Source organism: Lissotriton vulgaris, chromosome 1_1 (genome assembly GCF_964263255.1).
Source record: "Lissotriton vulgaris chromosome 1_1, aLisVul1.2, whole genome shotgun sequence".
Classification (NCBI taxonomy): Eukaryota; Metazoa; Chordata; class Amphibia; order Caudata; family Salamandridae; genus Lissotriton; species Lissotriton vulgaris.
The window spans coordinates 620,494,085-620,566,173 of NC_141685.1; the positions used below are offsets into that span (position 1 = coordinate 620,494,085).

General features: G+C 42.2%; 1 pseudogene; it reads left to right on the forward strand.

Moving 5' to 3' along the window:
- Window positions 1–25,694: 25,694 nt before the first annotated feature.
- Window positions 25,695–26,656, forward strand: LOC147747574 (calcium/calmodulin-dependent protein kinase type II delta chain pseudogene; annotated as a pseudogene).
- Window positions 26,657–72,089: the final 45,433 nt, after the last annotated feature.

The window sequence follows — 72,089 nt, forward strand, 5'->3', positions numbered from 1 at the left end:
GAACGAGCGCGCCCCAGCTACGCCGCTTCGGGCATACCAGCTGAGGCGCGCCTCCCGCCCAAAAATGGCTTCCCGGGGGGAACGAGGCACTCGGCCATACGTTCGGGGGGACCGAGTTGGTCGCCCCTTTCCATGTGCTATGTATTAAACACCCACAACTACTGAATTTAGCAGGACTTGAAGACATCTTATACAAACCATGAGGCCAAATGGCTCTATTTGAACACATAAGGGGTCAACACGAAGAACAACAGACCACCCCAATATTTTCCTGGCTATAGCCCCCCATCACACCACAAGAGCCACTTTTTTGTGGCTACAGTGTAATCTGGGCCTTTATGTTAAACCACCCTTCAGTTAGACATACATTCCCCCCCCTGCATGCCCCATTGTAGAAGTTGGCTGTTTATCCTTTGCCAGGACAATTATATTCGTATTTCATGTCTCCTCCGCTGCACATCCCCTTAATGCCCTCTTCTGTATAGGCTAACACCCCATCTCACTATTTCACTATATATTTCAACACTATTCATTATTAGAGGCTGCACCTCTCTACCCTCCTATCACAAGAAGTTAAAAACTTAAATTTGTAGGTCACATTCCTAGGCTGCTGATACCTGTCCTCCAGCGCCTGGAAATCCTATGCGCTAAATAAGAATTCAATAATAATAATCATTCAGTACTCCTTGCAATCCCTAAGGCATTGTCCAAACCATTGCATACTATGATATCTATGAATGCCGCACTCCCTGACCCTCCATTCCCTTTGAGTAAACAGAAGCTCTACGACCCTTTACAGTGTTTCTATAGCTGTGTTACAGTGGCGTAGCTAGCGATGGGGTGAGGTAGGCCCCGGGCTGCACAAACTTTGGGGGCGGCAGCCCTCTCTTACCTAGGGCTGTTGGAAGGTATCGCCAGTGCCTGCTCTTACCTGCGGCCGTCCTGAGGGATCGGCAGCGCCTGCTCTTACCTGCGGCCGTCCTGAGGGATCGCCAGCGCCTGCTCTTAGCTGGGGCCGTCATGAGGGATCGCCAGCACCTGCTCTTACCTGTGACCGTCATGAGGGATCTCCAGCGCCTGCTCTTACCTGTGGCCGTTGTGAGGGATTGCCAGCACCTGCTCGCGTATGCCAGGTGTAGGGGCTAGTGGTATGATGTGAGTGACTGCGACTTTGCACATTGGCTGAAAAACAAGTAACATTTTAATTGTTTTTATCGCTATTACGGAGCATTTTTTAACTTTGTAAAATAACTACTCACTGCCGCGATCTTCTCCGTGTTATAGGACAGGGGGCGGGAGAGCTGCGGAAACAGTATTTAGTTGACCCATGTGCACGACGTGTAGCGGGCATGCCGGTGGCACGCCAAAGGCGCGCCAAAGGCAAGCCCGTCTGCGCCCATCCGCGCCCATCCGGACTGCCCCAAATGTCACTTCTCCTTTTCTCATCTGGGGCTGGGAAGAACTGGGGAGACCGGTTGCCATAGGAATATGAACTCTACGATAAAAGGTAATGAATCTAGACGCTTCATAAGCACAAAGAAGATATAACGATTTGCTTATTGACCAAAAACCAGATGCATTATTCCTGACAGAAACATGGCTGAGTGATAGCTCAGGTCCAGACATCGCTATAGACCTGCCGCCCAAATACATCATAGTCAGAAAAGATCGGAAAAAAAATGGGGGGGTATAGGTATCATTTTTAAAAAGCAATTTAAATGCATATGGGATGATCTAATATTAGACAGTTGTGAAGCAGGTCTTTTTAAACTTACTCTCACACCTCAATCTACCTTCTCTAGGATTTTGATCTATTAGCCACCAGGAGCAGTGGGGAAATGGGTAGCTGCTCTTCCTGATTTTATCACCTCATTAGTATTTGAAGCCTACATATTCTGCATTTTAGGAGACTTCAATCTACACTTGGAGGACCGCAACTGTCCCATGAACCTGAACCTTATAGCGGACTTGGAAGCTCTGAATATGCGACTTTGTAACACCGGATCCTTGCATATAGCTGGTCACTTGCTGGACCCGATATTTGCTAATATTGACAATCTCACGTGTGAACCGGCATTGCTTGTACCCTGGTCCGATCACTTTTTGATTAGCTTTGAAATCAGAATGTTAACTGTTAAAAGTTTGGATAAGGCTGAAACCATTTGGTTTAGAAATTGGAAAAAAATGAATATCGAGTGTCTCAACACTAATTTAATAAACCCAATGCCTACCCCAACAGAACGCAGAGTTACTGATCATAACATAATTAGTAAATGGCTATCTAAAGCTGTAGATGCCATTGTCCCACTCACTAAGAGTAAGCGTAGATCCAGTAACCCCCCAGTCCCTTGGTTTTCTGAACCATTAAAAATAGAAAAGAGCAATTGCAAAAAACTGGAGAGACAATGGAGGAAAACTTATGATCTGGCCAGCAAAGAGAGCTACAAACGAGCCATAAAAACCTACCATTTGTCATGCAAGATTGCCAAAGCAGATTACATAAAGAAAAATATTCTAGAAGCACAAAATAACCCAAGAACTCTTTTTAAAGTAATAAAAGACCTAGCTGGGGCAGCCATCAGCCAGAACCCCCGACATTGTCCACCTCACAATGTAACCTCATCGCAAATAATTTTTATGAGAAAATCTCTAATATTTAGTCGGATTTCAGGGGTTCGGATGACGTAAACCCTACCGTTACTATGGCCCCAACGAGCGATTCAAATGAACTGGGTGATCCACCTAGGAATCTGCTCACTGATTGGACTCCATTAGATTTTAACTCTCTTTCGGAGATCCTAAACAGTATTAAATCCCGATCACCGAATGACCCAATGCCAGCCCACATACTAAAACATCTTGACCCAAAGATTCTAGATGAAATCAGAACGCTTCTAATGCGTCACTGGCTGAAGCAGTGGTCCCAGAGACATGGAAACACGCCATGGTTGTTCTACTGCTCAAAAAAGCCAATGGAGATCCTGAGATTTTTTCTAATTTCTGCCCTGTTTCACTACTTCCAATTTTCTCTAAAATCATGGAAAAACATGTGAACAGACAATTAGCAGACTTTGTTGATACCAACAGGCTACTACATCCATCTCAGTCAGGTTTTATAACTGGGAGTTCCACCGAATCCACTTTATTAGGTGTGACGGAAACCATCCGCCAAACAATGGATAAGGGTGGTACGGTGGCGCTCATCATATTGGATTTGAGTGCCGCCTTTAACACCATAACCCACAAAACATTAATTCAGACCCTGGAAGAGAGAGGAGTGAGAAGTACAGCTCTGAATTGGTTAATACATTTTCTATCTAACAGATCATTCCAGGTCTTTTCCAAAAACAATACTTCCAATATTATGACTTCCCCTTATGGAGGGCCTCAGGGCTCAATACTGAGCCCATTGCTTTTTAATACTTACATAAGCCCATTAGCAAAAATAGCAGAGGAAGCTGGTCTCACAATTTTTTCTTATGCGGATGATACGCAGCTGATTTTTCTCTCTATCGGCAGCAGACAAATCTGAAACATCACCCCTACTTAGTGGGTTGCAACGAATGTCGGAATGGATGCTTGCCAAGAAACTGAAATTGACTGGTGAGAAAACCGAGTTGCTCATCTTTGGTGAACAAAAATAGCTGTGGGGACCAGCGCATTGGCCTATGGAAATGGGTCCTATCCCGTCTCCTGTTCAATTTGCTCGAAACTTTGGTGTTGTAATTGAAGAAAAACTGTTGATGCGACCACAAGTTGTCAAAACGACATCTGTTTGCTTTGCCATTCTAAAATGGCTGAGGAAAATTATTTGGCAGCTCCCTGAAGGGGCTCAAAAAACAGTAATCCAGGTCCTAATTGGTTCTAGATTAGACTACGGAAATGTTCTCTATCTGGGGTCTAATAAAGAGATAACACGGCGGTTACAGGTTGTTCAAAATGCGGCAGCCAGAGTTCTTTTACGCCTCCCAAAGCGAGCACATATCTCTGGTCATCTACATAATCTACACTGGTTTAGGATGGAAAGTCGATGTAAATTTAAAGCACTGTGTTTTATGTTCAGGATCAATACCGGGGAAGCCCCAGAATACCTATGTAAGCCGGTGAGAAAATATACTCCCTCCCGTAACCTGCGCTCTCTAAATCAGACGAGATTCATTGTCCCTAGATTCAAAGGCGCGTGAATGGGCGGCCTCTCATTCGCCTACATAGCACATACACTATGGAATTCGCTACCGCTACATTTACGTCTAGAACCAAGATACAGAAAATTTCAGAAATGCATCAAGACCTGGCTTTTTAACCAATAATGTGGCATAAGCGTATTCTCCTCACGATGGTATATGAAACCAAGGCGCCGGGAAACCCGCAGGGTAGCTGTTGTGCCATATAAGTTCAAAAAATAAAATAAATAATAAATAAATTACCTGCGGCCGTCATGAGGGATCACCAGCACCTGCTCTTATAGGGGGCCCTCATGAGGGTTCGTCAGCGCCTGCTCTTACCGGCGGCCTTCAAGAGGGATCGCCAGCGCTTGCTTTTACCTGCGGCCATTGTGAGGAATCGCCAACGCCTACTCTTACCTGCGGCCATCATGATAGATCGGCAGCACCTGATCTTACCTGTGGCCGTCATGAGGAATCGCCAGCGCCTTGGATGCAGTAGCCTTACTGCGTTTGTTGTGTTATAGATTACTGTGGATTGGATCAACAATTCAAGACATCATCATTTACAGAATTGATTTTCCCCTGAAAAGGGTCCCGCTTCTGAACCCGAAATGCATTGGGATTTTTAAAGTCAAGAATGTCAACGCATTTTCAGATATTTATGCACAATGTTTTGTTACTCATTTAATCACATATTGAAATGTTCGCAAAAAATGATACATGGCTATTAGCATGCATTTAATGTTTGTAGGCATGGGTTTATGTGATGTGTAAAAAAGACGATTTGAATTTGATAAACACCAATTTGCTTTCAAGCATTTTTGATTACTTATCTTGAGACTAATTGAGAAAACTTTTACTTGAGACTTATCAAGTCCAATAGCTGTGCTCTTCCTTGACTGTGGGCACCCCACGGTCTACCTTTGCACTTTAACTCATTGAGAAATTACAGGGTCTTTTCTCATAAACAGGTAGCAGCACGCAATTTCCTCAAAACCTACAAAAAAATTCTAGCACATTGGTTTACTTAATTTGAACTTCCTTACTTAGGTGTGCAGCCATACGAAAGCTCTCTTGCACTTACCTTCGGCCGTCATTAGGGATCGCCAGCACGTGCTCTTACCTGCAGCCATTGTGAGGGATCACAGCACCTGCTCTTATCGTGGCCTTCATGAGGGATCGCCAGTGTCTGCTCTTACCTGGGGCCGTCATGAGGGATCGCCAGTGCCTGCTCTTACCTGTGGCCCTCATGAGGGATCGCCAGTGTGTGCTCTTAGCTGCAGCCTTCATGATGGATTGCCAGCTCCTGCTATTACCTGTGGCCCTCATGAGGGATCGCCATAGTCTGCTCTTAGCTGCAGCCGTCCTGAGGGATCGCCAGCGCATGCTCTGAGCTGCGGCCATTGTGAGGGATCACCAGCACCTGCTCTTATCGGCGGCCTTCATGAGGGATTGCCAGCACCTGCTCTTACCTGCGGCCCTCATGAGGGATCACCAGCACCTGCTCTTAGCTGCAGCCGTCCTGAGGAATCACCAGCACCTGCTGTTACCTGCAGCCTTCATGAGGGATTGCCAGCACCTGCTCCTACCTGTGGCCCTCATGAGGGATCGCCAGTGTCTGGTCTTAGCTGCAGCCTTCATGAGGGATTGCCAGCGCCTGCTCATAGCTGCGGCCATTGTGAGGGATCACCAGCACCTGCTCTTACCGGTGGCCTTCTTGAGGGATCGCCAGCACCTGCTCTTACCTGCGCCCGTCTTGAGGGATCGTCAGCACCTGCTCTTAGTTGCGGCCATTGTGAGGGATCACCAGCACCTGCTCTTACCGGCGGCCTTCGTGAGGGATCGCCAGCACCTGCTCTTACTTGCGCCCGTCCTGAGGGATCGCCAGCACCTGCTCTTAGTTGCGGCCATTGTGAGAGATCACCAACACCTGCTCTTACCGGTGGCCTTCATGAAGGATCGCCAGCGTCTGCTCTTAGCTGCGGCCGTCATGAGGGATTGCCAGCACCTGCTCTTAACTGCGGCCATCATGAGGGATCGCAAGCTCCTGCTCTTACCTGCAGCCAATGCAAGGGATCACCAGCACCTGCTCTTACCTGTGGCCGTAATGAGAGATCACCAGCACCTGCTCTTACCGGTGGCCTTCAAGAGGGATCGCCAGCGCTTGCTCTTACCTGCGGCCATTGTGAGGAATCACCAACGCCTGCTCTTACCTGCGGCCGTCCTGAGGGATCGCCAGCACCTGCTCTTATTTGCGGACATTGTGAGGGATCACCAGCACTTGCTCTTACCGGCGGCCTTCATGAGGGATCACCAGCATGTGCTCGTACCTGCGTCCTTCCTGATGGATCGCCAGCACCTGCTCTTAGTTGCGGCCATTGTGAGGGATCACCTGCACCTGCTCTTACCGGCGGCCTTTATGAGGGATCGCCAGCACCTGCTTTAAACTGGGACCATCATGAGGGATCGCCAGCGCTTGCTCTTACCTGCGGCCATCATGAGGGATCGCCAACGCCTGCTCTTACCTGCAGCCGATGTGAGGGATCACCAGCACCTGCTCTTATAGGCGACCTTCATGAGGGATCGTCAGCGCCTGCTCTTACCTGCGGCCATCATGAGGGATCACCAGCACCTGCTCTTACCTGTGGCCCTCATGAGGGATCGCCAGTGTCTGGTCTTAGCTGCAGCCTTCATCAGGGATTGCCAGCGCCTGCTCATAGCTGCGGCCATTGTGAGGGATCACCAGCACCTGCTCTTACTGGTGGCCTTCTTGAGGGATCGCCAGCACCTGCTCTTACCTGCGCCCGTCTTGAGGGATCGTCAGCACCTGCTCTTAGTTGCGGCCATTGTGAGGGATCACCAGCACCTGCTCTTACCGGCGGCCTTCGTGAGGGATCGCCAGCACCTGTTCTTACTTGCGCCCGTCCTGAGGGATCGCCAGCACCTGCTCTTAGTTGCGGCCATTGTGAGGGATCACCAACACCTGCTCTTACCGGTGGCCTTCATGAGGGATCGCCAGCGTCTGCTCTTAGATGCGGCTGTCATGAGGGATTGCCAGCACCTGCTCTTAACTGCGGCCGTCATGAGGGATCGCAAGCTCCTGCTCTTACCTGCGGCCAATGCAAGGGATCACCAGCACCTGCTCTTACCGGTGGCCTTCATGAGGGATTGCCAGCACCTGCTCTTACCTGTGACCGTAATGAGAGATCACCAGCACCTGCTCTTACAGGCGGCCTTCATGAGGGATCGTCAGCGCCTGCTCTTACCGGCGGCCTTCAAGAGGGATCACCAGCACTTGCTCTTACCTGCGGCCATTGTGAGGAATCGCCAACGCCTGCTCTTACCTGCGGCCGTCCTGAGGGATCGCCAGCACCTGCTCTTATTTGCGGACATTGTGAGGGATCACCAGCACTTGCTCTTACCGGCGGCCTTCATGAGGGATCACCAGCATGTGCTCTTACCTTCGTCCTTCCTGAGGGATCACCAGCACCTGCTCTTAGTTGCGGCCATTGTGAGGGATCACCAGCACCTGCTCTTACCGGCAGCCTTTATGAGGGATCGCCAGCACCTGCTCTAAACTGCGGCCATCATGAGGGATCGCCAAAGCCTGCTCTTACCTGCAGCCGATGTGAGGGATCACCAGCAGCTGCTCTTATAGGCGGCCTTCATGAGGGATCGTCAGCGCCTGCTCTTACCTGCTGCCATCATGAGGGATCACCAGCACCTGCTCTTACCGGCGTCCTTCATGAGGGATCACCAGCGCCTACTCTTACCTGCGCCCGTCATGAGGGATCGCCAGAGCCTGCTCTTACCTGCAGCCATTGTGAGGGATCACCAGCACCTGCTCGTACCTGCAGCTTTCGTGACAGATCACCAGCACCTGCAGCTGTCGCAGGCAGCAAATGCAGGGACCCCAGGGACCGCCATGAGTGGCAAAGGTCCAGCTATGCCACTGTTGTATTACCTCTGACCTGGTGCTAAAACATTATCACCAGATCCCTGTAATGTCGAGCGTGTGCCACATCATACTCATACACCTGTTGCACGTTTCCAAAAATGCAATTAAGAAACACGTCAGAATGTGCATGAACCCAAGATATGCACATACTATTGATTATAAACAAACAATGTTCCTTATAATACATGGAAACTGTGGTCGGTAATTGTAAGTTTAAAGGGGGAAAGGAGTACTATAATGAATCATTTCAAACGTGAGCAATCACTTTCTGAAAATGCAATTAAAAAATGCTAATGTCCATATTTCTCCTGGGGAACCTACTGTGTTTTCATTCACTTACCACGGTTTATTTTTCTTTGCCTGTGTATCATAATTCTAATATCAATCAAGTGTATCTTACATTGTATAGGTGAAGATGTTGACAAGTAATCAGTGTAATCTTATTAATTTAGCAAAACTTAATTCATTATAAATGCATCCTTGGCATAGTGCCTGCCTGTTTACACAACTAAAACTCACTGTAACACAAAACACATTATTCTTACTTGCGAAAAAAGTAATTTTAGAAGATTGGTGTATAGCTTAACTAAAATCAACAAAAGCTCAAATGGGTTGTACAACGGTTAGAAGAATGGCTACTGAGCTGTTGCACGTTTTGGAGGTTTTTCTTCGTTCCCAAATTGAATTGTAGGAGATTGATGTGCAGCTAAACTTGAGTCACGCCGATGTAAGTGCACCTGTAGCTAGGTAAATATGATTCCAGTGGGTCATACATGTTTTTAGTCCAAACATGACACTTTATTTTTGTAGATAGGTCTTAATCAATCAGTGAATCTTCTTATCTATGTAATAAATAATTGGACCAATCACAATATTTTATGGACACCGGAAGTTGTTCTATGAGCATTTACTACTATAAGGGCGCAGATATTCTAGTCCCTAGGATGAGGCTCTTGGTTACACCAGGCTCTTGGTTACACCAGGCTCTTGGTTAGCAAAGCATTGAAAAGAGCCTGGTATATTGATAATTACTGTACGTCTGATTCACAACGATAATTTACACTTTTCACTAAGTTTACACTTTTGAGCAAATTTCTATGTTTTAGTATTCACAAACTCTGAATGTAAGTTACTACTGAAAGGAAATGGTAGTTATTACAGCACTTAACAAGGCCTACCACTGGTACTGCAAAACCCTCACATAGATAATAATGGAGGTGTGGATTCGAAATAAAAGCTTTTAGGGAATACTGTAAAATGACAATAAATATTATAAAATAGTTCAAAATATGAATACATGTTAGAATAAACACAAGAAATAGCACATATTTATCCTTGAATTATGAAATATTTTATTAACCAATTTAGAATTTTCAAAATAATATAACAATAAATCCTATTAAATAAATGTCAAAAAATATATGTAATGCCATACATCAATTTTAATAATTATTAATACTCATTAAAAAAAATTCTTTCGGTAAAATGTATTTTTTTATTTACATTTTTGTAAATGAATTTTAATTTATTTGAATATTTTCCCATTAATTATTTAAAAAGATATTCAATATTATTTTTTTAAAACATGTTTTTATTGCAATTGGTATGAAATCAAGATATAGTAAGGCAATACAGATGAATCCAGTCCCAATAAGGTCTTTTTCGTCTAATTACATGTTATCATTGTATTCAACTCAATAAACCAATGAAAAAAGAATATATATATATTTATTTATATTCTCGCTCCAAAAGTACCCGCTTGATGCACTCACAGACGGGTGCTGCTAAATGCAGGGGTGCACCCGCATATCAATTACAGCTCCAACTCTCCTCCAACTCCAGGGAAATCCCAAAGGAAGACAGCACTCGTGGGGGCAGGTTCTGCAAGCTTTATTCACACAGAACACTGGCACTCAACAACAAATGTGGGAGGGGACATCACTACTGAATTATATTGAAGTGAATAGGGTCCCCAGAGGCCATAGAATGTATATGGTACCAGCCTAATAATCCCCAGAGCCTCTGCTACAGGATGAATGGGCGACCGAGATAAGGCCCTACATGACATTGAGGAAATGGAAGAAATGTTAACGAAGGAAGAAGATCAAATGAAAATACAGGAATTTAAGGAACAGATGAAGAAAAGAATGAAATCCTATGAGGAGAAAATAAAACTACATAAACAAAGCAAATTTGATCAGGACAAAAACAATTACGCTCAGGGGAGGGTCTTGACCTTCTCCAGAAAATATGATAAACCAAGAAAGGAACTCATAGATAACAAGAAGGTACATGTGCAAACAGATGTGGAGACAACAATAACATCGGAACCAGAGGTAATAGAGAGTGAGTGTGCAGCAGCTTTAGATCTGGTTTATCCCACATTCCTTTTTGCGAGGAGTTCAAACTTATCCACCAGTCCTGGCAAAGAGGTGGCAGAGGCAAACCACTGGAACGGGGAGCAAGAGGAAGACAAGGAGGGGGCGGGGAGGCCGCAAAAAGCAATCTGTACTCACCAGCAACGTGAAGCAAGAAAATATACAACAGGAAACGACAATGATGGCAGACAAACTTACCATCATTAATCTCATTGACAAACAATTAACAAATGCTGAAGAATCAGTTCCCAAGTTAGGACTTACTTTTTGTCCTCAAAGCAGCATTGAGTTCACACAGACATGGATTGATCTCTTTAAGTTTACAGGAAAGTTGAAGTTACATAAATATTTTAAGACCAAGCCTGCCTTCACCAGACCAAAAAAGGGTAGCATTCAAGGAGACACTGACACCCTGGCAGGGAAAGGTCTTATGGTATTATAGATATTTAGGGTGGAAGCTCCAGAAGGTGTGTTGACGTCTACTAGCCTCGCACCGCAGTTTGTAGTGACATGGATTGAACGAAGTGGAGGTCTCACCCCTTTTGGGCCTGTCTCTCAATTTTTACCTCAGATGCCTCCTGATGGGATAGAGACATTTGCGGAATCTGTGATCAAAGATTTATTGCCGCTACAACGCATACAGAAATACCTGAACAAGAGCAATGCTAAAGGGAACTTCACCCTCAAGCAACAACTGGCACTGAAGGCATTAAGTGATGACAAGGCGACTGTTTGCAAGCCCTCCGATAAGGACAGAGACATTGTTCTCCAGACAAAGGAGAATTACAATAAGAGGGCAATACGACAACTTTCTGATCAACAAACTATTTTGCCATTTCTGAGAAGGAATACCAACAGTGTCATGGATTACCATCAATTCATATCAAAATGGCACAGTAAAGGCTTATTAGAAATGGATGAAATCTTGTTTCTGAGACGACTTAAGGTTCTGAAATCCTCTGTTAAGGACATGAAAGACTTCTTGGGGCATATCACATCACAAGCTTATATACTTCTATTGCCCATATGGATGGCTTGGAGGCCATGAAATATTTTCTGGACAAGCGCCCTTTGAAGTTTATGGAACATAGCACTTTGGTGTTGGAATTTGCTAAGTTTTGTCTCCATTACAACATTTTTAATTTTCAAGCACAGATGTTCAGACAAATCTCAGGAACAGCTATGGGCACCTGCATGTCCCCCAGCTATGCAAACTTGTTTGCAGGCTGGTGGGAGGAGCAGGTGTCCTGGGCCTACATTGTGTACTGCCTTACCTGTCCTTGCGGCCTATGTTATGTAGGTAGCATAATTCATCCTAAGAATATCAGAATTTTTTAACATATGTGGGCAATAGCTAATGGGGATGAGGCTTACCCGGTTGCACATCATTTTGATAACAGGCATCCACGCAACAGAGATTTGCTTAGTTATTTCTGTCTTGACCATGTGCCGAACAATCCATGGGGTGGGGATAGGACCCTTAGGCTAAATTCTTTGTTATCCCATTTTATAACTAACCTCCAGACGAAGTCACCCCAGGGCCTTAATAGTAGTGAGGAACTGGCGGTACATTTAGGAGAATGAATAACTTGTTCTTTTCAGCAATGTATATAGTACTGTATAGATGATGATGCTTTGTCGTGTTTTGTTTGTGTTTTTTTATGTTCTGTTTATTTTCTTTGTTTTCCTGGTTTAACTTCCCTTTTAACGAGGAGTACCATATAGGCGATTCCTATTTGGTGTCACTGTGCACTTGATTGCTCGCTATTCAGTCTGAGTAAATATTGTATTCTACATATATACTGCCGTCCCTGTGTATTTTCCCTATTGGATGCATTTTTCCCGTGATTTTCTACACTACTTATTAATTGAGGGGGGATGTCTTCCTATATTGGCCCATCCAGGGGATGTCTTCCTATATTGGCCCATCCAGGGCAGAATTGAATCTATAGGAATTTATATGAATTTATAGAAGATTATGTTATGTTATGTTATTTTAATAACACTTCTATAGCGCACGGCTGCCTCAGCCAAGGGGCGTCCCGGCGCTTCAGGAAGAGTACCCAGACATAACACAGTAAAGCAGGATGGAGACACAAAGAACAGGGACCTAGGGACAATTATCATGAACTCTCCCCATCAAGGGTGTGATTTAATGAATTCTTAGCAGTCAGAATATCGTATGGGTGTGTGTTTTATCGTGTGCCTTGATTGAATTTGTCGCACTCCATTTACTTAATACATGTACATTTTTTTTGTAATGTTTATTTCCGTTTCCGGGATCCATGGTGTCCAACACGATGTAATCGCACTGCAGAGCAGTTCTTGTAACTCCAGGATGGTGCTCCCTCAATTTGATTATGTAGGCCTATTGTGATTTCACATTGGTCCTTTATTAGTGTTGTCATCGGGAGTAATGTGGTGTAAAAACAAGGCTACTGGCCTTCTCAGTAAACATAGAAGAAGGTCGTTGCTGAAACGCGTCTGCTGAGTGTCAGTGTTCTGTTTGAATAAAACTTGTAGAACCTGCCCCCATGAGTACTGTCTTCCTTTGGGATTTCCCTAGAGTTGGAGCTGTAATATATATATATATATATATATATATATATATATATATATATATATATATATATATATATATATAGTAATGCTTTGTTTGTCTGTATGAGTTGAAGTGTCATTGGCACTGACGAAGGCTTATTGCCGAAACGCGTCTGTTGCTTTCCGATTAAAGTACCCCGTTATTGCAAACCTCTAGAGTGCTCTTTTTCCTGGGGAGGCACAGGAGAATGGAGCGTCATGTTAGACGGCTGTCCATGAGCCGTTAACAGCACCCGCTCGTGAGTGCCCGGAGATATCTTTGTGGAGTTTGAGCGTTGTTTCATTTATCCGAGCACCGCCACAGCTACTGGGCATTCGAAAAGGACTCGGAACAGGATTGAGACATCGGAAAGACCAGAAAGACCGGAAACCCGGAAAGACCAGGGGACTGCCCGGGAGTATCCAGTGACGGCATCCAGTGTACACTGAACCTACCGGTGAGCCCGTTTTCTACATTTGGGAGATTGCAGCAAGTATTGCGGCAGATCGTCCTAGAGGGAGGCACTACGGGGGAAATAGATCGAGCAAGCACAAGATTAACCATTTGACTCACGGACATGTTTTGTGAAACAGAACGCAGCGCTGCGGCTAAAGATATGTTCAAAAGGTATGAGAAACCACCAGAATCATCAAAGCAAGCAGTAGAGTCACAAAGCAATACACTTAGAGACAATATGGCAAAATTGGAGAGGCTATACGAACAGGAAGTTCGAAAATAGTGGGAGACCACGAGTCTCACAAGCTACATTGAGGAGCACTGTGTACCCCGAGGCCTGAGAGTATATATGGTCCCCTCATTTGAGCATACAGACCCCCAACTCCTTACTGATTGGGCAGAGCACACAGCCCAGTATTGCGAGGGTATAATAAAAATCCTCATCAAATATGCCTGGAGTGATAGGGAGAAGGCATTAGCGGAGATGAAAGACTTAGAGGAAAAAATTGATAAGGAGGAAGAAACTCTAAAGGTGCAAGAGCTCAAGGGTCTTATGAAAAATCGTCTGACCAAATACGAGCAAAAGATCAAAACCCGAAAACAAGAGAAATTTGATCACGATGAGAATGACTATTCACAAGGTCGCGTTCAAACTTTTGCTAAGAAATTTGATGCACCAAGAAAAGCTCTCCGTCTTAATGTACAAGCCTCACAAGATCAAAGTGTAGTTACCTCTGAATACGAGGTAATGGAGAATGAGACGAGTGATGACCAGTCTGACCCCAAGAGAAATCAGAGTGGCAGCGTGGCTCCCCCTTTTCACGACGAATTAAACTCATTTGGCAATCATGGCTACGAGGGGGGAAGAACAATTCCCCAGAGAGCACAAAAGGAGTACAAGAAGGGCAGGGGGCGGCAACAGGAGGAAAGGGCAGAGGAAGAACAGGAGCCCCGAGCTGGACCGGTCGCAACAAAAACAAAAAGAAATAAAAGATGCGGAGCCAGGCAATGTGGCTAATTTGACTTTGGTCAATTTCACCAACAGACCATTGACTGAAGACGAACATGAACTCTTAAGCCTTGGACTGACATCTTGCCCCAGTGCTAAGTTGGAGTATACTCAAACAAGAATCGATCTCTTCCGATTTACACGGAAGCTTAAGCTGCACAAATATTTCAAGTTGAGACCTCATACCAAGGACACCACGAAGCTGGGAACCAGAATAACAGCGACAGACCTGTTGAGTAGTAAAGATCAACCTGGTCTGGAGGCCATGGAAGATTTGAGGACTGAACAGGACTCTAACCCAAGGGCCGGCATGAAGAGAAGAAAGTCACTTCAAACCGGTGTCTATCTTTATTCCACAAGTACCTTGGGACGCCATTGTTCTCTTTACCGAAGCAATGATGAACGATCTATTGAAATATAGAAAGAACACAAATACGATCATGCAGAATATGAATGATGCGCAGAGTAAGGCACTGCATGATCTTATGAAGCCATCCGATAAAGGGGGAAACATTGTCTTGCTCAGTAGAGAATACTACCATCAGGAGGCGATGAGACAATTATCTGATGAGAAGTACTATAGGGTTACTAATAGTGCGATGTACAACCAAAGCATTAAAGGGTATGACACTCTAGTATATAAATGGTATCATCTTGCAATGCTGGGTAAAGATGAACATCTTTTTCTATGCAGTAACAACCCTATGACTCCTGCGTTCTATCATCTCCCCAAGCTACATAAAAAGAGTACTCATCCCCCCGGGGTGTCCTATTGTTTCTTCAAAAAATAGTCTCACGGAGAATATGTCTAGATTTGTGGATAATGTTTTGTTTCCCTTTGTTGTTAACCTTAAGTTCTATGTTCAGGACACTAAATATTTTTTGAACAAAATTACGGATATGACCTGGCAATCTGACTATCTGCTGATGGTGCTGGACATTACCAGTTTATATAGATCATAGAGCAACACCATGGTCTAAACGCGGTCCGACACTATCTTGACCAACGCAAGCTATGCTTTGCGCAGCATAATCTAAGGGTATTGGAATTCGTGGAATTCTGTCTTACACATAACATCTTCTTGTTTGAAGAACAACTGTTCAAACAGATATCTGGGATGGCGATGGGCACCTGCTTTGCCCCCAGCTATGCGAACTTGTTTGTTGGCTGGTGGGTGGAGCAGGTGCCCAGGAGCTGCAGTATAGGACAGGAAAGTGGGAGGGTGTTGTACTGGTACCGATACATAGATGACCTATTCATTGTGTGGCAGAGGGCAATGAATACGGCAGAAAAGTATGTGGAAATCCTGAATGAAAACGAGTACAATCTGCACCTCTCTGGGTCCATTAGTCCGGTGGCTGCGGAATATTTGGACCTGAGGGTGTTCATTGACGATGGGAAAATCCAGACTTCACTCTTTAGAAAAGAAACTGCTGGCAATTCTATCTTGTTCGCCAGCAGCAGCCATCCACGTCCATTGGTCAAAAGCATCCCCTATGGAGAACTACTTAGACTACGCAGAAACAGCTCAAGAGACCAGGATTTCGAAGCAGATGCCTCAGAATGCCTCTCATGTTTTAGTCTTAGAGGTTATGATGACGGGTTGCTACAGAACATCCTCAAAAAAGTGAGAAGGATCTCTAGAAATGATCTTTTGAAGAATAAATCTTTATCTCATGAGCCTAAAAAAGAAGGGAAATTTAGACTGGTAACACCATACTTCTCTGGGGCAAACCACCTGAAAGCTATGCTAATAAAAAACTGGCACAACCTCCTTACAGACAATGCACTTAAAGATGATATACCACCATACCCCCTAGTGACCTTCAACAGAGCAAGATCGCTAAGGGATGAGTTGGTCAGTAGCCACCACGAAAAACCCAGGATTAAAACAAACACCTTGACAGATATGATGGGTTTTTAACCTTGTGGCCGATGCAAGGCCTGTGCAGCGAGCAGAAGGGTCCTTACCTATGATGTACAAGAAACAGGCAAATGTGTTAAGCTATTGAAATTAATCACTTGCAGTACCACCTATGCTGTTTACTGTCTGGTCTGCCCGGGTGGCTTACGTTACGTGGGGACCACTATCAACCCACTAAATATACGCATATTGGAGCATCTTCGGGCCATCGGCAAAGCCGATCCAGCATACCCGGTGGCCCGTCATTTTTCAGAACAACAAGGGAAGGACAGAAACAAACTGTAATTCTTTGGTTCAGACATTGTACCATCTAATATCAGGGGAGGGGACCGTCTGAGACTTCTGAGAAGACTTGAATCGAAGATATTTTATCGATTTAGTGACCAAATATCCCAGAGGCCTGGACAGTGGGGGGGAGCTGGCAGTTCACTTAGGGAAATTAATAGACAATGAACTGTAATTATATCTGGTCTCTAGCTTTGTGACTTACTTATGTGTAAGAGAATTTTTAGGAAATTTTAGTACAGATGATCTCTCCCCCGGCTTTATGGGTTTGGGGCTAGGGGATTGACTATATGCTTTGTATTTTGATATGAATATGGAATGTGTATATATATAGGAATTGGTTATCTGCTTGCGCATGGTTGATGTAAATTAATGATTTCAAATTTTGAAATACTACTGTTTCATTTGGTATTAAAAAGCTTGAATTTCATATTGGAACACTCGAGGGACAATAGCCGTTCCACGGCGAGATTACAATATAATGTATACATGTATGTATACATTTACATTATCGATTATAAGGAATCGATATGCGAAAGACATAATATGCTTATGTGTGCATCTGAACACATTGTAAGATGGCGCTTTATTTCTACAGAGGGTTCAGTCCCTTCTTTGTTTTCATGAAATTTGTAATGCTTTATTTGTCTGTATGAGTTGAAGTGTCATTGACACTAACAAAAGCTTAATGCCGAAACGCGTCTGTTGCCTGCCGATTAAAGTACCCTGTTATTGCAAACCTCTAGAGTGCTGTTTTTCCTGGGGAGGCACAGGAGAATGGAGCGTCATATATATATATATATATATATATATATATATATATATATATATATATATATATATATATATATATATATATATATATATATATATATATAAATTCGATACACAACGCCTGCTGTAGAAGAGCCCAACCACAGGTAATTCAAGCTGACATTCTTTATTGGGGGTTACCGTATGCACAGAAAGTCCTGGTACCACTCTGTATTCTGTCCTGATCCCGATGCGTTTCGTGTTCCACTGCACTTATTCATGGGCTTGGACTGAGTTGTGCGAGGCGGCAGAGCAGGTATTTGATCAATTAGCTTTGAGTTCCCGCCTTGATGGGCGTGGCCGCAACCCGCGGCATCTTGGTCCTCGTAGTTGTTCTGTTTGTTACCACAGTGGGTCGCTTGCCGCTTGCAACTTCTCCTAAAGGTTTTCCCAAGTGGGGGGTGGTGCTCTGTTCCTTCTGGCACCGGTGTCTTCCAACCCTCAAACAGCTACTCCTGTCCCTTTACTGTAACGCTGTCTCACATCACAGCAGGTCCGACGTTAATCAGCGGGGCTCCTCCGCGGTCCAGGCAGAACCGCAAACATAAATTCGATACACAACGCCTGCTGTAGAAGAGCCCAACCACAGGTAATTCAAGCTGACATTCTTTATTGGGGGTTACCGTATGCACAGAAAGTCCTGGTACCACTCTGTATTCTGTCCTGATCCCGACGCGTTTCGTGTTCCACTGCACTTATTCATGGGCTTGGACTGAGTTGTGCGAGGCGGCAGAGCAGTTATTTGATCAATTAGCTTTGAGTTCCCGCCTTGATGGGCGTGGCCGCAACCCGCGGCATCTTGGTCCTCGTAGTTGTTCTGTTTGTTACCACAGTGGGTCGCTTGCAACTTCTCCTAAAGGTTTTCCCAAGTGGGGGGTGGTGCTCTGTTCCTTCTGGCACCGGTGTCTTCCAACCCTCAAACAGCTACTCCTGTCCCTTTACTGTAACGCTGTCTCACATCACAGCAGGTCCGACGTTAATCAGCGGGGCTCCTCCGCGGTCCAGGCAGAACCGCAAACATAAATTCGATACACAACGCCTGCTGTAGAAGAGCCCAACCACAGGTAATTCAAGCTGACATTCTTTATTGGGGGTTACCGTATGCACAGAAAGTCCTGGTACCACTCTGTATTCTGTCCTGATCCCGACGCGTTTCGTGTTCCACTGCACTTATTCATGGGCTTGGACTGAGTTGTGCGAGGCGGCAGAGCAGTTATTTGAACAATTAGCTTTGAGTTCCCGCCTTGATGGGCGTGGCCGCAACCCGCGGCATCTTGGTCCTCGTAGTTGTTCTGTTTGTTACCACAGTGGGTCGCTTGCCGCTTGCAACTTCTCCTAAAGGTTTTCCCAAGTGGGGGGTGGTGCTCTGTTCCTTCTGGCACCGGTGTCTTCCAACCCTCAAACAGCTACTCCTGTCCCTTTACTGTAACGCTGTCTCACATCACAGCAGGTCCGACGTTAATCAGCGGGGCTCCTCCGCGGTCCAGGCAGAACCGCAAACATAAATTCGATACACAACGCCTGCTGTAGAAGAGCCCAACCACAGGTAATTCAAGCTGACATTCTTTATTGGGGGTTACCGTATGCACAGAAAGTCCTGGTACCACTCTGTATTCTGTCCCCCAATAAAGAATGTCAGCTTGAATTACCTGTGGTTGGGCTCTTCTACAGCAGGCGTTGTGTATCGAATTTATGTTTGCGGTTCTGCCTGGACCGCGGAGGAGCCCCGCTGATTAACGTCGGACCTGCTGTGATGTGAGACAGCGTTACAGTAAAGGGACAGGAGTAGCTGTTTGAGGGTTGGAAGACACCGGTGCCAGAAGGAACAGAGCACCACCCCCCACTTGGGAAAACCTTTAGGAGAAGTTGCAAGCGGCAAGCGACCCACTGTGGTAACAAACAGAACAACTACGAGGACCAAGATGCCGCGGGTTGCGGCCACGCCCATCAAGGCGGGAACTCAAAGCTAATTGTTCAAATAACTGCTCTGCCGCCTCGCACAACTCAGTCCAAGCCCATGAATAAGTACAGTGGAACACGAAACGCGTCGGGATCAGGACAGAATACAGAGTGGTACCAGGACTTTCTGTGCATACGTTAACCCCCAATAAAGAATGTCAGCTTGAATTACCTGTGGTTGGGCTCTTCTACAGCAGGCGTTGTGTATCGAATTTATGTTTGCGGTTCTGCCTGGACCGCGGAGGAGCCCCGCTGATTAACGTCGGACCTGCTGTGATGTGAGACAGCGTTACAGTAAAGGGACAGGAGTAGCTGTTTGAGGGTTGGAAGACACCGGTGCCAGAAGGAACAGAGCACCACCCCCCACTTGGGAAAACCTTTAGGAGAAGTTGCAAGCGGCAAGCGACCCACTGTGGTAACAAACAGAACAACTACGAGGACCAAGATGCCGCGGGTTGCGGCCACGCCCATCAAGGCGGGAACTCAAAGCTAATTGTTCAAATAACTGCTCTGCCGCCTCGCACAACTCAGTCCAAGCCCATGAATAAGTGCAGTGGAACACGAAACGCGTCGGGATCAGGACAGAATATAGAGTGGTACCAGGACTTTCTGTGCATACGGTAACCCCCAATAAAGAATGTCAGCTTGAATTACCTGTGGTTGGGCTCTTCTACAGCAGGCGTTGTGTATCGAATTTATGTTTGAGGTTCTGCCTGCACCGCGGAGGAGCCCCGCTGATTAACGTCGGACCTGCTGTGATGTGAGACAGCGTTACAGTAAAGGGACAGGAGTAGCTGTTTGAGGGTTGGAAGACACCGGTGCCAGAAGGAACAGAGCACCACCCCCCACTTGGGAAAACCTTTAGGAGAAGTTGCAAGCGGCAAGCGACCCACTGTGGTAACAAACAGAACAACTACGAGGACCAAGATGCCGCGGGTTGCGGCCACGCCCATCAAGGCGGGAACTCAAAGCTAATTGTTCAAATAACTGCTCTGCCGCCTCGCACAACTCAGTCCAAGCCCATGAATAAGTGCAATGGAACACGAAACGCGTCGGGATCAGGACAGACTACAGAGTGGTACCAGGACTTTCTGTGCATACGGTAACCCCCAATAAAGAATGTCAGCTTGAATTACCTGTGGTTGGGCTTTTCTACAGCAGGCGTTGTGTATCGAATTTATATATATATATATATATATATAGTTAGGATTTTTTTCCTATGGGATTTCTGAAAATTCTATGTCAATTAACTTTGGCATTTGTGGACGGGATTGGCTGAAATTTTCAGGAAAATGGCACATTTTGTTTCTGAGCAGCCCCTGAAAATTTGGGGGGGGTTTCGTCAAGGGGGGGGCCGAGAAAAAAGGGGGGTACCAAAACGCGTTTTTCCCATTCATTTTTCTATAGGGCGGTTGGAATCACTTTTAGCTCGAACGGCTGAATGGATTTACACGAAACTTGGCAAAATAGTAGATATGCTATGCCCGACGTGCCTTTGCTATTTCTCAGTATATGTTCTCCAGTGGATTTTGAGAAATTAACGTTTTAAAAAACAGATATATCTGTGACAGCGCTCCGGTTAGCGCTCCGGTTCGCGTACCTGACAAGTAACGGAACTTCGCGAAGCTGATTGGCTCTCCGGTGTCTGTCAACATTCTAAACAGTCCGGATCGGCCACCATCTTGTCTTTCAGTAGGATCGAGAGACAAGAGGTGGAGAAAAACAAAGGGAGAATTTAATGAAAGGGGGCAAGGTAGACCCCTTCTGACACCCTAGGAATGATGTGGGGGTTATTAAAGGGTCCCGTGGGGCAAATAAAAAAAATTCGATTTTTCGCGGTAGAATATATCCTCTCCTCCAATCCCGCTTTCATAAAAAACGGGTCTGACATATGCTGAAGTTGCTTTTCGGGTAGATTTATTGACACCAGATGCAGCACTGCAAAATGTTCACGCTGCCTTTCCTCTCAGCCCCAGGCAGACCGGTTTCGGCGTTGTGCCTTCCTCAATGCCGGATATGCTGAAAAGTGATAGTCTCCAAAGACGTTCGTGGGCTGGTTAAATCCGCCAGGTGAGTCTAATCTTTGAGCCAAACGATGACATCACAGGGGGAGGGCTTCGAGTCTTTCCCCTCCCAAGGCTCAAGATGACTCGCAGTGTGCCTTCCACACATTTAAAGGAACCGCAGACGTCCGATTGGTGATCCAGGTACAGTGACCTCTTCACAGACATACAATTGTGCCCTGACACAGTCAGCTCCTGCTGTTCCTTTTTTGCAGTTATGTTCCTTTCCATTAAAGGACTTCTTCGCCAAAGCGCCGGGACACTCCGACTGGAGTAGCCGTTGCGCTATAGAAGAGCCCAATTAACATAACATAACATAACAGCTCTCAGAATGTCCCGTTCCCCTTTTAAATATGTGTGGAACATGGCGAATTGCATCCCCCGAAAGCAACTCCGCGACAGACCAGCTGTTGCTCTTTCCCCAAATGCCCACACAGATATCCAGACTGGGGGGGGCGCCGCATTTGTGCAGTCCATGCACGCAGTCCACAAAGTTTTGTCGGTAAATGCGGAGCACCAGATCAAGAGGCGTGTCAGATAAGCGGGGCCGACCCACCGCCATTACTCTCTCCTCCAATCCCGCTTTTATAAAAAACGGGTCTGACACATGCTGAAGTTGCTTTTCGGGTAGATTTATTGTCACCAGATGCAGCACTGCAAAATGTTCACGCTGCCTTTCCTCTCAGCCCCAGGCAGACCGGTTTCGGCGTTGTGCCTTCCTCAATGCCGGATATGCTGAAAAGTGATAGTCTCCAAAGACGTTCGTGGGCTGGTTAAATCCGCCAGGTGAGTCTAATCTTTGAGCCAAACGATGACATCACAGGGGGAGGGCTTCGAGTCTTTCCCCTCCCAAGGCTCAAGATGACTCGCAGTGTGCCTTCCACACATTTAAAGGAACCGCAGACGTCCGATTGGTGATCCAGGTACAGTGACCTCTTCACAGACATACAATTGTGCCCTGACACAGTCAGCTCTCAGAATGTCCCGTTCCCCTTTTAAATATGTGTGGAACATGGCGAATTGCATCCCCCGAAAGCAACTCCTCGACAGACCAGCAGTCGCTCTTTCCCCAAATGCCCACACAGATATCCAGGCTGGGGGGGCGCCGCATTTGTGCAGTCCATGCACGCAGTCCACAAAGTTTTGTCGGTAAATGCGGAGCACCAGATCAAGAGGCGTGTCAGATAAGCGGGCCGACCCACCGCCATTACTCTCTCCTCCAATCCCGCTTTTATAAAAAACGGGTCTGACACATGCTGAAGTTGCTTTTCGGGTAGATTTATTGCCACCAGATGCAGCACTGCAAAATGTTCACGCTGCCTTTCCTCTCAGCCCCAGGCAGACCGGTTTCGGCGTTGTGCCTTCCTCAATGCCGGATATGCTGAAAAGTGATAGTCTCCAAAGACGTTCGTGGGCTGGTTAAATCCGCCAGGTGAGTCTAATCTTTGAGCCAAACGATGACATCACAGGGGGAGGGCTTCGAGTCTTTCCCCTCCCAAAGCTCTAGATGACTCGCAGTGTGCCTTCCACACATTTAAAGGAACCGCAGACGTCCGATTGGTGATCCAGGTACAGTGACCTCTTCACAGACATACAATTGTGCCCTGACACAGTCAGCTCTCAGAATGTCCCGTTCCCCTTTTAAATATGTGTGGAACATGGCGAATTGCATCCCCCGAAAGCAACTCTTCGACAGACCAGCTGTCGCTCTCTCCCCAAATGCCCACACAGATATCCAGGCTGGGGGGGCGCCGCATTTGTGCAGTCCATGCACGCAGTCCACAAAGTTTTGTCGGTAAATGCGGAGCACCAGATCAAGAGGCGTGTCAGATAAGCGGGCCGACCCACCGCCATTACTCTCTCCTCCAATCCCGCTTTTATAAAAAACGGGTCTGACACATGCTGAAGTTGCTTTTCGGGTAGATTTATTGCCACCAGATGCAGCACTGCAAAATGTTCACGCTGCCTTTCCTCGCAGCCCCAGGCAGACCGGTTTGGGCGGTGTGCCTTCCTCAATGCCGGATATGCTGAAAAGTGATAGTCTCCAAAGACGTTCGTGGGCTGGTTAAATCCGCCAGGTCAGTCTAATCTTTGAGCCAAACGATGACATCACAGGGGGAGATATATATATATATATTCACTAAAAAAACATAGGTTTTAGGCCTTATATAGTAAGAATTAACATATAAAAAACCATTGAAATTCCTCCTATATAGTTAGCTGGACATTTTATTGATATAAAACCAATGAAATTCGACATATAGTTAGTTGCACTAACTATATATTTCGCGCATCCGCAATCCAATGCTGATGATGTCACATATTACATCATTCATGACATGGTCAGTGACATCACTGATGACATCATCCAGTGTCTGTGTGTTTTTGTAAAGTTTAAATATGTTTTACATATTGAAGAATGAGTGGATGTATAAGAGTATGGATGAAGGATTTGATTATATAAGTGAGTAAGTATGTGTTAGTATATCTGTGAAAATGTAAGCTGTTCTGTGTTTAACTGTATAGATTAAGAAATCAAAGTGTGATTGATTCTTTACAGGACTGACTAGGTGTGTGAGTAACTCCATGGATGAGTGGCAGTGTGTGAGTGTCTGCATAGGTGTATGAGTGCATATGATAGTGTTGTAATGATGAGTGACTGTATGTACGAGTGACCTTATGGGTGAATGAATGAATGTGTGTGTAGACGTAGGAATCAGTGAGTGCGTATGTAGAAAATGGTATTGGTGTGTCAATAGTTTGAATAATGATACTCTGTATTTTACACTAGGTGTAACAGAAGTTATATTGTGAGGTAGTGTGGCTCACTGGTTAGAGGCGGCAGACCCGAGAGCAGAGGACGGCCCGGGACCAGGGTTCGATTCCCGGCGCGGCAGGTTTCTGGACCAGGGTCAGCGGACTCGATAATTCTCTCGCCTCGGTGCCCACTCTGATCAGCGATCACACTCGGCAACTCTGGGCATTAGATTGCCTCATCCTCACTAACGGCCCCACCAGACCGCCGGGGATGCCTGGTCTCACCCTGGAGATACCCATTAAGGGACCATCTCTCAGGGAAGCCAGGAAGGGTTTCGCAGCGGTCGAAGCGCCTTGGGACCCTACGGGTAAGTAGTGCGCTATATAAATGCCTATACATACATACATATTAGAGTGTAAGGAGGTGCATTGTATTATCACATGAAGTATATCATCAGTGGTGTGATTATTGATGGTAAATGAGCTGTCATCAGTGATGTCATCAGTGATGTCACTGACCATGTCATGAATGATGTAATATGTGACATCATCAGCATTGGATTGCAAATGCGCGAAATATATAGTTAGTGCAACTAACGTTATGTTGAATTTCATTGGTTTTATATCAATAAAATGTCCAGCTAACTATATAGGAGGAATTTCAATGGTTTTTTATATGTTAATTCCTAACTATATAAGGCCTAAAACCTATGTTTTTTTTAGTGAATTTCATTGGTTTTTTTAAAGGCTAATTCCTAACTATATATACTGTATAACCTATGGTTTTTTCAGTGAATTTCATTGTTTTTTTAAAAGCTAATATATATATATATATATATATATAAGGCCAGAAACCTATGTTTTTTCTGTGAATTTGCAAGGTTTTGAAAATGCTAATTCTATTAGCGGATAACGTTTAAATATGTTAATATCCTTGTGGGACCACCTGAGCAGCCCTAGGGATCCGATTTTTGATGCATGAACGATGGTTGGATGCATGATGGATGAATGATTGTTGGTTGGATGCATGGATGGATGCATGCATGATAGGTGGGTGAATGGATGCATGAATGATGGATGGATGCAGGATGGATGGATGGGTGGGTGGATGAATGGGGTGCATGAATGGTAGTAAATGTGCGAGGTTTAATGAATAGAGTCTGTGCATACTATTTTACAAATAACTGTAGTGGTAAGCAGGCAAACATTTTAAATGCAAAATGAACAATCCAAAATCAATTAAAACTAGGCCTAGTGGTTTAAGAGTGTTTTATAAAGATGTTAATGTCTTAAAAAAACGTTAACGGGACAAAATTGACTGGGTAATGTAGAGAAAGTTTTTAGATGTCTAATCTAAACACAGAAGTCCCCTATCGAAAAGGCACCGTGGCCGGAGGCCTGAACATGGGGCCGCCACACAGGTCTTATGATCTTTACCTGCTGCATGACCTGCTGCAACAAACAGACCTGCTGCCCCTGACCGGACCTGGTGCCCATGATTTTCCATCTCCAGAGTGGGACACAGTAAATCCCGAAGCCAAAGACCTTATCAACAAAATGCTCTCAATCAATCCCGCCAAACGGATTTCTGCAACAGAAGCACTCAAACAGCCATGGATCTGTCAACGCTCTACTGTGGCTTTTATGATGCACAGACAGGAGACTGTAGACTGCTTGAAGAAATTCAACGCTAAAGGGGGCTATTTTGACAACCATGCTGGCGACTAGAAATTTCTCAGCAAAGAGCTTACTGAAGAAATCAGATGGAGTAAAGGAATCCACAGAGAGCGTCAACACGACAATTGAAGATGAAGATGTGCGAGCTCGTAAGCAGGAAATTATTAAAGTCACAGAACAACTGATTGAAGCTATCAACAACGGCGACTTCGAGGCTTACATACAAATCTGTGACCCCTGGCTTACTTCCTTCGAGCCTGTAGCTTTGGGCAATTTAGTGGAAGGAATGGACTTTCACAGGTTCTACTTTGAAAATGCGCTGTCCAAAGGCAATAAACCAATCCACACCATCATTTTAAACCCTCATGTCCATCTCATCGGAATAGATGCTGCTTGCATTGCCTACATTCGCCTCACTCAGTACATGGATGGCTGTAGCATGCCAAAGACCATGCAAATGGAGGAGACTCGTGTTTGGCACCGCCGGCATGGCAAATGACAGAATGTGCACTTTCATCGTTCAGGGTCACCTACAGTACCAATTAACTAACAAGTGCCACTTCCGCACCCTCCGCACTAAAGCCAGCTGGATGGGCACGGGAGGCTGTCCTCCATCAGCAGGTTTTCCTGAGCAGCGCATGACTTTCCGTAGGCTCCCCCAATATCATTCATGCTGCTTCATTCCAGGCTGTACATTTATTCATACTTGAGCAAAAGGGTCGTGGGAATACGTCATTAATTGTTGCGAAACTATGTCAAGGCATCTATATAAACCTTTCCCATCCATGCACTACTTCTGTAACTTGCCTGTGTGTAAGACAAGGTTTGGAACACGTGACAAGCCACAATACCGCATTCTCTCTAGTACTTTCAGATTTCTGTTTGTTTCTTAGTCTTCTGGGGTTATTGTGTGGGCCTTTCTTGTATGAATTTGCCGAGCATGAGAATGCATTTCAGTTCTTCATGACAGCTTGGTTACTTCTGTGTACAGTTAATCCAGTAAACATCCTGTCTGGACAAACTCTCAGAGCACTGATATATTTACCTAGTAACAGATGAGACCATGTTATAGCTCAAACTGAGCCAACTAAGAGAGTCCATTCCAAATACTGGCTTGCTGTGTTTACACTAACCTTCCATTCAGTGGACCTGCTGGCAAGACTCTCTGTGGACTGTCCATGAATATATGCAGAGGTTGTCCCAAATCATCATACGTAAAAAATGTGCGTCCAGTGAAACAAATAAGGGGCTAACAAGTGTCTGTTACTTGTGGTAATTGGTGGCGAGTAGATGGGGGGGAGATTTGAGGGGGTGGTTGAGCTCGAAGGGAAATAGGTACAATTTACAATGGCATTCAGGGTGCGCAGTCATTTTATCTTCTAAAATGGCTCTTTTTCGTTGTTTTTTTTTTCACCTCACTCAGACACCCACATCACCTCACCCCTCACAGTGCTGGCTGCTAGTGCTACTCAGCTCTCACTCAGTGCCGCCTCATTTTCATTTACAACGCCTGAGTGTCAGTGAACAACATTATTTATTACATTTAGATTGCAGTCATTGCATCGATCGATCCGATTCCGATCCGAAATATATACAGGTATTTATTTTCACACAGCCAGCACTGTGCTGACTCTGACTCACTCACCGGGCGGTGCTGCAGTGCTCACACAACTTTGGGGAAAACGAAGGCGAAAACTCGTCCGAAAGCATGCCAACAAGGAGTTAACCTCCGAATGTTTCCGAGGGGGCTGTGATGTAAGGTGCCGAGCGATGGGCCAATCCCAGCGCGGCCCTGAGGCGAGCCCCCGATGACATCAGAGCTCCTTGACCAATCGGAGCGCAGCGCAGCTCCTTCGTGCCAGCAGCCTATCAGAGCACGGCTCCTGCGTGCCAGCCACCAATCAGCTAGCTGCCCCTTCGGTTTGGTCTCCATGGCTCTGGAGATGCGGGCGGCGATTTCTAGGGCAGTCTCAGGCCCCGGATAAATCTTAACAAGGACGAGGGGAGGGGGGGGGCGGGAAAGCACACGGAGGGGGCGGGTATAGCTCCAGAAACAAATCACTTTAAGTGAAAGACAGGGGGAAGCGGAAACTACGTCCTCCCGGCCCCGGCCCCGCCCACAACCAGGCGGCGGCCATCTTAAGGCAGCTCGGGCGGCGGCGGTGATCTCGGGGGCCAAAACGAGGGGTGGGCACCCTCGAAATTAAAATAAAAACATTAAAATCAAAGAGAGAAGCCCCCCAAGCCACCCCCCAAGCCCCCCCCCAAAAAAAAATCGCACCCGTGCGCGCTTATAGATATATAATTGATTTCTCTTCTAATTTTCTCACGAACCACTGGAGGGACTTACACTATTTTACCAAAAGCGTGATCTGCATACCAGACACTACTATTTTGACAAGTTTGGTGTAATTCCCTTCAGAGGTTAAAGCTGTAGCTGAGTCTAAAGGTCCTATGGGAATTAACATGGGGAAAACACGTTTTGGGACCCCCCTTTTTTCTCAGCCCCCACTTGACGAAACCCCCCCAAACTTTCAGGGAAGGAGCGGAGCGGAGCGAGCCATCTTCTTTGAGAAATTTGCGAAGATTCATCAACCAGCGCCAAAGTTATTCCCAATAGAATGTTGGGGATTTCCTATGGAAACAGGTCCTAACTATATATACCTACTGGCTACCGCCAGTAGGTAATATATATATAGATATATATATATTACCTACTGGCGGTCGCCAATAGGTATATATAGTTAGGATTTTTTTCCTATGGGACTTTTGAAAATTCTATGTCTAATAACTTTGGCGTTTGTGGACGGAATTGGCTGAAATTTTCAGGAAAATGGCACATTTTGTTTCTGAGCAGCCCCTGGGGGGGTTTCGTCAAGGGGGGGCTGAGAAAAAAGGGGGGTCCCAAAATGCGTTTTTAACATTGAGTTTTCCATAGGGCGGTTGGCCTCACTTTTAGCTCGAACGGCTGAATGGATTTGCACGAAACTTGGCAAAATTGTAGGGACTGTTAGCCCGATGTGCCTTTGCTAGGTCTCAATATATGTGCTCCAGTGGATTTTGAGAAATTAACATTTTAAAAAACAGATATATCTGTGACAGCGTCCCAGGTAGCACTCCGGTTCGCGTACTTTTCGCGTAACGGAACTTTGCGAAGCGAAGCTGATTGGCTCTTCAGTGTCTGTCAACATTCTAAACAGTCCGGAGCGGCCGCCATCTTGTCTCTCGGTAGGATCTAGAGACAAGAGGAGGCCAAAATGAAGGGGGAAATGACCATAAGGGGGCATAGTAGATCCTCCCTGACCCCCTAGGTTTGATGTGGAGGCTTTAAAAGGGCCCCGCGGGGCAAAAAAAAAAAAAATTATCGTTTTTTTTTCGTGGGGTGCACCCGGTACGCGCACCGGAAAGCGGTCCGGGGAGCGTACTATAAGGAAACAAGAATGATAGACTTTTTAAATATGGTATGTTTATTGATTGTTCGTTTTGTTGTTTTTTTTGTTTTTTTTTATTTAAGTAGCAAAATGTAGGTACCAATGCAGTAACATAAAAAAGTTGCCCAGTATACTATAAGTCTGACTTTACATTATAATCAATTTGGTACACGTTTATGAATTACATATAAAAATGATTAAAGACTCGAACAATTTTTGATTATTAAATATAAATTTATTCTTCTGATTCTTTTTCAAAATTTAATAGGCTGTCTAACATTTGACTGTCCGAAATGTCCTCTTGTTTAGTGAACATAACTTCCCACATTTTATCGTCCTCATAATGAAGTAACAAATCCACAGATTCTACACATTGTAGAAGTTCTTGGTCTCGTGATTCCTCCATGAATTCCACGTCAATGCTTTCAAATATTTCCTCATTTTTTATCTCTCGGGGAATTTCAAAGGAAACGTTCTGTTCTCCTTCCATTTTTGTGCTAAAATTTGCATAAAAAATAAATATATCAGTTGAGATAGGGCAATGTTGGGTTTAAGTTCAGACAGGTACTTGTGAGTTTATAAAAGAGAAGTTATCTATGGGCTCTGTATGGTTTCAGGCGTGAAGTAGTAATATTAAAAAGTGCTTGCGAAAAAGCCTAAGTAAATTCATAATTATAACACAGAAACGTAAATCAATCCATAATTATAATAAACAAGCCTTTCTCAATGTCTAACTCTTACAGAGGGATAGTATATAACTATCTGAAAATGTTTTCCAAAGTAATTTAAATTGTATAACATAGTTCTCCGGTCAAATTTTTAAAATAACATCTTACCTTTTAAAAACAAGTTTAAGTTGTCAGTGAAAATGTTCTTGCAATGTACTTCAGGAAGTAGTAGTCAAAATGGCTGTGTTTTTCTCTCTTTCTTTATATATATTCAGGTAATAATCAATCAAATGTTAGGTTTAAAAAGTAGAAAATGAAAGCAACATTTTAATTGGTTGTCAATTCCAACACTTCAGATGTGTTTTGTGAAGTAATTTACCTCAGGGAATTTAGAGAGGCCTACATGCTAAATGGCTAAATGGAATTCCAACCAAATTTGTGAAAATGGTAGGGATTGGTATGTAGTATGAGCTAATGTATATTTGGTGAAAGTGTCTCCAGTGGTTTTTCTGTAAATTACTTTCCCACCTTTTTTAAGCGAGCGCTTCTCAGTGCGTGCCACGGTACGCAAACCTGCAGCGTTACGGGAGTCCTTCATTTTGTGTTTCGGTAGAATTGAGATACAAGATGGAGGGTAAATAATGTTCAGAATGGGTAGAAGGGGGCACGGTAGACGTATCCTGACCCCCCCTAGGTTTTCTGAGGGTGGCTGAGGAGTCCCATATGTGCGAGAAAAAAGATTTTTTTGTTTTAATTTTTCACGCGGTTAGCTGGCGGTACGCGAACCGGGTAGCGAACCGGGAAGCGAACATAAGTGAAAATTAGTGAAAAAAGGTACATTCGAAATTTTTAAAGAGTAATTAAAGTTAAGGTAGCTCTGAAAAGAGCTTTTGGGTTCTGTGTAAGTTCTAAGTACTTATAAGTAGGTACCAATATACAGTCTTAAATTTTGTATGAAAACTCTGTTCCCCTCATCTGAGAAGTGCACGCCATCTCCTCTGTAGATATCTTGCATGTAGTAACGCAAGTTATTGTTGTAGATGCAGCCCATTCCATGGTCTCTCATGTAAGCTGAAACAGACTTATTTACATGCTTCCTCGATTTTTCAATTTGTGGACAAAATTGATTGGACCACCTCCATTTTTGTATTTGGCATATATTGGAATATACCAAGGCAGTTTGAGGAAAAAGTGCCATCAATTGCTCAAAGGTGTCCTTTAAGAGCATTTCCAGACCTACCCCAGTCAAAGTGCCCAAATCATTTCCTCCACAGTGCACTATTATGAGGTCAGGGTTTGGCAAATGCAAAAAGGTTTTCACCAATGGTATCAATTGGTGACATCTCAATCCTCTTTGCCCAATCCATTTGATTTCCACATTTTGTAAATTGAGGTTGTGTAAATTTCTGTTATCAGCATACCTGTGAGCCCAGTGGATGTAGCTATGTCCTAGAATCCAGACAGAAAACATGGCGAGAGGAGGTTCTACTGCAGTCAGATGAAGTGTGGAAATAAAATGGCAGTTGAAACAGTGGAGTTTGTAAAGAAAAAAAACTGTGGAGTTTGAGTGCTAATGATTCAGTAGCAGTGATTGGTGGATTTTCATTGCTGAAAACAGAAAGTTAGGGTGCATGGATGTGTTCTTTGAAAGATGTAATTTGAATGGTTAATGAAAAATGATTTTATAAAAGATTACAGTGGATTAGCAGGTGTAGTGAGAGTTCAGAGTTCATTTGAAACATTGTTGTGTGAACTTATAAACATGAGAGGTCAGGCAGGAGGTAGTTGCTATGGAAAAAGGGCAGAAAGGGCAGAGGGGGGAAAGGTGTTGATTTGAAAAAAGTGAGGGAAGAGTTTTGATTGGCTGACATGAGAGATATGTGTGATGAATATCAGCATTTATGTGTCTTTCTTGTTGCAGCCTCTGGAGTGCATACCTTTGTTCTGCTAAAGAAAAATTGGTGTGTTTCTGAGACTGTTTTGAAATTCAAAAAGCATTTGTTAAAGTGAGATATCGTTTCTTTATTTTAGATAGAGACTAGTATGTTTTTTTGAGAAAATAAGAAAGCCAGCTGTGCATTTAAAATGATGTTTTGAGTCAAGTGTTTGCATTATGTTTTCAAAGAAGATTTTGCATTCTTTTACAAATTGTAATTGCAGATAATGTAAAGTATTAGTACTGATAAGGTGTGGTTGTACATAGGAGCTGTGCTGTGTTTTCAAATTATGATTAGAAAATCGTTTTTAAGGAAAAGGAATGCTTTTAAAATTTATGAGAATTTATTTACTTGCGATGTGACTCCTGCAATGCGTCGCTTTTGCGGAACAGATGCATGATGCATCTGTGTTGTTTTTGCCCCATGGTGCTCCACAGTGTACATGTTAAAAGTGATGCATAAGTGGTGCAAGGGCCTTGTAAATACACCCCTATGTGTGCTTGGTCATTTTAAGTCACTTCCCCTGGGGAAAGGGTCTTCTATATATGTCCTCATGTGTACTTTGCAATTTTAAGTCACTTCTCTCTGGTGCAAGTTCTTTGTAAATACGCTGTTATGTGTGCTTGGCCATTTCAAGTCATTTCCCTCTGGTGCAAGGCCAGGGCCTTGTAAATACGCTCTCATGTGTGCTTGTCCATTTCATGTCACTTCCCCCTGGTGCAAGGTCCTTGTAAATACGTCCCCATGTGTGCTTGGCCATTTCAAGTCACTTCCCCCTGGTGCAAGGTTTTCGTAAATACGTCCCCATGTGTGCTTGGCCATTTCAAGTCACTTCCCCCTGATGCAAGGGCCATGTAAATACGTCCCCATGTGTGTTTAGCCATTTGTAGTCACTTTCCCCGTGGTGCAAGGTCCTTGTAAATACGCCCCCATGTGTGCTTGGCAAATTTTGATTTTGATTGTTTGAGTTACATAGCCATGTTAATAGTGATGGAAAAAAGGTGCAAGGGCCTTAAAAAAACGTTTGCATGTGTATTAGGGCATTTTAAGTCAGTTCCCCATGAATGTAGGTATATAATTGTTTTACATAAAAGGTTTAAAAACGTTTTTTGAAATCAATTAGGTTTCTTGATATGTACTGCTAGTGTTTCATAGGTTGTTTGGGGCATATTTACAAGGCCTTTGAGTCCCTTTGATGTAATTTTTCCCATTTTAATTTAAGACATTTCCCCTGGAGCAAGGTCCTTGTAAATACGCTCCCATGTGTGCTTGGGTAATTTAAGTATTGATAGGGTGTGCTTCTACATAGGACCTAGACTACATCTGCACAATGAGATAACTAAGCTGAAGAAATACAGGTGATGTGATTGTTAAATGTGCAAAAATATTTGCACGTTTTTCAATTATATCACTTGTGTTTCCTAACATTACGAATCATATTGTGCAGATGAGGTTTAGTCGTGTTCAGGGAGATAGAGGAGGTCTGACCTTTGTTCAAGAGTGCAGTGGACATGATTCACTTCATTGGTAGGCTTGTACATGTATTATCACCTCTGTACTCTTCAACAAACCTAAATTTCATCTGCAACCCTGAGTAGGCCTCACCTCAAACAAACTTCTAGATAGTCCACACCTTATCGTCATCCTGAATCAATCATTTAAAGTGTTAGGGGCAGATTTATGATGGCTGTGCGCCTCTTTTGTGCTGCTGTTGCGTCACTTTTATAATGCAGCAGTGATTTACAAGATGCACCATGTTGCAAGATAGCAGCCGAGGGTCGTGGAGGGAAATACGGTGGGGCAGGGAGGGGGGGAGGGGGAGGGGCAGGGTGGAGGGACCTAAACACTGGCATATGGATTATTGCAGGTAAGTACACAATTTAACGTGCGTCAAGTTTCATGTGGGCTTTTTGTTGCAGGGTGGGCAGTCATTTGCATGAAAGCCCTTTAAAACTAACACAGTAAAATTAAGAAGATTTCACTGAATCATCTTTATGGCATTGCTGAATCAAATCCTTACTGTTATTGATTTATTGTTTGGTAATAGTGGTTAATAACATTTTTTATTATATTTTACCACAGATTCAACTGCAGATTATTTAGAAATTAGACAATGCCGTCTAAGGATAGAATCCGAAAGGCTACGAAACGTCAAAGACAGCAGATTACTAAATGCTTGCAGCAGTCCTCTACAATAAAATCTCGTCAACGCACGAAGAAAGCTCCGGGTAAGAGAACAAAATCATTCCTTAGAAACATTTGTAGAAACAAAAGTATAACTATAGAACAAGTTTTAGTCCTGAAAAAGAGAGCCAATTTAAATTGAAAGGAAAGGCCCATCAAAAAAGTTTCTTCTAGAGCAGGAGATAACTCTGTGCATGGCAGTAGAAGGGAAAATACATTCAGGGACATTCGTAGGTGAATGTTCCGCAACAGGATAATTGTCAATTTGCTAAAACAATTTAAGAAAGGCCAACAGAAAGTGGCATTTTATAAGAAAAAGAAAAATGTAGAGAAAATTATTGATCAGGCTTTCAAAATTAAGCAAAAGTTATTTATTTTGGTAATCAATAGAATTAGGAAACTAAACAAGGTAATTTATGATTTCAAATCAAATAGTAGATGGAAGAGAGTAGTTAATCGAAGTAATTTTTATGAAGTTATCTCAGGAGAATGGATGCATAGTTCAAGTTGTGAGGCATTTTTTAATGAGGAGAGTTATTTTCCGGACAATGATTTGGTGCATGCAGTTGACACCAGTGGTCGAGCATATGAGGTAAAAGATGGTCGTCCGGTTGAAAAAGAAAAACTTGTGTCTGCAGATGCAGAAGAGGTGATAAGTGATGAGGTTTTAGGGAGACGTCCTAAGGGACCAGTGTACACCTGGAAGTGTAGTTCTATTTGCAGTGTGTGACAGGATTCCATCAATTTGCTTTGTGATTTTGTACGGACATTTAATAAGAAAAGTTTAAAACAAAAAATAAAGTTGTTGCAAGAATTAGATCCTTGCAGAGTGAGACAAGTGACAGGTTTGCATGGTCATTCACTGGCTTGTCTTTCCAGGAGAGTATGCCAGAGTGTTTTTCATCATTTCAGGATGCTAGCAGTGCATCATAATAAAGTGAGGAAATTAGTTAGAATGTTGTATTATGCTACGAGTCCAGCAATTATGCTTAAACAATTAAGCAGTGCTCTTTTGCATGGTTCTGAAGTAGATGTGAAGAATATTTGTCAAGAAATTGAGTTCTGTTATTTTGCTGGTAAAGAGAACAATGTTGAAATTGACCCACTAGAAGAAGGTAATGTGGAAGAGAGTGTACAGATTTTCAGTACAGATAAGTTTCACAAGGAAATTTCCACGTTTATGGTGAAATCAAGTGAGAGGCCTAATTTCACTTGTGTGTGTTGTCGACGGACTTACTATAAGAATCAGACTAAGTTAGTGGATTTATATGCAAAAAGTGATATGGAAAACAATAGTGAATGGAAGGATTTTGCCACATACTTGATGGAAGAAAATTGTTTTGATTTGGGAGCGGACCAACGTATGTGTACTTATTGTTTTAACAAAATAAACCAAAACCAGATGCCTGCTAGAGCGGTTCATAATAATCTGGAATTGGTTGACATTCTTTCTGAATTGAAGGATTTAAATACTTATGAATCTATTTTGATTCAAAGTGTCCATCCCTTCCAGGCTATTGTACGAATGGAGCCAAAGACAGGGAAATTGCCTCCATCAGACTTACAGAGAGGATTAAAGGGAAGAGTTGTTTATTTGCCTTTAGATTTGAAGAAAAACATTAATACAATTGGAGTAGAGAAAGTGGAAGAGGAACCTCTGATTATCATAGTTAATGGGGTTCCGACAAAGAGTAAGAAAATCTGGCAAGATTTAGTGGATGTTAGGAAAGTCAAAAAGGCAACATTGTATTTGATAAAAAAACAATGAGTACTACAAGAATGTATGTGTTGCAGAAGAGGAAGTAAGTGAAGAAGAGGACAGCGATTTGTGTGCTGGACAAATTGAGAAAGTAGAAGCCTCTAAAAATGAAGAAATATATGAACATTATAGTGTTCATCCTTTTCATTCCAAGGAAGTCACGGGGAATGCTATTGAGTTGTTTCAAATGAAACAAGCCAAAGGGAGTCCTATTAGTGTTTGGGAGGAAAGTTTGGAAGCTCGATGTTTCCCACAGTTATTTCCCACAGGTCAAGGAGGAAGATATGATGAGCGACCTGTTCAAATTCCTGCTACAGAATACTGGACTTTACGATTGTATGCAGAAGATCCTAGGTTTCGTCAATGCATTCCCTATTTGTTTCATCTACTGTTTGAAAGTGATCTCTCTGGATTGTCTTATGCAGTGAACCACATCTTGAAAAGTGGTGTACAACTGCGAAATATCTCGGCAAGGGACTTTATGGATAAAGTCAATGTGCAAGACAGTATTTTGGATTCTCACCTGATTAATCTCATGGCTTGTCGGCGTGGTACTAATGAGTATTGGTACCGCCGTCATGGTGACTTAAAATGTATGCTGAGGAACTTAGGAACTCCCACATGGTTCCTCACTCTCAGCTGTGCTGAGTATGGCTGGGAAGACTTACTTGAATTTCTACGAGAGGCAAATGGAAACATTGAAAATATCGAATTCAAGACACCCGGAGAACTGTGCTCTTTGAATACAGTGAATGTATGCAGGTACTTCAATCATAGATTTGAAGCTATGATGTCTTTCATAACGAACAAGAAAAATCCACCTCTTGGAGAGGTGTTGGATTTCTTCTGGAGAAAGGAGTATCAAGCAAGAGGTGCTCCTCATATACATATGCTGCTATGGATCAAAGATGCACCCAAATTTGGAACAGATCCAGATGACTTAGTGATGAGTTTCATAGAACAGTATTCTACATGTGCTGTTCCAAAGACAAAGGAAGATAAAAGTCTGAGAGAACAAGTTTTACGGTTTCAAAGCCATCGTTGTGGAAAGTACTGTCGTCGTAAATTCAGAAACAAGGATAAGTACTACACCAAATGTCGTTTTGCATTTCCACGATCAGTGATATCTAAAGGAAGAGTGAACAATTTGATGTCTTCGCTGCGACATAATGTGATGAGGAAATCACCCAAAAACACATACAATTTGAAAAGAAATGAAGAGTCCAAGTACATTAACGACTACAACCCAGTGATTTTGTCCATGTGGAATGCTAACATGGATATACAGTTTGTGGCTGACATTTGTATGGCTGTGGCTCGGTATGTGACGTCTTACATCACCAAAAAAGAAAAGACAGAACTGAAGGATATGTGGGAGGATATTTCCCATGAAAAGAGCCTCAGTAAGAAGTTGTACAGTTTCAGTCTGAAGATGTTGTCGCATCGAGAAATCGGAGCTTTAGAATGTTCTGAACGGTTATCTTCAGCAAGTCTCTATGCCAAATCTAGGAGTATCATTTGGGTGAGTCTTGGTCTTGCTGCAACGCGTAATCGAGTTCTGAAACCTGTACGGGAAATGTAGTATTTGGCGGAGAAGGAGCCAAGCAGTACAGATATTTTGAAGACCAACATGTTGGATACATATTATCCAAATAGAAGCAGTCACCTGGAGAATGTTTGTCTGTATGAGGTTCTACAAAATTACATTTTCAAGAGGAACATTAAAGAAGATATTGATAAAGGAGTGTATGCTGTAATTGGAAGTGAGGGATGTCTGGTCAAGCAAAGAAAATGTCAATTGGTAAATCATCGAAAATTGAATTGTGAATCTCCAGAAAGAAAAGAGTTTTTCTATTTAGCTCTTTTGCAACTTTTCAAGCCTTGGCGTGCAGAAGAGGAACTGCTTGGAGATTTCCTCTGTTAGGAAGAATCTTTTAATGCAGCCAAGGAGTCCATAGAATGTCCTGTTTTTCCAAAATATCTAGACATGTTGAATGCAGAAATCGAGCAGGAAGCAACAATTGCAGCTGAGATTGCTAGAGACAGTTCTCAGGACAGTCAGAGTTCTGTTTCATTGAGTCAGGATCCACTAGGAGAACCAGTTATCGAAAATGAAGCTGCCACTGCTATGATTGAAGTGGAAAGAGCCATGGCACATGCTCAGGAGGATGCGGTTAACTTAGAAGATTTGGAAAAACAACTCAACGTTGAGCAGAGGAAAATATATGATGAAGTTACGAACCAAATTGATCATGGATTAAGGCATGAGAAGAAAGAGTGCTCATGTACATCGTTGAAGCCTGTCCGACTGTACGTGAGTGGAGAAGCAGGAACTGGAAAAAGTTTCCTCATTAAAGCAATTTCATGTTATCTGCAGAAAAGGACTGAGTCATCGCTGTCTTGTGTTGTCACCGCTCCAACTGGACTGGCAGCACATAACATTAAAGGTATTACTTTGCATCGGCTACTGATGCTGCCAGTGGAGCATGATAACAAATTACAATACCACAAGTTATCTGGGGATGCTTGTTGTGAAGTATCTAGAGTCCTGAAGAAGATGAAACTTCTTATCATTGACAAAGTAAGCATGGTTTCCAATGTCATGCTTGCCTTTGTGCATTTGAGAATGCAGGAAGTTCTTAAAACAGAGTATGATGTGTTATTCGGTGGCAAACACATCATTGTTTTCGGTGATGTTCTGCAGCTGACACCAGTGAAAGGACAACCAGTGTTTAAACTGCTTACGCATGAAGATACCAGGAAGTGCCTAGGGAGCATTGGCAATGTTAACATATAGTTAAAGTTCAATTATGCTGAGCTGCATGAAAATATGCGTCAGGCGAAGGACGAAGATTACAAGAATATTCTACAAGATGCTAGAATCGGGAAAGTGACCGAGCGTGGGAAAGAATCTTTACATGCACGATTACTGTCAAGATTGTATCCAGAAGAAGACGTTCTGCCAGAGGATATTTTTCAGAACATTACTGAGAAGAAATCTGGAATATGTTTGATGCCAACTCTTGCAGAATGTTCCATCTTCAACAACAAAATGTTGAATTTAGAAAACCAAGAGATTGTGAAACTGGAAGCTATTGACAGAATAGAGCATATGGGAGCAACAATTATTTTGTCTGAGAATTTGAAATCTAAATTGGATTCATTAGAGAAGACTATATCTAAAACTGCGGGTTTTGAAAAGACTCTGAATGTGTGCTTAAATTGCCGTATCATTTTGAGAAGGAATTTACATGTTGAAAGAGGTCTGGTAAATGGATCAATGGGTAATGTTGTTGATTTTGAGAAATACAGAAGTAGAGATGGAATTCAATTTTTAAAAATTAAATTTGATGGTATTGAGGAAGTACAGCTAATTGGTCATTGCACAGCTAGGTTTTTGCTTGTAAAAGACTTATATGTTCGCCGTAAGCAGTTTCCTGTTTGCTTGGCATATGCGGTGACGATTCATAAATCGCAAGGTTTAAGTGTAGACACTGCTTTAGTGAATATTGGCAGTTCTGTGTTCAAAGAGGGTATGGCTTATGTAGCATTGTCACGAGTCAGAACTTTATCGGGATTGTACTTGATTGACTGTGATGTCACAAACATTTGTGCGGATCTAGATTGTGTTAAGGAATACAATAGGTTAAGAAGAGAGTATGCGCCACATTTGCCTCAATATCCTTTGTTTGAGAAACGCGTGGTAGGCCGGAAACGAAGAAATATCAGTAATAGTAGGGAGGTTGTAGCAAAAAGACCAAAAGTCGATGAACCGAATATTGTAAGCAGAAAGAAAATGAATTCTGTTGAAGATGTTGTTGGTTTTCAATTTGAAAATAGTTCTGGTGTCAATTGATATGCTAATGTAGTGGTTAATGTTGTCTTTTTACTAGAGACTTTAAAAGAACAGATTGTGATCAATTCGGAACAAAGTTTATGCTGTTTGTTGAATTCTGTGTTAGAGAAATGTAGCGCTGATAGAACAAGAGTAGAAAGTGTGTCTGAAATTCGTTATCTGTTAGACGAATGTTCAGGTCAAACACAATTCTCTCAAAATATTTAGCAGGATTGTCAGGAGTTTTTAATGTATATGCTTGATGTATTGCAAGATGAAGGTGTAGATGTAGATTATCTGTTTGGCCTTTCTTATCAATGGCAGAATGATTGCGAGAACTGTAGGCTCTCAAGTACTACTAGTGTAGACTCAGAAAGATTTATATATTTAACTTTGCCTGACAGTAAATCAGTATCCTTCAATAATCTAGTAAAAGCAGCCGATCAAAACATGGAGTGTAGCCAATGTAAGTCTGCAATGCTGTCCACGTTAATTATATGAAGTTATGGCCAGTATGTCATTTTGAAGTTCCAACGATGTAGGCCTGATGGAACTAAATTGACAACTTTAATTAATAATTTTGTGGCTTCACAGTTGTCAATATCAGGAAGGACTTTTGTAACTACAGCAATTATATATCATGACGGTCCTTCAACAACTTCAGGACATTACACAGCTTATTTAAAATCTGGAAACGGCTGGTCATTCTGCAATGATTCTGTTTTAACTTTCAAAAAAAGATTGCCTTTCCACCTTCAAAATTCTTACCTGGTGTTCTTACAACCAAAATTTTAGGGAAGGAATCTTGGGATTTGTTCTGAGGAATTTCAAGAGGTTCTAATGGCTCCTACTCTATATGGCCTTGTGGATAAGTGTAGTACAGAGCGAAAACTGTTTGTGTTTATAAGCTAATTCAAGCAGCAGATCAAAACAAGGAGTAGAGGAAATGTAAGTCTGCAATGCTGTCCATATTATTTATGGAAACTTATGGGTGAAATGTCATTTTACAATTTCAACTACATAAACTGGATGAAAATAAGTTGTCAAGTCTAATTAAAAATGTTTTGGCTACACAGTCATCGATTTCAGGAAGAACATTTGTAACTGCAGCTATTATATATTATGATGGTCCTTTGACAACATCAGGATATTACACAGCTTATTTGAAATATAAAAAAGGCTAGTCTTTCAGCAAACATTACCAATTGAGTATGAAGCAATGTTGCCTTTTGACTTGTTTTCTGAAGTGAGAATTTAGGGTAGGTAACTGGACTATAATGATTCTAGGTGTTTCTGTAATTTAGTGTGCTGTTTTAAATTGCTTTGTATGTCTCATTTTTCTTAAAACAATGGAGTTTATCTTTCAGAAAGTGGCGGGCAGAAAATAGTAACAGCACAACAGAGTATAAGCTGTTCATAGGACATCCTTTGACGTCATAGAAAGTAAGTTACTTTTGAGGAGATCTTATTTCTGATTGATTATATTTTAAGGGTTTTTTAAACACAATCATTTTGATTGTGTTTTTTTCCCCGCTGTTATATGATGAATACCTTCAACTCACTGTTTTCAGTGAAATTTGATATATTCTGAGAACAGCAAAAATAAACCATTAAATATGTATAATTAATTTTGTACTTTGAATTGTGATTTATAATATGTATTCATCTTGTCTCATGCTCACTCTTTTTTTACTACCTTCTATTAATTTAAAATGTTTTGTTCTTTCTTACACAGATTAAAAGTATAAAAATTACAATTGACTAAGTTAACGACAATTATAAGGTAAGTGTTTAGTACTCTTTACGTTACATCTCTATCAAATTTAACTTTTATTAGTTCCACTGCTTCATTTCTTTAACCCTCAGTTTCCTGCCTTTGCTACTTCCCTCATTTCTTTTTCTATTACTTACTTATTCTACTCTTTCCACTCCTTTTCTCAGTTCCTCTTTCAACAGTAACTGTGTGTTACTCCCTCTATTTGTCTTTCTTTTAACATTACTCTCTGTTTACTTACTCTTCTTTTTTTTTAAAAAAAAAAAAATTTTTAGTTCGCTTCCGGTTCGCGTACCGGCACGCGAACCGGGAAGCGAATCAAAAGAAATAGAGGTTGCTAGAGTGCTAAACATTCTAGCAATTTTTTATGAAGGGGAGGTAGTTCTGAAAATAACTTTTTTTTATTTTTGTTGTTTTATATTTTTTTTGGTTTTTTGGGGGGGGGAACAAAAATGATTCATTAGAAAGGGATCAACAGGAGCAACAAAAAAAAAGAAAATTTATTTTCTGGGACGTTTTGTACATTGATGATGTTCAAAAGCTCTATTGATTAGAGTTACACTCCTCTCTCCACAGGAAATTCATTTGCCGCAAGTTGACCAGGTTAATTTCATTTGGCCAAAGTTCATCTGTAGATTTGGGACCGTCTCCCTTGCCTCTGATCCCGTCACTGCCTCTTCATTGGTGGATGTACTGGCCACAGGTCGGGGGTTATCCACCAGATCACGTATTTGGGCAGCACTGTAATTTATCGGGTGCCACCTCTCCATATGGCGATGCATGGTATAATTACCATAACTGTATTTTTTTTCTGTTCCTCTGGACAGTTCATTGTGGCAGATCAGGCAGGTAACGTACTGGGCATTTACCTTTTTTTGATGTGGGGGAAATGAAAAAAATTGCCAAATAAAATTTTCTTTTATATGGGACCTCCTTGGCTGTTCTTTTAAAAACCTCCTTGTCCTTTGCTCCTCTTCCTCTTCTTCCTCCTCTTGTTGGAGGATGACCTGAGGAGATGGTCCTCTCTTCCTTGGAGGTGGTGGTGGTGGTGGGGGTCCACCAGCTGCAGCAATCATTGAAGCCATTTGTAAGGTCGTCAATGTAGGTCGTTCTCGCATAAAAATGAAAGTCAGGGTGAGGAAAAAAGGTGGGACTTTCATCATTTGGGAAAAAAAAATGTTTTAAACCAATGAAAAGTGTTAATTTTAAGTCATATGACCAAGCCTTCCATCATTAGGAAACTAAAAGTAAAATGAACCAATGAAAACTTTTATAAACAAGTCACATGACCTGTTATGCTTACGTTACGTGCTCCGCGCCGCTCCCCGGATCACTTCCGGGGCGCTGCGCTTCGCGCCTCGATTCGCGTTCCAGAGCGCTTCTGGGTGCGCTAACGCGGCGCGTCATAAGACGCATTACGCGGTAACGCGATACGTCGCGCTTATGGGACGCGTCACGATGTCGCTTTCTAACGCGGTACTTGCGCTAACGGAACATTTACCGGTTGGCGGACCGGGTCTCGGAACAAATTTAAGCTAACGGGAAGCTGCCTGGTTCGCGGACCGGCAGCGAAACAAAAACAATTAATTAAATAAATATTTAAATTAAAAAAACATAATACAAAAATATAAAAAATATATTTTTGAATTAGAATAAGAATACATTTTACAGCTTTTGATATTTGCTATTAAAAAACCATTGAAATTCACTGAAAAAACCATAGGTTATAGACCATATATAGTTAGGAATTAGCATTTACAAAACCTTGAAAATTCACTGAAAAAACCATAGGTTATAGACCATATATAGTTAGGGATTAGCATTTACAAAACCTTATTTTACTCACACAAAACCATTAAAATTCACATATATAGTTAGTTGCACTAACTATATATCGCGCACCCGCAATCCACTGCTGATCATGTCACATATTACATCATTCATGACATGATCAGTGACATCACTGATGACATCACTGATGACATCTCAAATGACATCACTGATGACATCACTGATGACATCTCAAATGACATCACTGATGACATCACTGATGACATCTCAAATGACATCACTGATACATCACTGATGACATCTCAAATGACATCACTGATGACATCTCAAATGACATCACTGATGACATCACTGATGACATCACTGATTACATCTCATTTGACATTACTGATCACATCACTGATGACATCATTCATGTGATAATACGATGAACCTCTTCAGACTCTAATATAACCTTAGATACACTCAGTGTAAACAGACACTCACAGACTGTCACTCATCCATGGAGTTACTCACACACCTAGTCAGTCATGCAAAGAATCAATCACACCTCCATTTCCTCAACTAAACAGTTATACACACCTTACTTATTCAAACATATACTAACACATATTTACTCTCTTATACAATCCCTGATACAAGTTCACAATGATCCATACAGCCACTCACATATTCACTGGCTCTTATGCACAGATTTTTATATATGTCAACTCTCACATGTACTGTGTTTTACATATGTACTTACTTTGACATGTAGCACTGAGATATCCATTCACTCACCAATACACTCATGCACACAGTCAACCGCCCATACAGCTGTTTCCACATGCACTTTTGAACCCATACACCTAGTGAATCACCTGCTCACACATCTATGCACAGAGTCATACACCTCCCAGCCACCCACACACACACTCAGTCTCCCATACAAATACTTGGTAAACCACTCAATAACCCATATAGTTACTCATATAGCGACTGATCAACACATGCAGCAGTTTACAGAACAACAGACATAATGATGCACAAATTAAGACAGTTTAGTCACTAACCCTTGCACTCAGTGAGACACATTTAATCACTCACTCATACAGTCAGTCATGCACCTACTAAATCCTTCATCCAGACACTTATACATCCACTCATTCTTCAATATGTAAGACATATTTTAACTTTACAGAAACATACAGTCACTGGATGTTGTCATCAGTGATGTCATCAGTGATGTCATTTGAGATGTCATCAGTGATGTCATCAGTGATGTCACTGACCATGTCATGAATGATGTAATATGTGACATGATCAGCAGTGGATTGCGGGTGCGCGATATATAGTTAGTGCAACTAACTATATATGCGAATTTCAATGGTTTTGTGTGAGTAAAATAAGGTTTTGTAAATGCTAATCCCTAACTATATATGGTCTATAACCTATGGTTTTTTCAGTGAATTTTCAAGGTTTTTTAAATGCTAATTCCTAACTATATATGGTCTATAACCTATGGTTTTTTCAGTGAATATATATATATATATATATATATCGCAACGCACTTCCAAACAATTCCGTCTAGAAAAATGGCAAGCACTCCGATGTTGTAATCAAAAAAGTTGATTTATTTCCAAACCCCCTTCACCCCCGACAGACGCGTTTCGCTCACAGGCTTCGTCAGTGTCAGTATTGTGCAAACTTTCCCGCCATTTTAAACCATCCGCCCTCCTTCATATCATCAAAATAGATGACGGTCAATTACTTTTTTCCTGGCGGCCATCTTGTAGTATGTTAATACAAGGATTTTCACAGTGTTCAAAAATGGCAACAGATAAAGTGCTAAGTGCAAAATTAAAAAGTGTTTGACAACAACAAATATTATTACCATAGAGTGCACACTTTTTTGGTATTTCATGTTGGGTATCATATATTTACAAATCAGTTCAGTCCATTTAGGTTACTTCTCATTCGTTGTGTGGGGGTGTATCCCCTAATTTATATCACAAACGTCTGTGCAGATCTTTTTTACTTATATAGTATAATACATTATAGAGCCCTATAAGTCCTATACATATTTACAAGTATTATCTACACAGTACCAGAACAATTCATTTACAGTTCTTCTTTTGAAGCCCTGTATGGGCTGGTAACCAGAGAATGTATGGTACCTCTATTTACAAATTTATATATTTACACTGCATTGATGGGGAGCAAACATATGCATTTACAAGGCTTCAATTTTTTGTTCTATTTGCTTCCAGGATATTGTTGTGGCTACCTGACAGAATATTATTATCAGTGCTCTAGATCAGGATATTTCAAAGGTGTACCCACATTTCAACATCATTATTGAGACCCGACGGTGTCATGGTTTTGAGGTCCATAATATATCTAGATTCCATAATGCGGAGGGCTTTCTCCCTGTTCCCCCCACGTTCTGACCTTGGAATCTGATCTATGCAGTAGTAGCTGAGTAAATCACTGTTGCTACGATGGTATTCAGCAAAATGACGGGCTATCGGATAGGTCTTATCAGTGTTCACGATAGCCCTAATTTGCTCCAGGATTATCATTTTGGTAGGTTTAATGGTACTACCTATGTAGCGTTTTTTCCATGGGCAAACCAAACAGTAAACTGTGTATTCTGAATTACAGTTCAGATGTTTTGTAATCATTCTGTTTGGTTTGTCCTCTCCTGTTCTTCCTGGGTAATCCTTGACTTTTTTACTATGCTTACAAGCTTTACAGCGTAGGCATGGAAAAAAGCCTTTGATCTTGTTGGTGGTCGGGTTCACTATTTCAGGGGAGTAATGACTGTGGATCAGATGGTCCGAGAGTGACTGGCATCTCCTATAAGTTAACATAGGTCTATCAGATACATGTTTTTTCAAGACGTTATCAGTTTTCAATATATGCCAGTTTTTCTTAAAGGCCTGGACCAGATCCCCAGATTTACTGTTAAATGTAGTTATCATTCTGACCTGATCATTATCTTTTTCCGACTCTTTTACCACCAGGAGGTCCCTCCTGTCAATGGTATCTGCTTTTGCGGCTGCCTGTTTCAAGATGCTTTTTGAATAGCCCCTCGCCTGAAATCTATTGCTGGCTTCTTTTTGGGCATCTTTAAAATCAGTTTCCCCTGAGCAGTTTCTTTTGAGTCGTAAGTATTCACCATAAGGTACGTTCCTAACCAGACTTCTGGGATGGTGACTAGCCGCATGTAATACGGCATTTCCTGCCGTTGGCTTCCTATAGAGTCTGGTGTGGAGATGGTCATTTTCCGCAAACACCTCTAGATCTAGGTAACATACACTTTTTTCACTGATTGTACAGGTGAATTCCAAATTCAGGTCATTATTGTTCAGTGTTCAGACATACTCCTCAGCCGAGGTCCTGTCTCCCCACCAGACAATAAACAGATCATCAATGTATCTGGTCCACATCAATATTCTCATTCCACTTTTCGTTATTGCCTCCCCATGCCTCGTGCTTCTCCCACCAGCCCACAAATAAATTTGCGTACCTGGGAGAGAAGCACGAGCCCATTGAAGTGCCCCTGATCTGTTTATACAGTTGGCCTGCAAAAAGGAAAAAGTTATTAAAGAGACAAAATCTCATCATACACAGTAGCATGTCACTATGTGCCCGATATTTGGCCTGTTTTTTCTCTAAGAACCACTTGGTGGCCCCTAGTCCTTTCTCATGATCAATGCATGTGTATAAATTAACAACATCAAGTGTTTTTAATAACATATCCTTTTCCCAAGAGACACTGTCCATTATGCGCAGGAAATCTTGCGTGTCTCTTACATAGGAGGGCAAGTCCTTCACAATTGGTGCTAGATAAGTGTCAATGAAGCGTGAAGTATTTTCTAACAGGCTGCCAATTGCCGAAACAATCGGCCTCCCTGGTGGTCTTCTAGCATTTTTATGGATTTTTGGCAGATGGTAAAACGTGGGGAGCATAGGGTAATCACAGTGTAAGAAAGAGAATTCTTCAGGGTTAATCATACCCTCATCTTTCTATTGTTTTAAAAGCGTCTCATATACAATGGTGCTTTTAACATATTCCTCTCTTTTCACCGTGATGTAGCATTCCTTATCTCTTAATTGTCTGTGCGCCTCCTGTTCGTAATTTTCCTTACTGAAAATAACAATGTTACCACCCTTATCTGAGGGCTTGATCTCAATTGTCTTGTCATTTCGTAAGGATTTTATTGCTGCCCATTCCTTCCTTGTGATATTAGATGATTTAATGTCCATTTTTTTATTTGCCATTCTCTCCAAATCTGCCGTTATCGCATCATTAAACACATCAATTGCATCATGTGGTGTGTTTGGCAGTTTTCTTGATTTGTTTTTTAAGTTACTCGGATCTCTAGCTTGTTCAGTACAAAGTTCGTTCTGTCTCTCTGTTTCCTGTTCTTGGTTTTGTAATTCTTGTGTCGAGGTTAACAAAACATCCAGGAGATTATCTTCACTTGCGTCATCTGTTGTCGCTGTTTCTGACATGTCTAAACTCTTTGCTTCCTTCCCTCTTTCGGGGTTCTGTAAGAAGATTTTTTTGAACTTTAATTTCCTTATGTATCTGAATAAGTCTATTTTAGTGTCCACTAAATTAAATTCGCTTGTTGGACAGAAGCTTAAACCTTTTTTGAGTACCTTGGTCTCGTCAACGGTCAAGATCCTTTTCGACAGATTGATGACTTTGTTGTCTTCCATAATATTCATTTTCTCCTTCGATTGGAGGCACTCCGTGTGACCATCGGGGTGGTGGTACCCTGAGAACCTCCCCTTGTGCCTCCTCCCCCACCTCGTCCTCCTTCTAACACATATTTACTCTCTTATACAATCCCTGATACAAGTTCACAATGATCCATACAGCCACTCACATATTCACTGGCTTTTATGCACAGTTATTTATATATGTCAACTCTCACATGTACTGTGCTTTACATATGTACTTACTTTGACATGTAGCACTGAGATATCCATTCACTCACCAATACACTCATGCACACAGTCAACCGCCCATACAGCTGTTTCCACATGCACTTTTGAAGTCATACATCTAGTGAATCAACTGCTCTCACATCTATGCACAGAGTCATACCCCTCCCAGCCACCCACACACATACTCAGTCTCCCATACAAATATTTGGACAACCAATCAATAAACCATATACTTACTCATATAGCTACTGATTAACACATGCAGAGGTTTACAGAACAACAGACATAATGATGCACAAATTAAGACAGTTTAGTCACTAACCCATGCACTCAGTGAGACACATTTAATCACTCACTCATACAGTCAGTCATGCACCTACTAAAACCTTCATCCAGACACTTATACATCCACTCATTCTTCAATATGTAAGACATATTTTATCTTTACAGAAACATACAGTCACTGGATGATGTCATCAGTGATGTCATCAGTGATGTCACTGACCATGTCATGAATGATGTAATATGTGACATCATTAGCAGTGGATTGCGGGTGCGCGATATATAGTTAGTGCAACTAACTATATATGCGAATTTCAATGGTTTTGTGCGAGTAAAATAAAGTTTTGTAAATGCTAATCCCTAACTATATATGGTCTATAACCTATGGTTTTTTCAGTGAATTTTTAAGGTTTTGTAAATGCTAATTCCTAACTATATATGGTCTATAACCTATGTTTTCTTCAGTGAATTTCAATGGTTTTTTAATAGCAAATATCAAAAGCTGTAAAATGTATTCTTATTCTAATGCAAAAATATATTTTATATTTTTGTAATATAATTTTTTTATTTATATATTTTTTTTTATTATTTTTTTTTGTTTCGCTACCGGTCCGCAAACCGGGCAGCTTCCCGTTAACTTCATTTTGTTCCGCGACATGGTCCGCAAACTGGTAAACGTTCCATTAGCGCAACTACCGTCTTAGAAAGCAACATCGTGACGCGACGCGTAAGCGCGACGTATCGCGTTACCGCGTAATGCGTCTTATGACGCACCATGTTAGCGCACCCGGAAGCGCTCCGGAACGTGAACCGAGGCGCGAAGCGCAGCGCCCCAGGAGCGCTCCAGGTGCGTAGCGGGATGCGTAACGTAAGCATAACAGGTCACGTGACTTGTTCATAAAACTTTTCATTGGTTCATTTTACTTTTGGTTTCCTAATGATGTAAGGCTTGGTCATATGACCTAAAAATAACACTTTTTATTGGTTTAGAACATTTTTTTTTCCCAAATGATGAAAGCCCCACCTTTTTTCCTCACTCTGACTTTCATTTTTATGAGAGAAAGACCTACTTTGAATACCTTAGAAATGGCTTCATTAATAGCTGCAGCTGGTGCACCCCCACCACCACCACCACCTCCTAGGAAGAGAGGACCACCTCCTCAGGTTATCCTACAACAAGAGGAGGAAGAAGAGGAAGAAGAGGAAGAGGAACAAGGGACGAGGAGGTTTTTACCTGAACAACCGAGGAGGTCCCATGTCAAAGAAAATTATATATGGCAATTTTTTACATTTCCCCAGGGACAAAAAAAGGTAAATGCCCGGTACGTTACCTGTCTGATCTGTAAAAATGAACTGTCCAGAGGATCAGAAAAGAAATACAGTTATGGCAATTATACCATGCATCGGCACATGGACAGGTGGCACCCTATAAATTACAGTGCTGCACAAGTACGTGATCTGCAGGATAACCCCCCACCTGTGGCCAGTAAATCCAATGAAGAGGCAGTGACGGGACCAGAGGCGAGGGAGATAGTCCCAAATATCCAAATGAAATTTGGCAATGTGAAGCACGTATGCATTTTTTGTGGCCAACTGATTTGCTACAGGGAGAGTAGCATACATTTAATCAATAAAGCAATTGACAATCACAAATGTCCAAAACGCCCCAGAAAATAAATTATCTTTTTTTTTGTTGCTCCTGTTGAGCCCTTCATAATGAATCATTTTCGTTTCTCCCCCATCAAAAAAACAAAAAAAATATAAAACCGTTCAAAAAATATTTAAAAAAAAAAAATGTTCAGAAAAATAATAAAAAAAATATAAAACAACAAAAATAATAAAAAAAAAGTTCTTTTCAGAACTACCTCCCCTGTATAAGAAATTGCAAGAATATTTAGTCCTCTGACAACCTCTATTTCTTTTGGTTCGCTTCCCGGTTCGCGCGCCGGTACGCGAACCGAGGCGCGAAGCGCAGCGCCCCAGAAGCGCTCCTGGTGCGTAGCGGGATGCGTAACGTAAGCATAACAGGTCACGTGACTTGTTCATAAAACTTTTCATTGGTTCATTTTACTTTTGGTTTCCTAATGATGTAAGGCTTGGTCATATGACCTAAAAATAACACTTTTTATTGGTTTAGAACATTTTTTTTCCCAAATGATGAAAGCCCCACCTTTTTTACTCACTCTGACTTTCATTTTTATGAGAGAAAGACCTACTTTGAATACCTTAGAAATGGCTTCATTAATAGCTGCAGCTGGTGCACCCCCACCACCACCACCACCTCCTAGGAAGAGAGGACCACCTCCTCAGGTTATCCTACAACAAGAGGAGGAAGAAGAGGAAGAAGAAGAAGAGGAGGAAGAGGAGCAAGGGACGAGGAGGTTTTTACCTGAACAACCGAGGAGGTCCCATGTCAAAGAAAATTATATATGGCAATTTTTTACATTTCCCCAGGGACAAAAAAAGGTAAATGCCCGGTACGTTACCTGTCTGATCTGTAAAAATGAACTGTCCAGAGGAACAGAAAAGAAATACAGTTATGGCAATTATACCATGCATCGGCACATGGACAGGTGGCACCCTATAAATTACAGTGCTGCACAAGTACGTGATCTGCAGGATAACCCCCGACCTGTGGCCAGTACATCCAATGAAGAGGCAGTGACGGGACCAGAGGCGAGGGAGATGGTCCCAAATATCCAAATGAAATTTGGCAATGTGAAGCACGTATGCATTTTTTGTGGCCAACTGATTTGCTACAGGGAGAGTAGCATACATTTAATCAATAAAGCAATTGACAATCACAAATGTCCAAAACGCCCCAGAAAATAAATTATCTTTTTTTTTGTTGCTCCTGTTGAGCCCTTCATAATGAATCATTTTCGTTTCTCCCCCCATCAAAAAAACAAAAAAAATATAAAACCGTTCAAAAAATATTAAAAAAAAAAAAGTTCAGAAAAATAATAAAACAAATATAAAACAACAAAAATAATTTAAAAAAAGTTCTTTTCAGAACTACCTCCCCTGTATAAGAAATTGCAAGAATGTTTAGTCCTCTGACAACCTCTATTTCTTTTGGTTCGCTTCCCGGGTTCGCGCGCCGGTACGCGAACCGGAAGCGAACTAAAACATTTAAAAAAAAAAAAAAAAAGAAGAGTAAGTAAACTGAGAGTAATGTTAAAAGAAAGACAGTTAGAGGGAGTAACACAGAGATACTGTTTAAAGAGGGATGAGAAAAGGAGTGGAAAGAGTATAGTAAAAAAGTAATAGAAAAAGGAATGAGGGAAGTAGCAAAGGCAGGAAACTGAGGGTTAAAAAAATGAAGCAGTGGAACTAATAAAAGTTAAATGTAAAAGAGATGTAACAGAATGAGTACTAAACACTTACCCTATAATTATTGTTAACTTAGTCACATGTTATTTTTATACTTTCAATCTGTGAATGAGAGAACAAAAATTTTAAAATTGATAGAAAGTAGTAAAAGATGAGTGAGCATGAGACAAGATGAGTACATATTAAAAATCACAATTCAAAGTACAGAATTAATTATACATATTAAATGGTTTATTTTTGCTGTTCTCAGAATATATCAAATTTCACTGAAAACAGTGAGTTGAAGGTATTCATCATATAACAGCGGGGAAAAAAAACACAATCAAAATGATTGTGTTTAAAAAACACATATAATATAATCAATCAGAAATCAGAACTCCTCAAAAGTAACTGACTTTCCATGACGTCAAAGGATGTCCTATGAATAGCTTATACTCTGTAGTGCTGTTATTATTTTCTGCCCGCCACTTTCTGAAAGATACGCTCCATCGTTTTAAGAAAAATGAGACATACAAAGCAATTTAAAACAGCACACTAAATTACAGCAACACCTAGAATCATTATAATCAAGTTACCTACCCTAAATTCTCACTTCTGAAAACAAGTCAAAAGGCAACATTGCTTCATAGTCAAATTCTAATCATTGCCGAAAGACCAGCCTTTTTTACATTTCGAATAAGCTGTGTAATATCTTGAAGTTGTTAAAGGACCATCATGTCATATAGTAGCTGCAATTACATATGTTCTTCCTGAAATCGACGACTGTGCAGCCACAACATTTTTAATTAGACTTGACAACTTATTTACATCCGGTTTATATAGTTGGAATTGTAGAATGACATTTCACCGATAAGTTTCTATAAATAATGTAGACAGCATTACAGACTTACATCACCTCTACTCCTTCTTTTGATCTGCTGCTTGAATTAGCTTATTAAAAAAAATCAATTTTCGCTCTGTGCTACACTTATCCACAAGGCTATATAGTGTAGGAGCCATTAGAACCTCTTGAAATTCCTCAGAACTAATCCCGAGATTCCTTTCCTAAAATTTTGGTTGTAAGAACATCAGGTAAGAATTTTGAAGGTGAAAAAGCAATCTTTTTTTGAAAGTTAAAACAGAATCATTGCAGAATGACCAGCCGTTTCCAGACTTCAAATAGGTTGAGTAATGTCCTGATGTTGTTGAAGGACCCTCATGATATATAATTGCTGCAGTTAGAAAAGTCCTTCCTGATATTGACAACTGAGAAGCCACAACATTTTTATTTAAAGTTGTAAATTTTGTTCCATCAGGCCTACATCGTTGGAACATTAAAATGACATACTGGCCATATCGTCGTATAAATAATGTGGACAGCATTGCAGACTTACATTGGCTACACTCCATGTTTTGATCGGCTGCTTTTACTATCTTATTAAAGGATACTGATTTAGTGTCTGGCAAAGTTAAATATATAAATCTTTCTGAGTCTACACTAGTAGTACTTGATACCCTACAATTCTCGCAGTCATGCTGCCATTGATAAGAAAGACCAAACAGATGATCTACATCTACACCTTCCTCTTGCAATACATTAAGCATATACATTAAAAACTCCTGACAATCTTGCTGAATATTTTGAGAGAATTGTGTTTGACCTTAACATTTGTCTAACAGATTTCGAATTTCAGACACACTTTCTACCCTTGTTCTATCAGCACTACATTTCTCTAACACAGAATTCAACAAACAGCAAAAACTTTGATCCGAATTGATCACAATCTGTTCTTTTAAAGTTTCTAGAGAAAAGACAACATTAACCATAGCAGTTCACACCAGAACTATTTTCAAATTGAAAACCAACAACATGTTCAACAGAATTCATTTTCTTTCTGCTTACAATTTTGAGTTCATCGACTTTTGGTCTTTTTGCTACAACCTCCCTACTATTAGTGACATTTCTACGTTTCCGGCCTACCACATGTTTCTCAAACAAAGGATATTGAGGCAAATGTGGTGCATACTCTCTTCTTAACCTATTGTATTCCATAACACAATCTAGATCCGCGCAAATGTTTGTGACATCACACTCAATCAAGTACAAACCCAATAAAGTTCTGACTCTTGACAATGCTACATAAGCCATACCCTCCTTGAACACAGAACTGCCAATATTCACCAAAGCACTGTCTACACTTAAACCTTGTGATTTATGGATTGTCACCGCATATGCCAAGCAAACAGGAAATTGCTTACGGCGAACATATAAGTCTTTTACAAGCACAAACCTAGCTGTGCAACGACCAATTAGCTGTACTTCCTCAATGCCATCAAATTTAATTTTTAAAAATTCAATTCCATCCCTATTTCTGTATTTCTCAAAATCAACAACATTACCCATTGATCCATTTACCAGACCTCTTTCAACATGTAAATTCCTTCTCAAAATGATACGGCAATTTAAGCACACATTCAGAGTCTTTTCAAAAACAGCAGTTTTAGATATAGTCTTCTCTAATGAATCCAATTTAGATTTCAAATTCTCAGACAAAACAATTGTTGCACCCATATGCTCTATTCTGTCAATAGCTTCCAGTTTCACAATCTCTTGGTTCTCTAAATTCAACATTTTGTTGTTGAAGATGGAACATTCTGCAAGAGTTGGCATCAAACATATTCCCAATTTCTTCTCAGTAATTTTATGAAAAATATTCTCTGGCAGAACGTCTTCTTCTGGAAACAAATTTGACAGTAATCGTGCATGTAAAGCTTCTTTCGCACGCTCAGTCACTTTCCCGATTCTAACATCTTGTAGAATATTCTTGTAATCTTCATCCTTCGCCTGACGCATATTTTCACGCAACTCAGCATAACTGAAATTTAACCATATGTTAACGTTGCCAATGCTCCCTAGGCACTTCCTGGTATCTTCATGCGTAAGCAGTTTAAACACTGGTTGTCCTTTCACTGGTGTCAGCTGCAGAAGATCACCGAAAACAATGATGTGTTTGCCACCAAATAACACATCATACTCTGTTTTAAGAACTTCCTGCATTCTCAAATGCACAAAGGCAAGCATGGCATTGGAAACCATGCTTACTTCATCAATGATAAGAAGTTTCATCTTCTTCAGGACTCTAGATACTTCACAACAAGCATCTTCCGATAACTTGTGGTATTGTAATTTGTTATCATGCTCCACTGGCAGCATCAGTAGACGATGCAAAGTAATACCTTTAATGTTATGTGCTGCCAGACCAGTTGGAGCGGTGACAACACAAGACAGCGATGACTCAATCCTTTTCTGCAAATAACATGAAATTGCTTTAATGAGGAAACTTTTTCCAGTTCCTGCTTCTCCACTCACGCACAGTCGGATAGGCTTCAACGACGTACATGAGCACTGTTTCTTCTCATGACTTAATCCATGATCAATTTGGTTGGTAACTTCGTCATATATTTTCCTCTACTCAACGTTGTCTTTCTAAATGTTCTAAGTTAACCACATCCTCCTGAGCATGTGCCATGGCTCTTTCCACTTCAATCATGGCAGTGGCAGCTTCATTTTCGATAACTGGTCCTCCTAGTGTATCCTGACTCAATGAAACAGAACTCTGACTGTCCTGAGAACTGTCTCTAGCAATCTCGGCTGCTATTGTTGCTTCCTGCTCGATTTCTGCATTCAACATTTCTAGATATTTTAGGAAAACAGGACAGTCTATGGACTCCTTGGCTGCATTGAAAGAGTCTTCGTAACAGAGGAAATCTCCAAGCAGTTCCTCTTCTGCACGCCAAGGTTTGAAAAGTTGCAAAAGAGCTACATAGAAAAACTCTTTTCTTTCTGGAGATTCGCAATCCAACTTTTGATGATTTACCAATAGACATTTTTTTTGCTTGACTAGACATCCCTCACTTCCAATTACAGCATACACTCCTTTATCAATATCTTCTGTGATGTTCCTCTTGAAAATGTAATTTTGTAGAACTTCATACAGACAAACATTCTCCAAGTGACTGCTTCTATTTGGATAATATGTATCCAACATGTTGGTCTTCAAAATATCTGTACTGCTTGGCTCCTTCTCCGCCAAATACTCAATTTCCCATACAGGTTTGAGAACTCGATTACGCGTTGCAGCAAGACCAAGACTTGCCCAAATGATACTCCTAGATTTGGCATAGAGACTTGCTGAAGATAACCGGTCAGAACATTCATAAGCTCCGATTTTCTCGATGCGACAACATCTTCAGACTGAAACTGTACAACTTCTTACTGAGGCTCTTTTCATGGGAAATGTCCTCCCACATATCCTTGAGTTCTGTCTTTTTTTTTGTGATGTAAGACGTCACATACCGAGCCACAGCCATACAGTTGTCAGCCACAAACTGTATATCCATGTTAGCATTCCACATGGACAAAATCACTGGGTTGTAGTCGTTAATGTTCTTGGACTCTTCGTTTCTTTTCAAATTGTATGTATTTTTGGGTGATTTCCTCGTCACATTATGTCGCAGCGAAGACATCAAATTGTTCACTCTTCCTTTAGATATCACCGATCGTGGAAATCCAAAACGACATTTTGTGTAGTACTTGTTCTTGTTTCTGAATTTACGACGACAGTGCTTTCCACAACAATGGCTTTGTTCTCTTAGACTTTTGTCTTCCTTTGTCTTTGGAACAGTACATGTAGAATACTGTTCTATGAAATTCATCACTAAGTCATCCGGATCTGTTCCAAATTTGGGTGCATCTTTGATCCCTAGCAGCATATGTATATGAGGAGCACCTCTTGCTTGATACTCCTTTCTCCAGAAGAAATCCAACACCTCTCCAAGAGGTGGATTTTTCTTGTTCGTGATGAAAGACATCATAGCTTCAAATCTATGATTGAAGTACCTGCATACATTCACTGGATCCAAAGAGCACAGTTCTCCGGGTGTCTTGAATTCAATATTTTCAATGTTTCCATTTGCCTCTCGTAGAAATTCAAGTAAGTCTTCCCAGCCATACTCAGCACAGCTGAGAGTGAGGAACCATGTGGGAGTTCCTAAGTTCCTCAGCATACATTTTAAGTCACCATGACGACGGTACCAATACTCGTTAGTACCACGCTGACATGACATCAGATTAATCAGGTGAGAATCCAAAATACTGTCTTGCACATTGACTTTATCCATAAAGTCCCTTGCTGAGATATTTCGCAGTTGTAAACCACTTTTTAGGATGTGGTTCACTGCATAAGACAGTCCAGACAGATCACTTTCAAACAGTAGATGGAACAAATAGGGAATGCATTGACGAAACCTAGGATCTTCTGCATACAATCGTAAAGTCCGGTATTCAGAAGCAGGAATTTGATCAGGTCGCTCATAATATCGTCCTCCTCGACCTGTGGGAAATAACTGTGGAAAACACCGAGCTTCCAAACTTTCCTCCCAAACACTAATGGGACTCCCTTTGGCTTGTTTCATTTGAAACAACTCAATAGCATTCCCCATGACTTCTTTGGAATGCAAAGGATGAACACTATAATGTTCATATATTTCTTCATTTTTAGAGGCTTCTACTTTCTCAATTTGTCCAGCACACAATTCGCTGTCTTCTTCTTCACTTACTTCCTCTTCTGCAACACATACATTCTTGTAGTACTCATTGTTTTTTATCAAATACAATGTTGCCTTGTTGACTTTCCTAACATCCAATAAATCTTGCCAGATTTTCTTACTCTTTGTCGGAACACCATTAACTAGGATAACCAGAGGTTCCTCTTCCACTTTCTCTACTCCAATTGTATTAATGTTTTTCTTCAAATCTAAAGGCAAATAAACAACTCTTCCCTTTAATCCTCTCTGTAAATCTGATGGAGGCAATTTCCCTGTCTTTGGCTCCATTCGTACAATAGCCTGAAAGTATTTAAATCCTTCAATTCAGAAGGAATGTCAACCAATTCCAGATTATTATGAACCGCTCTAGCAGGCATCCGGTTTTGGTTTAATTTGTTAAAACAATAAGTACACATACGTTGGTCCGATCCCAAATCAAAACAATTTTCTACCATCAATTATGTAGCAAAATCCTTCCATTCACTATTGTTTTCCATTTCACTTTTTGCATATAAATCCACTAACTTAGTCTGATTCTTATAATAAGTCCGTCGACAACACACACAAGTGAAATTAGGCCTCTCACTTGATTTCACCTGAAAGATGGAAATTTCTTTCTGAAACTTATCTGTATTAGAAATCTGTACACTGTCTTCCACATTACCTTCTTCTACTGGGTCAATTTCAACATTGTTCTCTTTACTAGCAAAGTAACAGAACTCAATTTCTTCACAACTATTTTTTACATGTTGTTCTGAACCATGCAAAAGAGCACTGCTCAATTGTTTAAGCATAATTGCTGGACTCTTAGCATAATACAACATTCTCACTAATTTCCTCACTGTATTATGATGCACTGCTAGCATCCTGAAATGATGAAAAACACTCTGGCAAACTCTTCTGGAAAGACAAGCCAGGGAATGCCCATGCAAACCTGTTACTTCTCTCACTCTGCAAGGATCTAATTCTTGCAACAACTTAATTTTCTGTTTTAAACTTTTCTTATTAAATGTACGTACAAAATCACAAAACAAATTGATGGAATCCTGTCGCACACTAGAAATGCTACTACATTTCCAGGTGTAGACTGGTTCCTTAGGACGTCTTCCTAAAACCTCATCACCTAACACCTCTTCTGCATCAGCAGACACAAGTTTTTCTTTTTCAACCGGACAACCATCTTTTACCTCATATGCTCGACCACTGGTGTCAACTGCATGCACCAAATCATTGTCCTGGAAGTAACTCTCCTCATTGAAAAATGCCTCACAACTTGAACTATGCATCCATTCTCCTGAGAAAACTTCACAAAAATTACTACGATTAACTACTCTCTTCCATCTACTATTTGATTTGAAATCAGAAATTACCTTGTTTAGTTTCCTAATTCTATTGATTACCAAAATAAATAACTTTCGCTTAATTTCGAAAGCCTGATCAATAATGTTCTCTACATTTTTCTTTTTCTTATAATATGTCACTTTCTGTTGGCCTTTCTCAAAAATTTTTAACAAATTGACAATTATCCTGTTACGGAACATTCGCCTACGAATGTCCCTGAATTGATTTTCCCTTCTAATGCCATGCACAGACTTATCTCGTGCTCTAGCAGAAACTTTTTTTACGGGCCTTTACTTTTCCTTTAAATTGTCTCTATTCTAATGCACTAAAACATGTTCAATACTGGTATTTTTTTGTCTCCAAATTGTTTTTAAAAATGATTTTATTTTCTTACCAGGAGCTTTATTGGCAACTTGATACGATTTCATATTACAGGACTGTTCCAAATCTTTACCAAGATGGAGTGTAAGTCGCTTTGCTTCTTTTACTTTTCGCTGCCTTGAGAGCATTTTTAAAGCTTTCTATAGACCTCAGTTAAATCTGTGGAAAAATATTTTTAAAAATGATATTAACCACTATTACCAAACAGTAAACCAATAACAGTAGGCAAACAATTAACACACTAGATGTCAATACCATCTACAGTAATTTAACAACATAGACAAAGGGGGCATAATTACAAGGCACTTGCACCATGGGGGAAATGAGTTAAAATTCCAAGAACACATAGGGTCGTATTTACAAGAACCTTGCACCAGGGGAAAGTGACTTAAAATTGCCAAGCAGACATGAGGGCGTATTTACCACACCCATGCACCAGAGGGAAGTTAATTAAAATTGCCAAGCACACATGAGAGCGTATTTACAAGTCCATTGCACCAGGGGGAAGTGACTTGAAATGGCCAAGCAGACATGAGGGTGTATTTACCACACCCATGCACCAGGGGGAAGTGAGTTAAAATTGCCAAGCACACATGAGGGCGTATTTAAAAGGCCCTTGCACCAGCAGGAAGTGACTTAAAATTGCCAAGCAGACATGACGGCGTATTTATCACACCCATGCACTAGGGAGAAGTGACTTAAAATTGCCAAGCAGACATGAGGGCGTATTTACCACACCCATGCACCAGGGGAAAGTGAGTTAAAATTGCCAAGCACACATAAGGGCGTATTTACAAGGACTTGCACCAGGAGGAAGTGACTTGAAATGTCAAAGCACACAGGAGGGTGTATTTACAAGACCCTTGCATCAGGGGGAAGTGACTTAAAATTATCAAGCACACATGAGGGCGTATTTACAAGGCTCTTGCACCACCATAAGGTGTGGCCTATGCAAAAGTATGCTGGATTGTCTGTCTGCCATGGTAAAACCAAGAAATATCTAGGAGCAAAAAGGCAGGTCTGGCAGTCACAAAAGTTTGTTTGAGGTGAGGCCTACTCAAAGTTGCAGATAACATTTTGGCTCGTTGAAGAGTACAGAGGACATAATACATGTGCAGGCCAACAGATGAAGTGAGTCATGTCCACTGCACACTTCAACAAAGGCCACACTTCCTCTGTCTCCCTGGACAGGCCTAAACCTCATCAGCACAATGTGATTAGTAATGTTAGGAAACACAGGTGATGTAATTGAAAAACGTGCAAATATTTTTGCTCATTTCACAATCACATCACCTGTGTTTCCTCAGCTTAGGTATCTCATTGAGCAGATATAGTCTAGAATATCCAAGAGTACGCAGAAGGTGAGGACTGTATGCAGCAGTGCAATGTACATAATTCACACTTTGTGTTTGTTCAGGAGCGAGGGGTGGAGCAAGTGATCGTGGTAGGTTTGAGGCGAGGCGTTGTGGTCAGGACGATCATAATACTTTTGATCGATGGAATCAGTACCAGATATCGGAGGGTGAGAATGTGGAGTCTCAGGACTATGTGCATGCATAGGATTGCGTAGGATGGGGTGTGGAATCGGTTGAAGTGCCAGTAGATCAAAGAGGTCCATATGTATCAGCGGGCATTTTGGGTTCTACTGATCAGTTTTTGGTTGTTACAGGAGCTACTCGTAGTGCTCTGTCTAAAAACTTGGTTCCAAGGGCTCCCCTGTCTGGCGAAACGATTACATGCATAGGGTTCGATGGAACACCTTCTCCTAGCCCACTGTCACAGCCTCTTACGTTTTACATTGACAGATTCTTTGGCCCGTGCCCATTCTTATTGTCACCGAATATCTCAGACAATATTATGGGCATAGATTTGCTTAAATATTTTCGAGCAACAATACGCTGCGCTCCTGAAGGAGTGCGGGTTATTTTGAATGACAATTATCCGGATGTAGGAAGACTATGTACTATGCAAGAAATTGAAGTATTAGCCTCTCTCCCACACACGTTATGGGCGACATCGGACACGGATGTGGGACAGATGCTCATTCCGCCTATTCAAATAACTGTTAAGGAGGGTGTGTCTTTGCCACGTGTACCACAGTATAAAATATCTAGGGAAGGTGAACTTGCCCTGACGCACATTGTTCAGGATTTGATTATTGCAGGAGTAGTGGAGGAAGTTCCTTACAATGTCTGTAACAGCCCGATTCTTCAGATCCTAAAGAAAGACACTGATGACAAAGTCTATCGATGTATTATTGATTTGAGAGAAATTAACAAAATTGTAGTGCCCCGGTACCCGGTGGTGTCTGATATCACCACCTTACTTACTTTGGTTCCACCCACTGCTACCACGTTTTCTGTAATTGATCTTAAAAATGCCTTCTTTTCCATTCCCATCCATCCCGATAGCGGATATCTATTTGGCTTCACGTTAAATAATAAATCGTATAGATTTTGTCGAGTTCCTCAAGGCTATACAGAAAGTCCTAGCATCTATAGCCAGGCTTTAAAAAGACAGCTTGATTCTTTTGATTTGCAGTCTGGAGTAGCTCTTATCCAGTATGTTGATGATATTTTACTAGCTGCAGACACATATGCACAGTGTGAGGAGAGTACTCTTGCTTTGCTCTCCTTTCTTGCTCAGAACAATCACAAAGTGTCTAGGAAAAAACTACAATATTGTAGACCAAAGGTGACCTACCTCGGTCATCTTTTGTCTAAGGAGGGACGTGCATTAACATCTGATCGAATTCAAGCAATTTTAGATACACCAGTCCCCCGTACTCAGAGAGATGTGCGTGCCTTCATAGGTTTAACGTCCTTTTGTAGACAGTGGATAATGGGGTTTTCGCACATTATAAAACCTTTGTTAGCATTATTGTCCAAAACTACACCAATGCCTCTTGAATGGACAGATGAATGTCAGACTGCTTTCGCACAATTGAGACAAGCCCTTTGTTCTGCACCAGTGCTAGGTACACCGGATTACACAAAGATTTTCACGTTGTACGTACATGAGAAAGATGGGTGTGCATTGTCAATGTTAGTGCAGACACACGGGGATAAGCAGAGGCCCTGCGCATACTTTTCGGCAATACTTGATCCTGTGGCATGAGGATTACCTGGGTGTTTTCGAGCAGTTGCAGCAACAGCAGTGGCTATACGGCAGAGTGAAGGAATAGTTTTGTCACACAAATTGTTGGTGTTAGTTCCCCATGCGGTAGATGCTTTGTTAAATCAAACAAAGACCCAGTATCTCACGAGTGCACGTTTAACAGGATATGAGCTCACACTGTTGGCGCCACACATCACACTAAAGAGATGTGCTACCCTGAACCCTGCCACTTTATTGCCGTATCCGGTTGCTGAGGGCCAAGAGGAAGAACACTATGATTGTGTTTTCCTGACCGAAGAACAAACAAAGGGTCGTGTCGACTTACAGGATACGCCACTTCCAGATGTGGATGGGGAACTGTGGGTCGATGGATCGTGTTTAAGGCTGCCAGATGGCACAACTTCTGCAGCATATGCGATCACGACACTTAAGACAGCACGAATACCACAGAATACCACAGAAATCGGCCCAAGCAGCGGAGCTAATAGCCTTGACAAGAGCCTGCGAATTGAGTGCTGGCTTATGTGTGAACATCTACACAGACAGCCGGTACGCCTTCGGAGTAGCGCATGACTTTGGCCTACTCTGGAGAGAGCGTGGGTTTTTGACTTCGCATGGAGTACACATCATGCACGGAGAACTAGTGCGTGATCTTTTGAATGCGTTACTTTGTCCAAAGAAAGTGGCGATAATCAAATGCAGTGCACATAAAAAGGTCACTGACAAAGTGGGGCAAGGTAACGCTTTTGCAGACAGTATAGCAAGACAAACGGCTATGTTACGAAATGACTCGCCAATGTATGTGGTGAAATCACAGGCTGAGCGATGGCATGATGCTAGAGAGGAGATACTAGACATTCAGAAATCAGCGTCTGAAGCAGAACTTGCAACCTGGGCAGCTGAGGGAGTGCTGGATGATGAGGGTTGCTGGCGAAGTAAAGATATGGAAAGATGGAAATTGCCTGCAGCTTACTTGCAAGCGATGGTTCAAATGACACATGGATTGGCACATGTTGGAGCTCTTGCAATTACTCGATTGCTAACACGAGTTTGGGAGCATCCTGAGATTGCCAATATGGCCAAGAGAGTAGTGCAGAGCTGTTTGATATGCTTACAGCACAATCCTGCAAAAGGGACGCATACTCCGAAAGGAGGGTTTGTTCCACCTACTGCACCGTTTGAAGTACTGCAAATGGATTACATCCAGCTTGAGCGGTGTAATAACCTTAAGTATGTCTTAGTGGTGGTGTGTGCTTTCAGTAAATGGATTGAGGCCTTCCCCACGAAGGATAATACAGCGTTGACAACAGCTAAGGTTTTGCTTAAAGAGTACTTCCCTCGATACGGCGTTTGTAAATTTTTGTGGAGTGATAATGGTCCTCATTTTGTTGGGAAAATTGTGGAATACGTGATGAAAGGATTGGGAATTCAGCAGAAATTTCATGCTGTGTTCCATCCTTAGTCAGCAGGTCTTGTTGAACGGTATAACACTACTCTAAAATTAAAGCTAGCAAAGATCGTGGCATCCACGTCTTTGAAATGGCCGGATGCTCTGCCTCTGGCATTGCTATCTATCAGATCAGTGCCCCATTCCCGAACTGGCCTCACACCTTATGAAGTGGTGTTTGGAAGGCCTATAAATATATGGGGAGTTCCTAAGCCTCGATTGTTACATGATGTGCCTTGTATAATGATGAACGATTATTTGGCACGATTAACAAATGATTTACTTTCTATTCATCAACAGGTTCGAGAAGCGCTCTCTGACAACTCTATTGGAGAGGCTCACAATCTTCGTTCTGGGGATCATGTCATGATCCGGTCTTTTGAGAGAACAAGTAGCCTGGAACCGAGGTGGCGTGGCCCCGAGCAGGTGTTGCTTGCAACTCGAACGGCTGTGCGAGTCACCAACAGAAAGCGGTGGGTGCACTCCACTCACTGCCGCCGCGTCTCTCCGGATCTGGTGAGCCCAACTGTGCTGTCTGATTATCGAGACATCTTGGACGAGGAGAAGAGCCCAGCTGTAATGTCTGCTGAATCGGAGGGTGCCTTCCCGGACCACACTGTTTCTGGAAGAGAGAGATACAACTTACGACCACGATAAGCAGTTGTTTTTGTGCGAGACTGGTTGAGTTACCGCTCCAGGTTTGTGAAACGGAAGCCGGGAATATCAAGGGGGGGGGATCTGTTCTGCCAAGTGTAGCGACACCCGTCTTGAATCTCGGAGAAGAAACCAACGGCTACCTCGGAGCTCAGCACTCATATTTTTATTTTTTAGTTGTGTTTTTTGAGACATTTTGAACTTTGAACTATGGCATCTTCTGCAGTGCGAGACAAGAGAATTCTTGGTGCAGTACTATTTGTTCTGACAATTGTTGTGATAGCTGTGATAGCTTGGGTAGTAGAACTTGTGGTGCCGGTACGAGAACATTTATTGCCAACTACTCCAATTCCATCTGAACATTTCCATTTTACTCTGCCTTATCATGAAGAGCGACACCGACAGACTTATTTGAACAACAGTTTTATTCAGATTCTGCATCACACCCACAATATGACTAACACTTCGAACTGCTGGATATGTGGGATGGTGCCTGGACATCAAAAGAAAGGGGGCACACCACTTATCCCACTCCCGTTCTCTCATAATGGTTCTTGCAATGCCTGGTGCACACTCTTATTCACCTTGCGATGGCCAACGAAAGGTGGGCTGTTTTTCGACTCAACAAAATTTGTTTTAATGATCGAGATGGGTATCCGCAAGCTGAAGGAACTAAGTTTGAATGGGAGGAGTACCGCCCCGACAACGTGTCAGCACCACGAGTTTATAACAATTAAAGAAATGTAAATATGTCTAGTTCACATGTAATTACTGTCATCGATACCAAAGCTGATCTTTGTGTTCGTAATAAAGGTACAATCCCAGTGGGCAGAAGTGAATGTAACACCACTCTTACCTTTGATACTCCGAATGGCATTTCATTTGTGGCCTCCCGAAATACGTACTTTATATGTGGAAATAAAGGCTATCATCGTCTCCCTATAGGATGGTTAGGAACATGTTATATATCTTTTGTATTGCCCCCAGTGTTTATTGCCCCACCTATGTATCATAATAATTATGTCCTTTACCATGATTTTATATTGAATAGAGCAAAGAGAGCATTAGTCCTTGAAGACATCGATCAGACAGACACTGCATTGCAACAATATGTTGATTTTAATTTGGGCCTCTTTTCATTTGTTGGAGCTGCTTTGAACAGTCGAAAAATAAGACGGTTAACTCGTGTTGTAGAAGCTGTTGCTAATGATACCGCTTTTGCTCTAGGAATTTTAAAAGAGGAACTTCAGATTACCAGAATTGTAACGCTCCAAAACAGAATGGTATTAGATGTAGTATTAGCTGATCGTGGAGGAGCATGCCGCATTATCGGAAGTAGTTGTTGTGTAAACGTGCCAGATAATTCACCTTCTGTGTATGATGCAATATCCAAATTACATAAAATTGCTGCTGAGATACATCCTGATAATGGTACATGGACATTTTCGGGGTGGTTTTGGTCAACATTTAGTACCTGGGGTTGGAAGTTGCTGACGATTCTATGTGTAATAATTGGGATATTATTCTTTTTATGCCTTTGTATCCAGTGTGGCCCTGTATTGTGTTCTATGTGCCTTTCTGCTTGTATTCCATCCAAACGAGCATTTGCTAAAAATGAACAAATCATTCATAAAGAAGTAGCACAAATTATGTCTATTGACATTGAAGACGAGTACCCTGATTACGTCCACTATGAGGTGGCTTCAGCTAAACGCTAAAAGGGTCGTCTGTCGTAATTTGACGGTGATCAGGTTAGTGTTAAGCTTTGCTACACGTGTTTTCCCCTCATCTTGACTATAGTTGTCGGACGCCATTTTGTATGTGTCGGCGGCCATTTTAGTTGAATGCGTTGCCTCGTGGTCATCACGCCCTTTGTCCTTCCTCAGTACCACTGACCACTCGAGTTTGACCAGCAACAGGCTATTTTTAGTATTGGTCAAGCTCACACATGCGCAGTTTAGATTGACCAGTCATCACTTAGGAATGTCTTGCCAAACTGACCAGTGGTGTTATAGCTCCTCCCATGAGTTGGCTGTGTTCCGAAAATGACCATATAGGTACCTAAAACTCTGTAACTATGTACCGCCTACCTTTTTATTACTGTAAAACTGTATAAAAGAAGGACTCGCACCGATGTTCGGTGTGATACTTCTTGCCTTACCGAAGGGTGCTGTAGGAATGTACCACCACCCCATGGGGTCTTAATAAACTTGTCTTTTGCATTTTCTAGTTTCCATGCCAACATCTGTTATGGTGTAGAGGGTATTCTGCGGAGTATGTAGGCCTGGAGAACCCAATACCACAAGTCCATGTGGGAGAGTGTGACAGTCAATAGGGTGTTGCTGTTGCACAGAAAGGCAAGATGCCAGACCAGGTGACCTGGGAGATGTGCATGGCCTTCTGCCTCTCAACGTCTTCTCCGTGGACGACCCACCTTCCTTGGGGGACCCTCATATGCTGGCCTTGCTGATGGGTGGGACTCTCCGTCGGATGTATCCACCTCCTTCTCCCTCCCTGTGCCTGTTGCCAGTGTTTGCCTGGATGTTTGTGGCCTAGTGACACAGGGAGGGTGCTGCATGTTGTCAGCAATCCGACGGAGTGAATGGCTGATGTCCCTCTGCACCGCCAAGAGCTCATCCAGTCTTGCCTCCATCCGTCCTTGGTGTAGTAGATGACTGGCGTGTTGCTCGGCCTGCTGGTTTTTCAAAGCAATGAAGGCCCCCACTCCCTGGCTGAATTTCCTGGTATCCCGCTGGTATCCCTGCATGATGTTTCTGAGTTCAGACATACCGGGCCCGTCAGCTTGCTGGTCAGGTTCTCGCCTCCGCCTTGAGCCACTCCCACCACCCCTGCCCACACGAGCCTGCTGTGGTGGGCACATCGGGTCAACGGGACCCCTGAGGGTTGACAGAGGTGGTGTTGCCTGCCTCCTCCTGGGTGTCTGCCGAACCTTGTCCCTCATTGTCAGACTGGCTCAGTTGTGGATTGTGTACAGGGCTCCGAGCTGTCTGCTGGGATGTGGCAGGAGTGGGTGTGGTGGTTGGCGCAGATGCCCCTGATCCAGCTGCTGCACAGGTTTGGGATCCAGAGGTGCCAGGTTGGTCTGTGTCATCCATGGAGTGATGAGAGGCATCGCTGTTGGTGAGATCAGGGTCCTGTGGAGCATGGGACTGTGATCCTTCTACCCCCTGGTTGGGGGTAGATTGTGCACGTGGCCCTGTGTGTGAGAGACAGAAGATGTTAATGGCATTCAATGCAAAAAAATATGTTTCATATACATTTTCGTTATCACTGTTACACCTGCTTTAGATTTTTCACACTGTTCAGTGGTGGTGTCAGATTGATCTGTGTTCAGGACACATTTTAATGTGAGGGTCTATTTACATTGAATGGCACTGGCAGGCATTTCAGCAGTGATTTGACAATCATTGTGCACCACACCTATGCCAACATGGATGCAACACTTTCACACTGTGGATCCCCTTAGTGTGATAACAGTACAGGTGTTTCCCGCATATGTGCCATGGAAGTGGCACATTTCTTGAGTTGTGTCTCTGGTGCAACGCTGATCCTGCAATGCTCTGTGCAGCCCTATCTGCACAGTGCTGTGTCAATCCTTACTTCTGCTTCAGGCATGCACATGTTTTTGAGGCAGCATGCGCATGAAAGTGGCTTAGTGAAATTGTTAATATTTCAATCAGCCACTTTTGTGAGGTGTTGCTGTGCTGTGACAGGAAGCCAATGCACACCACACCACAACCACACCATGACCAGTCCACATACTTCTGCCGCAGGGCTTTAGAATGTGACACATCTCCCATGTGCATCAGCTTGTCATTACCCAACACCATTGCAGTAATATGTGTGCGTCCGCTGCGTGAGTAGCGTGTAGATATGGCATCGTGGTATAAGTACAAGTGACTTGGGAATCAGTCATGTGCATGTTTAGGCTTAGAGGCTTCATCAAATCTGTATTTGTGATGTTACATGAGGGTGGTGACAGTGGAATACTACATTGCCTGTCCCAGCTGGCTATGTTTATGTAAGCGGTGTGTGTGACAGGCGGTGCTGGTAGTTTGAGTGTGCGTTGGAACTGTGCCTCACTCATGGTATGGCTGTCCCCCCATGGACCATGGTGCCATGACCATGTTTGTGAGTTCAGGTTTAAGATATCTGCCTTGTTGTCCTAATGTTACTGTTTGCACTGGTCACAGGATGACGTTTTGTAGCATACACCATGGCCCTGTAGGAGCAGGCCTCAGCCAGACCCACTAGTGCAAGGGGTTCCCCCTTCTCTGCACAAAGTCCACAGACCAATAGGAAGAAGTTGGCACAGAAACTGGAATAGAAAAAGTAACATTTATTACACTTCATGAGGTGGTGCTATGGTTCAAACAGTACCCTTCGGTATTGCAAGAAGTAGCACCCGAGCTAAGAAAGCATGGTTTATTTATACCCGCACAGGGGCTCAAAAGAAGGCGGTACAAACACAAGAGCACAGTTTATGTACATATAAGGTAATATCAAGAGGCACAATTGATCAGTGGGAGGAGTAACAGTTTTTGGGGGTCGACAAACACATTCCTATCTGGAACTAATCACTAACAGATGTGGACCCTATTTGACTTGCGCAAAAGGGAAGGATGCTAAATATAACTTGTTGCCGGGCAGATTTCAAGCGCCGTGGACAGGAAGATAGGACAAAGCACATGGTTAGCATTAGGCAGCATGTAGCAGACAAGATGGCTGCCGTAAATATAAAATGGAGTTCGCTAAATGTCAAGATAACGGCCAGAACTAAGATGTCTTCTGCTAATGCTTAATCTAATCACTGTCAAATTACCACAGACGACCCTTTCAGCATTAGCTGAAGACATTCGCTTTCCTAGGATACTCTAAATACTCATCTTGTACATCTATTCGCATCATATCAGCTACTTCCTTATCTAGCATGTGTTTCATTTTCACAATATTCTCCTTAGTTGGCATACAGGTAGTAATACACATGGAGCATAACATTGGGCCACAATGAATACACATACAACAGGTAAAAATCACCGCAATAACGATACATAGAACAGTCAATAACTTACAACCCCAAGCAGTGACTAGAACCCTAAACCCTCCAGTAAAAGACCAAGTGCCATTCTTTGTGTGAATATCTGTAGCTATCTTATGCAGTTTAAATATCGCATCATACTCTGAAGGCGAGTTGTCTGGGATATACACGCAACAACTACTACCGATAAATTTACATGCTCCTCCTCAATCTGCTAGCATCACATCTAAGACCATCCTATTTTGGAGGGCTACAATTCTAGCAACTTGCAGTTCTTCAGTAATATTTGCTAGTGCTATAGCAGTTTGATTAGTGACAGCTTCTAAAACTCTAGTTAACTGTCTCACTATTCAGTGCAGCGCCCACAAAAGAGACCAGACCCAGAATAACATCAACATATTGCTGTAGACTAGTGTCTGTCTGGTCTACATCATTAGTGCTTATGGTCCTCTTGCTTTGATTAAATAAAACATTTTTGTACAGTTTAATATCTCGATGATATGATGCAGGTGCCAAGAAAACAGGGCGTAACAAGAAAGATACATAACATACACCTGACCACCCAACTGGTAGTCAATAGTATCCATTACTGCCACATACTAGATATGTGTTATGCGAAGCTAAAAAGGAACTATTATTCGCTCCATCTATTTTAATACAGTAATACAATCACTAACCCCAACTGGAATATGTCCAATGCTTTGTACACATAAGTCTGCTTTAGTCTTTGTGACAGTAATCACAAACTGTTCACTTTTGGCCATGTCTCTTGTGTGGGTGAAGACATATGGCGTAGAGTAATTGTCCGGTCGGTATCCACCAATTCCCATATAGTTCCATTGGCTTGAGGATACCCATCTTTGTCCTGATAACACTCTTTATTCAAACGGATAAGAAGTCCACCTATTGCAGGTTTCCTAGTTGAAAACAATAAGGTATACCAGGCTCGACAAGAACCATTGTGCGAGAAAAGAAGTGGAATAAAAGGCGTTCCTCCATTCTTTTGATGCACTGGAATCATCCAGCATGCCCAACAGTTAGTGGTGTTTGTAGCGTTATAGGTGTGGTGAAGCATCTGAACAAAAGTGTTATTGAGAAACGACTGGCGGTGTTTCTGTTCATGATATGGAAGAGTGAAATGCTAGTGCTCTTCTGGGACTGGAGTAGTAACAACAAACAACTCATGAGCAGGAATCATCACTTCAACTGACCAAGTAATCACTGCTATAACTGTCAAAGCAGCAAAAACTCCTATAACACCTCATATTTTCCTTTGTTTATTCATTTCAGCAACAAAATTAATTCTCTAAAAAACAAAATAAAAAATAATCGTAGGAGCTCTTCTCCCGTGGGTAGACGTTGGTTTCTTTACCGAAGATCAAGATGGGAGTCACTACACTACGCAGGGCTGACCCCCCCTTGTCATATCGGCATTCCGTTTCCACTACCCAGGGCAGTTGCTCAACCTGTCTCTTTCAAAACTATAGATTCTTTTCTCGGCCTCAAATTGTATCGCGATGCTCCAGGGGTCGTCTGGTCCAGGAAGAACTCCGCAGATTCGTCAGGTGACAAAGCTTGGCCTTTCTCCGTAGTCAAGATCTCTCGATGATCGGTCAGCACAGCAGGTTCCACCAAGGTCTACAATACCTTGCGACAATGAGTACTATGCACCCAATTTTTCTTGTTGGTGACTCAAACAACTTTTCTCGTGGCTAGGAGTACTTGCTTTGGCCCGCGACACCTCGGCTCCAAGCTGCTTGACCTCTCAAACACCTTCACCATGATGTGGTCACCAGGTCGGAGTGCATGACCTTCACCTGCAGATATCTCAAACCTGTTGATGAATAGAAACCAAGCTGTCAATTAATTGTGCCAAAAAGTAATTCATTAAGGCACAAGGTACATCATACACAGAACTCGGTTTCAGAACTCCCCAAATATTCATTGGCCTCCTAAATACCACTTCGTAGGGAGTGAGGCCTGTCCGAGATTGTCTCACTGATCTAATAGACAACAATGCCAGAGGCAACGCATCCGGCCAAGTAAAAGATGTAGAAGACTGAATCTTCGATATTTTCAACTTCAGAGTAGCATTATACCTTTCCACCAATCCTGCTGATTGTGGATGGAACACTGCATGAAACTTCTGTTTAATTCCTAATCCTTTCAGGACATGTTTGATAACTTCCCCCAAAAAATGAGGTCCATTATCATTCCATAAGAATTTGCAAACACCAAATCTCGGGAAGAATTCCTTCAGCAACACTTTTGCAGTAGTACTAGCAGTATTGTCCTTCATGGGGTACGCCTCAATCGATTTACTGAAGGCACAGACCACCACTAAGACATACTTCAAATAATTACAATGCTCAAGTTGGATATAATCCATTTGCAAGACTTAGAAAGGTGCAGTTGGTGTAGCAAATCCTCCAGCTGGAGTTCGTGTCCTTTTCCCAGGATTATATTATAGACAGATCAAACAGGACTGTACTACTCTCTTAGCTGTGCTAGCAATTTCTGGATGCTCCCAAACTTGTGTAAG